Raw genomic sequence first — 72089 nt, forward strand, 5'->3', positions numbered from 1 at the left:
TCGAAGAGGATTTACTCTTCATGTTCTTAAGAAAGCATTGTACCTTTTGTATTCCTTCCCGATGCAATTTCTGTGTTTCATGGTCAATGTGAAGGTCCAAGGGATACGGTAAACCTGCACTAGTTCATCGGAATCTATTACTGGTCTCCCAGGGGCCGCTCAAAGCACAAACTCTTAGAAGATTCACTCATCTTGTTCTTAAGTCGACATTGTCCCAAAGGTATTCAATCTCGATGCAATGTCTGTGTTTCATGATCAATGTGAAGGTCCAAGGGATACAGTAAAGCTGCACTGTTGCATCGAAATCTAATACTGGTCTCCCAGGAGCCGCTCAAAGCACAAACTCTTAGAAGAATCACTCTTCTTGTACTTAAGTTGGCATTGTCCATTTTGTATTCAATCCCGATGCAATTTCTGTGATTCATGGTCAATGTGAAGGTCCAAGGGTTACAGTAAACCTGCACTGGTGCATCGGAATCTAATACTGGTCTGCCAGGAGCCTCTCAAAGCTCAAACTCTTAGGAGATTCACTGTTCTTGTACTTAAGTTGGCATTGTGCATATTGTATCCAATCCCGATACAATTTCTATGTTTCATGGTCAATGCGAACGTCCAAGGGATATAGTAAACCTGCATGGTGCATCGGAATCCAATACTTGTCTCCCAGGAGCCTCTCAAAGCACAAACTCTTAGACGATTCACTCTTCTTGTACTTAAGTTGGCATTGTCTTTTTTGTATTCAATCCCGATGCAATTTCTGTTATTCATTGTCAATGTGATGGTCCAAGGGTTACTGTAAAACTGCACTGGTGCATCAGAATGTAATACTGGTCCCCCAGGAATCACTCAGAGCTTAAACACATAGAAGATTCACTCTTCTTTACTTAAGTATTCGTTAACACTTTTGTAATCAATTCCGATGCAATTTCTGTGTTTCGTGGTCAATGTAAAGGTCCAAGTGATACAGTAAACCTGCACTGGTGCATCGGAATCTACTACTGGTCTCCCAGGAGCCGCACATAGAACAAACTCTAAGAAGATTCACTCTTCTTGTACTTAAGTCGGCATTGTGCATTTTCTATTCAATCCCGATGCAATATCTGTGTTCCATGGTCAATGTGAAGCTCGAAGCGATACAGTAAACCTGCACTGGTGCATCGGAATCTAATACCGGCCTCCAAGGAGCCGGTCAAAGTACAAACTCTTAGAAAATTCACTCTTCTTGTACGTAAGTCGCCATTGTGCCTTTCGTATTCAATCCCGATGCAATGTCTAAGCTTCATGGTCAATGTGAAGGTCCAAGGGGTACAGTAAACCTGCACTGCTGCATCGGAATCTAATACTGGTGTCCCAAGGAGCCGCTCAAAACACAAACTCTTAGAAGATACACTTTTCTTGTACTTAAGTCGGCATTGTTCATTTTGTAATCGATCCCGATGCAATATCTGTGTTTCATGGTCAAGCTGGACGTCCAAGGGATACAGTTAACCTGCTCTGGTGCATCGGAATCTAATACTGGTCTCCCAGGAGCCGATCAATGCACAAACTCTTAGAAGATTCACTCAACTTGTACTTAAGTCGGCATTGTGTAATTTGTATTCAATCCCGATACAATTTCTGAGTTTCATGGTCAATGTGAATGTCCAAGGGATACAGTAAACCTGCACTGGTGCATCAGAATCCAATACTGGTCTCCCAGGAGCGGCTCCAAGCACCAACTCTTAGAAGATTCGTTCTTCTTGTACTTAAGTTGTCATTGTCCCTTTTGTATTCAATTCCGATCCAATTTGTGTGATTCATGGTCAATGTGAAGGTCCAAGGGATACAGTTAACCTGCTCTGGTGCATCGGAATCTAATACTGGTCTCCCAGGAGCCGCTCAATGCACAAACTCTTAGAAGATTCACTCAACTTGTACTTAAGTCGGCATTGTGTATTTTGTATTCAATCCCGATGCAATTTCTTTGTTTCATGGTCAACGTGAAGGTCCAAGGGATACGTTAAACCTGCTCTGGTGCATCGGAATCAATTACTGGTCTCCCAGGAGCCGCTCAAAGCACAAACTCTTAGAAGATTCACTCTTCTAGTACTTAAGTCGGCATTGTGCATTTTGTATTCAATCCCGATGCAATTAACTTGTTTCTTGGTCAATGTAAAGATCCGAGGGATACAGTAAACCTGCACTGGTGCATCGGAATCTAATACTGGTGTCCCAAGGAGCCGCTCAAAGTACAAACTCTTAGAAGATCCACTCTTCTTGTACTTAAGTCGGCATTGTGCCTTTTGCAATCGATCCCGATGCAATTTCTGTGTTTCATGGTCAAGCTGAGGGTCCAAGGGATACAGTAAACCTTCACTGGTGCATCGGAATCTAATACTGGTGAGCCAGGAGCCTCTCAAATCTCTAACTCTTAGAAGATTCACTCTTCTTGCACTGAAGCCGGCATTGTGCATTTTGTATCCAATCCCGATACAATATCCGTGTTTCATGGTCAATGTGAATGTCCAAGGGATACAGTAAACCTGCACTGGTGCATCGGAATGTAATAGTGGTGTCTCAGGAGCCGCTCAAAGCACAAACTCTTTGAAGATTCACTCGTCTTGTCCTTAAGACGTCATTGTGCCTTTTGTATTCAATCCCGATGCAATTTCTATGTTTCATGGTCAATGTGAAGGTCCAAGGGATACAGTAAACCTGCACTGGTGCATCGGAATCTAATACTGGACTGCCTGGAGCTTCTCAAGGCTCAAAGTCTTAGAAGATTCACTCTTCTTGTACTTAACTCGGCATTGTGCATTTTGTATCCAATCCCGATACAATTTCTGTGTTTCACGGTCAATGTGAATGTCCAAGGGATACAGTAAACCTGCACTGGTGCATCAGAATCCAATACTGGTCTCCCAGGAGCCGCTCCAAGCACCAACTCTTAGAAGATTCGTTCTTCTTGTACTTAAGTTGTCATTGTCCCTTTTGTATTCAATTCCGATCCAATTTGTGTGATTCATGGTCAATGTGAAGGTCCAAGGGATACAGTTAACCTGCTCTGGTGCATCGGAATCTAATACTGGTCTCCCAGGAGCCGCTCAATGCACAAACTCTTAGAAGATTCACTCAACTTGTACTTAAGTCGGCATTGTGTATTTTGTATTCAATCCCGATGCAATTTCTTTGTTTCATGGTCAACGTGAAGGTCCAAGGGATACGTTAAACCTGCTCTGGTGCATCGGAATCAATTACTGGTCTCCCAGGAGCCGCTCAAAGCACAAACTCTTAGAAGATTCACTCTTCTAGTACTTAAGTCGGCATTGTGCATTTTGTATTCAATCCCGATGCAATTTCCTTGTTTCTTGGTCAATGTAAAGATCCGAGGGATACAGTAAACCTGCACTGGTGCATCGGAATATAATGCTGGTCTGCCAGGAGCCTCTCAAATCTCAAGGTCTTAGAAGATTCACTGTTCTTGTACTTAAGTCGGCATTGTGCATTTTGTATCCAATCCGGATGCAATTTCTTTGTTTCATGGTCAATGTGAATGTCCAAGGGATACAGTAAACCTTCACCGGTGCATCGGAATCCAATACTGGTCTCCCAGGAGCTGCTCAAACGCACAAACTCTTAGAAGAATCACTCTTCTTGTACTTAAGTTGGCATTGTCCTATTGATATTCAATCCCGATGCAATTTCTGTGAATCATGGTCAATGTGAAGGTCCAAGGGTTACAGTAAACTTGCACTGGTACATCGGAATCTAATCCTGGGCTACCAGGAGCCTCTCAAAACTCAATCTCCTAGAAGATTCACCGTTCTTGTACTTAAGTCGACATTGTGCGTTTTGTATCTAATACCGATACAATTTCTATGTTTCATGGTCAATGTGATGTCCCAAGAGATACAGTAAACCTGCACTGGTGCAGCGGAATCTAATACAGGTCTCCCATGAGCCGCTCAAAGAACAAACTCTTAGAAGATACACTGTTCTTGTACTAAACTCCGCATTGCACCTTTTGATTTCATTCCCGATGAATTTCTGTCTTTCATGGTCAATGTGAAGGTCCAAGGAATACGGTAAACCAGCATTAGTTCATCGGAATCTAATACTGGTCTCCCAGGGGCCGCTCAAATCACAAACTCTTAGAGGATCCACTCATCTTGTTCTTAAGTCGGCATTGTCCCAATTGTACTCAATCTCGATGCAATTTCTGTGTTTCATGGTCAATGTGAAGGTCCTAGAGATACAGTAAAATTGCACTGGTGCATCGGAATCTAATACTGGTCTCCCTGCAGCCGCTCAAAGCACAAACTCTTAGAAGATTCACATTTATTGTACTTAAGTACTATTGTGCCTTTTGTATTCAATCCCGATGCAATTTCTGTGTTTCATGGTCAATGTGAAGGTCCAAGGGATACAATAAACCTGCACTGTTGCATCGGAATCTAATACTGGTACCCAGGAGTCACTCAAATCACAAACTCATAGTAGATTCACTCTTCATGTACTTATGTTGGCATTGTGCATTTTGTATTCAATCCCGATGCAATTTCTGTGTTTCATGGTCAATGTGAAGGACCAATGGATACGGTAAACCTTCAAGGGTGCCTCGGAATCAAAAACTGGTCTCCCAGGAGCCAGACTAACCACACACTCTTAGAAGATTTACTCTTCTTGTGCTTAATTCGGCATTGTCGATTTTGTACTCCATCCCGATGCAATTTCTGTGTCTCATGGTCAATGTGAAGGTGAGAGGGATACAGGTAAGGTGCACTGGTGCCTCGTAAACTAATGCAGGTCTCCCAGGAGCAGCTTCAACCACAAACTCGTAGAAGATTCACTCTTCTTGTACTTAAGTTGGCATTGTGCCTTTTGCATTCAATCCCGATGCAATTTCTGCGTTTCATGGTCAATATGAATGTCCAAGGGATACGGTAAACCTGCTCTTGTGCATCGGAATCTAATACTGGTCTTCCAGGATCTGCTGAAAGCACAAACCCTTAGAATATTCGCTCTTCTTGTATTTAAGTTGGCATTGTGCCTTTTGTATTCAATCCCTATGCAATTTCTGTGCTTCATGGTCAATGTGAAGGTCCAAGGGATAGAGTAAACCTGCACTGGTGCATCGGAATCTATTACTGGTCTCCCAGGAGCCGCTCAAAGCACAAAATCTTAGAAGATTCACTCTTCTTGCAGTTAAGTCGGCATTGTGCGTTTTGTATTCAATGGCGATGCAATTTCTTTGTTACATGTTCAATGTGAAGGTCCACGGGACACAGTAAACCTGAACTGGTGCATCGGAATCTAATACAGGACTGCCAGGAACCTCTCAAAACTCAAACTCTTAGACGATTCACTGTTCTTGTACTTAAGTCGGCATTGTCCCTTTTAATTCAATCCCGACGCAATTTCTATGTTTCATGGTCAATATGAAGGTCCAAGGGATACAGTAAACCTGCACTGGTGCGTCGGAATCTAATACTGGTGTCCCAAGGAGCCGCTCAAAGTACAAACTCTTAGAAGATCCACTCTTCTTGTACTTAAGTCGGCATTGTGCCTTTTGTAATCGATCCCGATGCAATTTCTGTGTTTCATGGTCAAGCTGAGGGTCCAAGGGATACAGTAAACCTGCACTGGTACGTCGGAATCAAATACTGGTCTCCCAGGGGCCGCTCAAACCACAAACTCTTAGAAAGATCACTCTTCTTGTACTTAAGTCGGCATTGTGCATTTTGTATCCAATCCCGATACAATATCCGTGTTTCATGGTCAATGTGAATGTCCAAGGGATACAGTAAACCTGCACTGGTGCATCGGAATCTAATACTGGTGTCCCAAGGAGCCGCTCAAAGTACAAACTCTTAGAAGATCCACTCTTCTTGTACTTAAGTCGGCATTGTGCCTTTTGTAATCGATCCCGATGCAATATCTGTGTTTCATGGTCAAGCTGAGGGTCCAAGGGATACAGTAAACCTGCACTGGTGCATCGGAATCTAATACTGGTGAGCCAGGAGCCTATCAAATCTCTAACTCTTGGAAGATTCACTCTTCTTGCACTGAAGCCGGCATTGTGCATTTTGTATCCAATCCCGATACAATATCCGTGTTTCATGGTCAATGTGAATGTCCAAGGGATACAGTAAACCTGCACTGGTGCATCGGAATGTAATAGTGGTGTCTCAGGAGCCGCTCAAAGCACAAACTCTTTGAAGATTCACTCGTCTTGTCCTTAAGACTTCATTGTGCCTTTTGTATTCAATCCCGATGCAATTTTTATGTTTCATGGTCAATGTGAAGGTCCAAGGGATACAGTAAACCTGCACTGGTGCATCGGAATGTAATACAGGACTGCCAGGAACCTCTCAAAACTCAAACTCTTAGACGATTCACTGTTCTTGTACTTAAGTCGGTATTGTCCCTTTTAATTCAATCCCGACGCAATTTCTATGTTTCATTGTCAATGTGAAGGTCCAAGGGTTACAGTAAACCTGCACTGGTGCATCAGAATCTAATCCTGGTCCCCCAGGTGCCGCTCAAAGCACAAACTCTTAGAAGATTCACTCTTCTTGTACTTAAGACGGCATTGTGCCTTTTGTATTCAATCCCGGTGCAATTTCTATGTTTCATGGTCAATGTGAAGGTCCAAGGAATACAGTAAACCTGCACTGGTGCTTCGGAATCTAATACTGGTGATCCAAGGAGCCGCTCAAAGCACAAACTCTTAGAACGATCACTCTTCTTGTACTTAAGTCGGCATTGTGCCTTTTGTATTCGATCCCGATGTAATTTCTGTGTTTCATGGTCAAGTTGAATGTCCAAGGGATACAGTAAAACTTCACTGCTGCATCGGAATCTATGACTGGTCTCCCAGGAACCGCTCAAAGCACAAATTCTTAGAAGATTTACTCTTCTTGCACTTAAGTCGGCATTGTCTCTTTCAATTCAATCCCGATGCAGTTTCTGTGGTATATGGTCAATGTGAAGATCCAATGGATACAGTAAACGAGCACTGGTACATCGGAATTTAATACTGTTCTCCCAGGAGCCGCTCAAACCACAAACTCTTAGAAAATTCACTCTTCTTGTACTAATGTCGGCATTGTGCATTTTGTAATCGATCCCGATGCAATTTCTGCGTTTCATGGTCACGCTGAAGGTCCAAGGGATTCAGTAAACCTGCACTGGTGTATCGGAATCTATGACTGGTCTCCCAGGAGCCGCTCAAAGCACAATTTCTTGGAAGATTCACTCTTCTTGTACTTAAGTCGGCATTGCACCTTTTGTGTTCAATCCCGATGCAATTTCTGTGTTTCACGGTCAATGTGAAGGTCCAAGGGATACACCAAACCAGCATTGGTGCATCGGAATCAAATACTGGTGTGCCAGGAGCCTCTAAAATCTCTAACTCTTAGAAGATTCACTGTTCTTGTACTTAAGTCGGCATTGTGCATTTTGTATCCAATCCCGATACAATTTCTGTGTTTCATGATCATTGTGAAGGTCTAAGGGATACAGTAAACCTGCACTGGTGCATCGGAATTCAATACTGGACTCCCAGGAGCCGCTCAAAGCACAAACTCTTAGAAGATTCACTCTTCTTGTACTTAAGTTGGCATTGTCCCTTTTGTATTCAATCCCGATGCAATTTCTGTAATTCATGGTCAATGTGAAGGTCCAAGGGTTACAGTAAACCTGCACTGGTGCATCAGAATCTAATACTGGTCTCCCAGGAGCCGCTCAAAATTCTAACTCTTAGAAGATTCACTCGTCTTGTACTTGAGACGGCATTGTGCCTTTTGTATTCAATCCTGATGCAATTTCTATGTTTCACGGTCAATGTGAAGGTCCAAGGGATACAGTAAACCTGCAGTGGTCCATCGGAAACTAATACTGGGCCCCCAGGATCCTCTCAAACCTCAAACTTGTAGAAGATTCACTGTTCTTGTACTTAAGTCGGCATAGTGCATTTTGTATTTAATCCCGATACAAATATTGGTGTTCATGGTCAATGTGAGTGTCCAGGGGATACAGTAAACCTGCAGAGGTGCATCGGAATCCAATACTGGTCTCTCAGAAGCCGCTCAAAGCATAAACTCTTAGAAGATTCACTCTTCTTGTACTTAAGTTGGCATTGTCCCTTTTGTATTCAATCCCAATCCAATTTCTATGTTTCATGGTCAATGAGAAGGTCCAAAGAATACAGTGAACTTACACTGGTGCATCGGAATCTCATAGTGGTCTCCCAAGAGCAGCTCAAAGCACAAACTCGTAGGGGATTCACTCTTCATGTACTTAAGAAAGCATTGTACATTTTGTATTCATTCCCGATGCAATTTCTGTGTTTCATGGTCAATGTGAAGGTCCAAGGGATACGGTAAACCTGCACTAGTTCATCGGAATCTAATACTGGTCTCCCAGTGGCCGCTCAAAGCACAAACTCTTAGAAGATTCACTCATCTTGTTCTTAAGTCGACATTGTCCCAAAGGTATTCAATCTCGATGCAATTTCTGTGTTTCATGATCAATGTGATGGTCCAAGTGATACTGTAAACCTGCACTGTTGCATCGAAATCTAATACTGGTCTCCCAGGAGCCGCTTAAAGCACAAACTCTTAGAAGAATCACTCTTCTTGTACTTAAGTTGGCATTGTCCCTTTTGTATTCAATCCCGATGCAATTTCTGTGATTCATGGTCAATGTGAAGGTCCATGGGTTACAGTAATCCTGCACTGGTGCATCGGAATCTAATACTGGTCTGCCAGGAGCCTTTCAAAACTCAAACTCTTAGGAGATTCACTGTTCTTGTACTTATGTTGGCATTGTCCCTTTTGTATTCAATCCCGATGCAATTTCTGTTTTTCATGGTCAATGTGATGGTCCAAGGGTTACTGAAAAACTGCACTGGTGCATCAGAATGTAATACTGGTCCCCCAGGAATCACTCAGAGCACAAACACATAGAAGATTCACTCTTCTTTACTTAAGTAGGCGTTAACACTTTTGTAATCAATCCCGATGCAATTTCTGTGTTTCGTGGTCAATGTAAAATTCCAAGTGATACAGTTAACCTGCACTGGTGCATCGGAATCTACTACTGGTCTCCCAGGAGCCGCAGATAGAACAAACTCTAAGAAGATTCACTCTTCTTGTCCTTAAGTCGGCATTGTGCATTTTGTATTCTATCCCGATGCAATATCTGTGTTCCATGGTCAATGTGAAGGTCGAAGCGATACAGTAAACCTGCACTGGTGCATCGGAATCTAATACTGGCTTCCAGGGAGCCGGTCAAAGTACAAATTCTTAGAAAATTCACTCTTCTTGTACTTAAGTCGCCATTGTGCCTTTTGTATTCAATCCCGATGCAATATCTAAGCTTCATGGTCAATGTGAAGGTCCAAGGGGTACAGTAAACCTGCACTGCTGCGTCGGAATCTAATACTGGTGTCCCAAGGAGCCGCTCAAAGCACAAACTCTTAGAAGATTCACTGTTCTTGTACTTAAGTCGGCATTGTGCGTTTTGTATTCAATCGCGATGCAATTTCTTTGTTTTATGTTCAATGTGAGGAACTAAGGGATACAGTAAACCTGCACTGGTGCATCGGAAACTAATGCTGGTATCCCAGGAGCTTCTCAAAACTCAAATTCTTAGTAGATCACTGTTCTTGTACTTAAGTCGGCATTGTGCATTTTGTTTCCAATCCCGATACAATTTCTGTGTTTCATGGTCAATTTGAATGTCCAAGGGATACAATAATACCGCACAGGTGCATCGGAATCCAATACTGGTCTCTCAGGAGCCGCTCAATACACAAACTCTTAGAAGATTCACTCTTCTTGTACTTAAGGTGGCATTGTCCCTTTGTGTTCAATCACGATGCAATTTCTGTGATTCATGGTCAATGTGAAGGCCCAAGGCTTACAGTAAACCTGCACTGGTGCATCAGAATCTAATACTGGTCCCCCAGGAATCGCTCAGAGCACAAACACTTAGAAGATTCACTCTTCTTGTACTGAAGTCGGCGTTGTCCATTTTGTAATCAATCCCGATGCAATTTCTGTGTTTCATGGTCAATGTAAAGGTCCAAGTGATACAGTAAACCTGCACTGGTGCATCGGATTCTACTACTGGTCTCCCAGGAGCCGCCCATAGAATAAACACTTAGAAGATTCACTCTTCTTGTACTTAAGTCGGCATTGTGCATTTTGTATTCAATCCCGATGCAATTTCTTTGTTTCATGGTCAATGTAAAGGTCCAAGGGATACAGTAAACCTGCACTGGTGCATCGGAATCTAATGCTGGTCTGCCAGGAGCCTCTCAAAGCTCAAGGTCTTAGAAGATTCACTGTTCTTGTACTTAAGTCGGCATTGTGCATTTTGCATCCAATCCCGATACAATTTCTGAGTTTCATGGTCAATGAGAATGTCCAAAGGATACAGTAAACCTGCACTGGTGCATCAGAATCCAATACTGGTCTCCCAGAGGCCGCTCCAAGCACAAACTCTTAGAAGATTCGTTCTACTTGTACTTAAGTTGGCATTGTCCCTTTTGTATTCAATTCCGATGCAATTTCTGTGATTCATGGTCAATGTGAAGGTCCAAGGGATACAGTTAACCTGCTCTGGTGCATCGGAATCTAATACTGGTCTCCCAGGAGCCGCTTAATGCACAAACTCTTAGAAGATTCTTCATCTTGTACTTAAGTCGGCATTGTGTATTTTGTAATCAATACCGATGCAATTTCTTTGTTTCATGGTCAACGTGAAGGTCGAACGGATACGGTAAACCTGCTCTGGTGCATCGGAATCAATTACTGGTCTCCCAGGAGCCGCTCAAAGCACAAAATCTTAGAAGATTCACTCTTCTAGTACTTAAGTCGGCATTGTGCATTTAGTATTCCATCCCGATGCAATTTCTTTGTTTCATGGTCAATGTAAAGGTCAAAGGTATACAGTAAACCTGCACTGGTGCATCGGAATCTAATGCTGGTCTGCCAGGAGCCTCTCAAAACTCAAGGTCTTAGAAGATTCACTGTTCTTGTACTTAAGTCGGCATTGTGCATTTTGTATTCAATCCCGATGCAATTTCTTTGTATCATGGTCAATGTGAATGTCCAAGGAATACAGTAAACCTTCACAGGTGCATCGGAATCGAATACTGGTCTCCCAGGAGCCGCTCAAACGCACAAACGTTTAGAGGAATCACTCTTCTTGTACTTCAGTTGGCATTGTCCCTTTGATATTCAGTCCTGATGCAATTTCTGTGAATCATGGTCAATGTGAAGGTCCAAGGGTTACAGTAAACTTGCACTGGTGCATCGGAATCTAATCCTGGGCTGCCAGGAGCCTCTCAAAACTCAATCTCCTAGAAGATTCAACGTTCTTGTACTTAAGTCGACATTGTGCGTTTTGTATCCAATACCGATAGAATTTCTATGTTTCATGGTCAATGTGATGTCCCAAGAGATACAGTAAACCTGCACTGGTGCAGCGGAATCTAATACAGCTCTCCCAGGAGCCGCTCAAAGCACAAACTCTTAGAAGATACACTGTTCTTGTACTTAACTCCGCATTGCACCTTTTGATTTCATTCCCGATGAATTTCTGTCTTTCACGGACAATGTGAAGGTCCAAGGGACACGGTAAACCTGCACTAGTTCATCGGAATCTAATACTGGTCTCCCAGGGGCCGCTCAAAGCACAAACTCCTAGAGGATTCTCATCTTGTTCTTAAGTCGGCATTGTCCCAATTGTACTCAATCTCGATGCAATTTCTGTGTTTCATGGGGAATGTGAAGGTCCTAGAGATACAGTAAAACTGCACTGGTGCATCGGAATCTAATACTGGTCTCCCTGCAGCCGCTCAAAGCACAAACTCTTAGAAGATTCACATTTATTGTACTTAAGTACTCATTGTGCCTTTTGTATTCAATCCCGATGCAATTGCTGTGTTTCATGGTCAATGTGAAGGTCCAAGGGATACAATAAACCTGCACTGTTGCATCGGAATCTAATACTGGTCTCCCAGGAGTCGCTCAAATCACAAACTCATAGAAGCTTCACTGTTCATGTAATTAAGTTGGCATTGTGCATGTTGTATTCAATCCTGATGCAATTTCTGTGTTTCATGGTCAATGTGAAGGACCAATGGATACGGTAAACCTGCACTGATGCCTCGGAATCAAAAACTGGTCTCCCAGGAGCCGCACAAACCACAAACTCTTAGAAGATTTACTCTTCTTGTGCTTAAGTCGGCGTTGTCGATTTTGTATTCAATCCCGATGCAATTTCTGTGTCTCATGGTCAATGTGAAGGTGAAAGGGATACAGTTAACGTGCACTGGTGCCTCGTAAAGTAATACAGGTCTCCCAGGAGCAGCTTCAACCACAAACTGGTTGAAGATTCACTCTTCTTGTACTTAAGTTGGCATTGTGCCTTTTGCATTCAATCCCGATGCAATTTCTGGGTTTCATGGTCAATGTGAATGTCCAAGGGATACAGTAAACCTGCTCTGGTGCATCGGAAACTAATACTGGTCTTCCAGGATCTGCTGAAAACACAAACTCTTTGAAGATTCAATCTTCTTGTATTTAAGTTGGCATTGTGCCTTTTGCATTCAATCCCGATTCAATTTCTGTGCTTCATGGTCAATGTGAAGGTCCAAGGGATAGAGTAAACCTGCACTGGTGCATCGGAATCTATTACTGGTCTCCCAGGAGCCGCTCAAAGCACATACTCTTAGAAGATTCACTCTCCTTGCATTTAAGTCGGCATTGTGCGTTTTGTATTCAATGGCGATGCAATTTCTTTGTTACATGTTCAATGTGAAGGTCCAAGGGACACAGTAAACCTGCACTGGTGCATCGGAATCTAATAATGGACTACCAAGAACCTCTCAAAACTCAAACTCTTAGACGATTCACTTTTCTTGTACTTAAGTCGGCATTGTGAATTTTGTATCCAATCCGGATACAATTTCTGTGTTTCATGGTCAATGTGAATCTCCAAGAGATACAGTAAACCTGCACTGATGCATCGGAATCCAATACTGGTCTCCCAGGAGCCGCTCAAAGCACAAACTCTTACAAGTTTCACTCTTCTTGTACTTTATTCGGCATTGTGCGTTATCTATTCAATCCCGATGCAATTTCTGTGCTTCATGGTCAATGTGAAGGTACAAGGGTTACAGTAAACCTGCACTGGTGCATCGGAATCTAATACTGGTCTCCCAGGAGCCGCTCAAAGCACAAACTCTTACAAGTTTCATTCTTCTTGTACTTTATTCGGCATTGTGCGTTATCTATTCAATCCCGATGCAATTTCTGTGCTTCATGGTCAATGTGAAGGTCCAAGGGTTACAGTAAACCTGCACTGGTGCATCGGAATCTAATACTGGTGTCCCAAGGAGCCGCTCAAAGCACAAACTCTTAGAAGATCCACTCTTCTTGTACTTAAGTCGGCGTTGTCCGTTTTGTAATCTATCCCGACGCAATTTCTGTGTTTCATGGTCAATGTAGAGGTCCAAGTGATACAGTATACCTGCACTGGTGCATCGGAATCTACTACTGGTCTCTCAGGTGCCGCTCATAGAATAAACTCTTAGAAGATTTACTCTTCTTGTACTTAAGTCGGCATTGTGCATTTTGTAATATATCCCGATGCAATTTCTGTGTTTCATGGTCTAGTTGAATGTCCAAGGGATACAGTAAAACTTCACTGCTGCATCGGAATCTATGACTGGTCTCCCAGGAACCGCTCAAAGCACAAATTCTTAGAAGACTTACTCTTCTTGCATTTAAGTCGGCATTGTCCCTTTCAATTTAATCGCGATGCAGTTTCTGTGGTAAATGGTCAATGTGAAGGTCCAATGGATACAGTAAACGAGCACTGGTACATTGGAATCTAATACTCGTCTCCCAGGAGCCGCTCAAACCACAAACTCTTAGAAAATTCACTCTTCTTGTACTTATGTCGGCGTTGTGCATTTTGTAATCGATCCCGATGCAATTTTTGTGTTTCATGGTCACGCTGAAGGTCCAAGGGATTCAGTAAACCTGCACTGGTGCATCGGAATCTATGACTGGTCACCCAGGAGCGGCTCAAAGCACAAATTCTTAGAAGATTCACTCTTCTTGTACTTAAGTCGGCATTGTGCCTTTTGTATTCAATCCCGATGCAATATCTGTTATTCATGGACAATGTGATGGTCCAAGGGTTACTGTAAAACTGCACTGGTGCATCAGAATGTAATACTGGTCCCCCAGGAATCACTCAGAGCACAACACATAGAAGATTCACTCTTCTTTACTTAAGTAGGCGTTTACACTTTTGTAATCAATCCCGATGCAATTTCTGTGTTTCGTGGTCAATGTAAAATTCCAAGTGATACAGATAACATGCACTGGTGCATCGGAATCTACTACTGGTCTCCCAGGAGTCGCACATAGAACAAACTCTAAGAAGATTCACTCTTCTTGTACTTAAGTCGGCATTGTGCATTTTGTATTCTATCCCGATGCAATATCTGTGTCCATGGTCAATGTGAAGGTCGAAGCGATACAGTAAACCTGCACTGGTGCATCGGAATCTAATACTGGCCTCCAAGGAGCCGGTCAAAGTACAAACTCTTAGAAAATTCACTCTTCTTGTACTTAAGTCGCCATTGTGCTTTTTGTATTCAATCCCGATGCAATATCTAAGCTTCATGGTCAATGTGAAGGTCCAAGGGGTACAGTAAACCAGCACTGCTGCATCGGAATCTAATACTGGTGTCCCAAGGAGCCGCTCAAAGCACAAACTCTTAGAAGATTCACTCTTCTTGTACTTAAGTCGGCATTGTGCGTTTTGTATTCAATCGCGATGCAATTTCTTTGTTTCATGTTCAATGTGAGGGTCCAAGGGATAGAGTAAACCTGCACTGGTGCATCGGAAACTAATGCTGGTATCCCAGGAGCCTCTCAAAACTCAAATTCTTAGTAGATTCACTGTTCTTGTACTTAAGTCGGCATTGTGCATTTTGTTTCCAATCCCGATACAATTTCTGTGTTTCATGGTCAATTTGAATGTCCAAGGGATACAATAATACCGCACAGGTGCATCGGAATCCAATACTGGTCTCTCAGGAGCCGCTCAAAGCACAAACTCTTAGAAGATTCACTCTTCTTGTACTTAAGGTGGCATTGTCCCTTTTGTGTTATATCACGATGCAGTTTCTGTGATTCATGGTCAATGTGAAGGCCCAAGGCTTACAGTAAATCTGCACTGGTGCATCAGAATCTAATACTGGTCCCCCAGGAATCGCTCAGAGCACAAACACTTAGAAGATTCACTCTTCTTGTACTTAAGTCGGCGTTGTCCATTTTGTAATCAATCCCGATGCAATTTCTTTGATTCATGGTCAACGTGAAGGTCCAAGGGATACGGTAAACCTGCTCTGGTGCATCGGAATCAATTACTGGTCTCCCAGGAGCCGCTCAAAGCACAAACTCTTAGAAGATTCACTCTTCTAGTACTTAAGTCGGCATTGTGCATTTAGTATTCAATCCCGATGCAATTTCTTTGTTTCATGGTCAATGTAGAGGTCCAAGGGATACAGTAAACCTGCACTGGTGCATCGGAATCTAATGCTGGTTTGCCAGGAGCCTCTCAAAACTCAAGGTCTTAGAAGTTTCACTGTTCTTGTACTTAAGTCGGCATTGTGCATTTTGTAATCAATCCCGATGCAATTTCTTTGTATCATGGTCAATGAGTATGTCCAAGGGATACAGTAAACCATCACAGGTGCATCGGAATCCAATACTGGTCTCCCAGGAGCCGCTCAAACGCACAAACTTTTAGAGGAATCACTCTTCTTGTACTTCAGTTGGCATTGTCCCTTTAATATTCAATCCCGATGCAAATTCTGTGAATCATGGTCAATGTGAAGGTCCAAGGGTTACAGTAAACTTGCACTGGTGCATCGGAATCTAATCCTGGGCTGCCAGGAGCCTCTCAAAACTCAATCACCTAGAAGATTCAACGTTCTTGTACTTAAGTCGACATTGTGCGTTGTGTATCCAATACCGATACAATTTCTATGTTTCATGGTCAATGTGATGTCCCAAGACATACAGTAAACCTGCACTGGTGCAGCGGAATCTAATACAGGTCTCCCAGGAGCCGCTCAAAGCACAAACTCTTAGAAGATACACTGTTCTTGTACTTAACTCCGCATTGCACCTTTTGATTTCATTCCCGATGAATTTCTGTCCTTCACGGTCAATGTGAAGGTCCAAGGGATACGGTAAACCTGCACTGGTTCATCGGAATCTAATACTGGTCTCCCAGGGGCCGCTCAAAGCACAAGTTCATAGAGGATTCACTCATCTTGTTCTTAAGTCGGCATTGTGCCAATTGTACTCAATCTCGATGCAATTTCTGTGTTTCATGGTCAATGTGAAGGTCCTAGAGATACAGTAAAACTGCACTGGTGCATCGGAATCTAATACTGGTCTCCCTGCAGCCGCTCAAAGCACAAACTCTTAGAAGATTCACATTTATTGTACTTAAGTACTCATTGTGCCTTTTGTATTCAATAGCGATGCAATTTCTGTGTTTCATGGTCAATGTGAAGGTCCAAGGGATACAATAAACCTGCCCTGTTGCATCGGAATCTAATACTGGTCTCCCAGGAGTGGCTCAAATCACAAACTCATAGAAGATTCACTCTTCATGTACTTAAGTTGGCATTGTGCATGTTGTATTCAATCCCGATGCAATTTCTGTGTTTCATGGTCAATGTGAAGGACCAATGGATACGGTAAACCTTCACTGATGCCTCGGAATCAAAGACTGGTCTCCCAGGAGCCGCACAAACCACAAACTCTTAGAAGATTTACTCTTCTTGTGCTTAAGTCGGCATTGTCAATTTTGTATTCAATCCCGATGCAATTTCTGTGTCTCATGGTCAATGTGAAGGTGAAAGGGATACAGTTAACGTGCACTGATGCCTCGTAAAGTAATACAGGTCTCCCAGGAGCAGCTTCAACCACAAACTGGTAGAAGATTCACTCTTCTTGTACTTAAGTTGGCATTGTGCCTTTTGCATTCAATCCCGATGCGATTTCTGCGTTTCATGGTCAATGTGAATGTCCAAGAGATACAGTAAACCTGCTCTGGTGCATCGGAAACTAATACTGGTCTTCCAGGCTCTGCTGAAAGCACAAACTCTTAGAAGATTCAATCTTCTTGTATTTAAGTTGGCATTGTGCCTTTTGCATTCAAACCCGATGCAATGTCTGTGCTTCATGGTCAATGTGATGGTCCAAGGGATACAGTAAACCTGCACTGGTGCATCGGAATCTATTACTGGTCACCCAGGAGCCGCTCAAAACACAAACCCTTAGAAGATTCACTCTTGTTGGACTTAAGTCGGCATTGTGCGTTTTGTATTGAATGGCGATGCAATTTCTTTGTTACATGTTCAATGTGAAGGTCCAAGGGACACAGTAAACCTGCACTGGTGCATCGGAATCTAATACAGGACTGCCAGGAACCTCTCAAAACTCAAACTCTTAGACGAGTCACTGTTCTTGTACTTAAGTCGGCATTGTGCATTTTGCATCCAATCCGGATACAATTTCTGTGTTTCTTTTTCAATGTGAATCTCCAAGGGATACAGTAAACCTGCACTGATGCATCGGAATCCAATACTGGTCTCCCAGGAGCCGCTCAAAACACAAACTCTTAGAAGTTTCACTCTTCTTGTACTTAAGTCCTCATTGTGCGTTATCTATTCAATCCCGATGCAATTTCTGTGCTTAATGGTCTATGTGAAGGTCCAAGGGTTACAGTAAACCTGCACTGGTGCATCGGAATCTAATACTGGTGTCCCAAGGAGCCGCTCAAAGCACAAACTCTTAGAAGAGCCACTCTTCTTGTACATAAGTCGGCGTTGTCCGTTTTGTAATCTATCCCAACGCAATTTCTGTGTTTCATGGTCAATGTAGAGGTCCAAGTGATACAGTATACCTGCACTGGTGCATCGGAATCTACTACTGGTCTCTCAGGAGCCGCTCATAGAACAAACTCTTAGAAGATTCACTCTTCTTGTACTTAAGTCGGCATTGTGCATTATGTAATATATCCCGATGCAATTTCTGTGTTTCATGGTCAAGCTGAAGGTCCAAGGAATACAGTAAACCTGCACTGGTGCATCGGAATCTATGACTGGTCTCCCAGGAGCCGCTCAAAGCACAAAGTCTTAGAAGATTCCCTCTTCTTGTACTTAAATCTTGATTGTCCCTTTTAATTCAATCCCGATGCAATTTCTATGTTTCACGGTCAATATGAAGGTCCAAGGGATACAGCACACCTGCAGTGGTGCATCGGAATCTAATACTGGTGTCCCAAGGAGCCGCTCAAAGCACAAACTCTTAGAAGATCCACTCTTCTTGTACTTAAGTCGGCATTGTGCTTTTTGTACTCAATCCCGATGCAATTTCTGTGATTCATGCTCAATGTGAAGGTCTAAGGGTTACAGTAAAGCTGCACTGGTGCATCAGAAGCTAATCCTGGTCCCCCAATTGCCGCTCAAAGCACAAACTCTTAGAAGATTCACTCTTCTTGTACTTATGACGGCATTGTGCCTTTTGTATTCAATCCTGATGCAATTTCTATGTTTCATGGTCAATGTGAAGGTCCAAGGAATACAGTAAACTTGCACTGGTGCTTCGGAATCTAATACTGGTGGCCCAAGGGGCCGCTCAAAACACAAACTCTTAGAAAGATCACTCTTCTAGTACTTAAGTCGGCATTGTGCCTTTTGTATTCGATCCCGATGTAATTTCTGTGTTTCATGGTCAAGTTGAATGTCCAAGGGATACAGTAAAACTTCACTGCTGCATCGGAATCTATGACTGGTCTCCCAGGAACCGCTCAAAGCACAAATTCTTAGAAGACTTACTCTTCTTGCACTTAAGTCGGCATTGTCTCTTTCAATTCAATCCCGTTGCAGTTTCAGTGGTAAATGGTCAATGTGAAGGTCCAATGGATACAGTAAACGAGCACTGGTACATTGGAATCTAATACTGGTCTCCCAGGAGACGCTCGAACCACAAACTCTTAGAAAATTCACTCTTCTTGTACTTAAGTCGGCATTGTGCCTTTTGTATTCAATCCCGATGCAATATCTGTGCTTCATGGTCGATGTGAAGGTCCAAGGGGTACAGTAAACCTGCACTGGTGCATCAGAATCTAATACTGGTGTCCCAAGGAGCCGCTCAAATCACAAGCACTTACAAGATTCACTGTTCTTGTACTTAAGTCGGCATTGTGCGTTTTCTATTCAATCCCGATTCAATTTCTGTGATTCATGGTCATTGTGAAGGTCCAAGGGTTACAGTAAACCTGCACTGGTGCATCGGAATCTAATACTTGTCTGCCAGGAGCTTCTCAAGGCTCAAACTCTTAGTAGATTCACTCTTTTTGTACTTAAGTCGCCATTGTGCATTTTGTATCCAATCCTGATACAATTTCTGTGTTTCATGGTCAATGTGAAGGTCCAAGGAATACAGTAAACCTGCACTGGTGCATCGGAATCTAGTACTGGTGTCCCAAGGAGCCGCTCAAAGCACAAACTCTTAGAATATTCACTCTTCTTGTACTTAAGTCTGCATTGTGCCTTTTGTATTCAATCCCGATGCAATATCTGTGCTTCAAGGTCGATGTGAAGGTCCAAGGCGTACAGTAAACTTGCACTGGTGCATCGGAATCTAATACTGGTGTCCCAAGGAGCCACTCAAATCACAAACTCTTAGATATTCACTGTTCTTGTACTTAAGTCGGCATTGTGCGTTTTCTATTCAATCCCGATTCAATTTCTGTGCTTCATGGTCAATGTAAAGATCCAAGTGATACAGTATACCTGCACTGGTGCATCGGAATCTACTACTGGTCTCCCACGAGCCGATCATAGAATAAACTTTAGGACATTCACTCTTCTTGTACTTAAGTCGGCATTGTGCATTTTGTAATCGATCCCGATGCAATTTCTGTGTTTCATGGTCACGCTGAAGGTCCAAGGGATACAGTAAACCTGCACTGGTGCATCGAAATCTATGACTGGTCTCCCAGGAGCCGCTCAAAACACAAATTCTTAGAAGATTCACCCTTCTTGTACTTTAGTCGGCATTGGCCCTTTTAATTCAATCCCGATACAATTTCTATGTTTGATGGTCAATATGAATGTCCAAGGGATACAGTAAACCGGCACTGGTGCATTGGAATCTAATACTGTTTCCCAAGGAGTCGCTCAATGCACAAACTCTTAGAAGATCCACTCTTCTTGTACTTAAGTCGGCATTGTGCATTTTGTAATCAATCCCGAAACAATTTCTGTGTTTCATGGTCAAGCTGAAGGTCCAAGGGATACAGTAAACCTGCATTGGTACATCGGAATCTAATACTGGTCTCCCAGGGGCCGCTCAAACCACAAACTCTTAGAAAATTCACTCTTCTTGTACTTAAGTCGGCACTGTCCCTTTGTATTCAATCCCGATGCAATTTCTGTTTTTCATGGTCAATGTGAAAGTCCAAGGGATACACTAAACCAGCACTGTGCATCGGAATCAAATACTGGTCTCCCAGGAGTCGCTCAAAGCACAAACTCTTAGAAGATTCACTGTTCTTGTACTTAAGTCGCCATTGTGCAATTTGTATTCAATCCCGATGCAATTTCTTTGTTTCATGATCAATGTAATGGTCCAAGGGATACAGTAAACCTGCACTGGTGCATCGGAATCTAATACCGGTGTGCCCGGAGCCTCTCAAATCTCTAACTCTTAGAAGATTCATTCTTCTTGCACTTAAGCCGGCTTTGTGCATTTTGCTTCCAATCCCGATACAATTTCTGTGTTTCATGGTCAAAGTGAATGTCCAAGGGATACAGTAAACCTGCACTGGTGCATCGGAATCCAATACTGGTCTCCCAGGAGCCGCTCAAAGCACAAACTCTTAGAAGACTCACTCTTCTTGTACTTAAGTTGGCATTGTCCCTTTTGTATTCAATCCCGATGCAATTTCTGTGTTTCATATTCAAGCTGAAGGTCCAAGGTTTACAGCGAAACCTGCACTGGTACATCGGAATCTAATACTGGTCTCCCAGGGGCCGCTCAAACCACAAACTCTAAAAAAATTCACTCTTCTTGTACTTAAGTCGGCATTGTGCTCTTTGTATTATATCCCGATGCAATATCGGTGTTTCATGGTCAATGTGAAGGTCCAAGGGATACACTAAACCTGCACTGGTGCATCGGAATCAAATACTGGTCTCCCAGGAGCCGCTCAAAGCAAAACCCTTAGAAAATTCACTTTTCTTGTACTTAAGTTGGCATTGTGCCTTTTGTATTATATCCCGATGCAATATCTGTGCTTCATGGTCAATGTGAAGGTCCGAGGGGTACAGTAAACCTGCACTGGTGCATCAGAATCTAACACTGGTGTCCCAAGGAGCCGCTCAAATCTCAAACTCTTAGAAGATTCACTGTTCTTGTACTTAATTCGGCATTGTTCGTTTTCTATTCAATCCCGATTGAATTTCTGTGCTTCATGGTCAATGTGAATGTCCAAGGGATACAGTAAACTTGCAGTGGTGCATCTGAATTTAATACTGGTGTCCCAAGGAGCCGCTCAAGGCACAAACTCTTAGATGATTCACTCTTCTTGTACTTAAGTTAGCATTGTCCCTTTTGTGTTTAATCCCGATGCAATTGCTGTGATTCATGGTCAATATGAAGGCCCGAGGGTTACACTAAACCTGCACTGGTGCATCAAAATCTAATACTGGTCCCCCAGGAATCGCTCAGAGCACAAACACTTAGGAGATTCACTCTTCTTGTACTTAGGTAAGCGTTAACCTTTTTGCAATCAATCCCGATGCAATTTCTGTGTTTCATGGTCAATATAAAGGTCCAAGTGATACAGTAAACCTGCACTGGTGCATCGGAATCTACTACTGGTCTCCCAGGAGCCGCTCTTAGAACAAACTCTTAGAAGATTCACTCTTCTTGTACTTAAGTCCGCATTTTGCATTTTGTATTTAATCCCGATGCAATATCTGTGTTCCATGGTCAATGTGAAGGTCTAAGCCATACAGTAAACCTGCACTGGTGCATCGGAATCTAATACCGGTCTCCAAGGAGCCGCTCAAAATACAAACTCTTAGAAGATTCACTCTTCCTGTACATAAGTCGCCATTGTGTCTTTTGTATTCTATCCCGATGCAATATCTGTGCTGCATGGTCAATGTGAAGGTCCAAGGGGTAGAGTAAACCTGCACTGGTGCATCGGAATCTAATACTGGTGTCCCAAGGAGCCGCTCAAAACACAATCTCTTAGAAGATCCACTCTTCTTGTACTTAAGTCGGCGTTGTCCTTTTGTAATTTATCCCGACGCAATTTCTGTGTTTCATGGTCAATGTAAAGGTCCAAGTGATACAGTATACCTGCACTGGTGCATCGGAATCTACTACTGGTCTCCCAGGAGCCGCTCATAGAATAAACTCTTAGAAGATTCACTCTTCTTGTACTTAAGTCGGCATTGTGCATTTCATAATGCATCCCGATGCAATTTCTGTGTTTCATGGTCAAGCTGAAGGTCCAAGGGATACAGTAAACCTGCACTGGTGCATCGGAATCCAATACTGGTCTGCCAGGAGCCGCTCAAAGTACAAACTCTTAGAAGACTCAGTCTTCTTGTACTTAAGTTGGCTTTGGCCCTTTTGTATTCAATCCCGATGCAATTTCTGTGATTCATGGTCAATGTGAAGGTCCAAGGGTTACAGTAAACCTGCACTGGTGCATCAGAATCTAATCCTGGTCCCCCAGGAGCCACTCAAAGCACAAACTCTTAGAAAATTCTCTTTTCTTGTACTTAAGACGGCATTGTGCTTTTTGTATTCAATCCCGATGCAATTTCTATGTTTCATGGTCAATGTGAAGGTCCAAGGAATACAGCAAACCTGCAGTGTTGCATCAGAAGCCAACACTGGTGTCCCAAGGTGCCGTTCAAAGTACAAACTCTTAGAAAAATCACTCTTCTTGTACTAAAGTCGGCAATGTGCCTTTCGTATTCGATCCCGATGTAATTTCTGTGTTTCATGGTCACGCTGAAGGTCCAAGGGATACAGTAAACCTGCACTGGTGCATCGGAATCTATGACTGGTCTCCCAGGAGCCGCTCAAAGCACAAAGAAGATTCACTCTTCTTGTACTTAAGTCGGCATTGTGCCTTTTGTATTCAATCCCGATGCAATATCTGTGCTTCATGGTCTATTTGAAGGTCCAAGGGGTACAGTAAACCTGCACTGGTGCATCGGAATCTAATACTGGTGTCCCAAGGAGCCGCCCAAATCACAAACTCTTAGAAGATTCACTGTTCTTGTACTTAAGTCGGCATTGTGCGTTTTCTATTCAATCCCGATTCAATTTCTGTGCTTCATGGTCAATGTGAAGGTCCAAGGGATTCAGTAAACCTGCAGTGGTGCATCGGAATCTAATACTGGTGTCCCAAGGAGCCGCTCAATGCACAAACTCTTAGAAGATCCACTCTTCTTGTACTTAAGTCGGCGTTGTCCCTTTTGTAATCAATCCCGGTGCAATTTCTGTGTTTCATGGTCAATGTAAAGGTCCACGTGATACAGTATACCTGCACTGGTGCATCGGAACATACTACTGGTCTCCCACGAGCCGATCATAGAATAAACTCTTAGAAGATTCACTCATCTTGTACTTAAGTCGGCATTGTGCATTTTGTATCCAATCCCGATACAATTTCCGTGTTTCATGGTCAATGTGAATGTCCAAGGGATACAGTAAACCTGCACTGGTGCATCGGAATCTAATACCGGTGTGCCAGGAGCCTCTCAAATCTCTAACTCTTAGAAGATTCACTCTTCTTGCACTTAAGCCAGCATTGTGCATTTTGTATCCAATCCCGATACAATTTCCGTGTTTCATGGTCAATGTGAATGTCCAAGGGATACAGTAAACCTGCACTGGTGCATCGGAATCCAATACTGGTCTCCCAGGAGCCCCTCATAGCACAAACTCTTAGAAGACTCACTCTTCTTGTACTTAAGTAGGCATTGTCGCTTTTGTATTCAATCCGATGCAATTTCTGTGATTCATGGTCAATGTGAAGGTCCAAGTGTTACAGTAAACCTGCACTGGCGCATCAGAATCTAATACTGGTCACCCAGTAGCTGCTCAAATTTCAAACTCTTAGAAGATTCACTCGTCTTGTACTTAAGAAAGCATTGTGCCTTTTGTATTCAATTCCGATGCAATTTCTATGTTTCATGGTCAATATGAAGGTCCAAGGGATACAGTAAACCTGCACTGGTGCATCGGAATCTAATACTGGGCTCCCAGGAACCTCTCAAAGCTCAAACTCTTAGAAGATTCACTGTTCTTGCACTTAATTCGGCATTGTGCATTTTGTATCCAATCCCGATACAATTTCCGTGTTTCATGGTCAATGTGAATGTCCAAGGGATACAGTAAACCTGCACTGGTGCATCGGAATGTAATACTGGTCTCTCTGGAGCCGCTCAGAGTACAAACTCTTAGAAGATTCACTCTTCTTGTTTTTAGGTTGGCATTGGCCCTTTTGTATTCAATCCCGATGCAATTTCTGTGATTCATGGTCATTGTGAAGGTCCAAGGGTTTCAGTAAACTAGCACTGGTGTATCAGAATCTAATACTGGTGTCCCAGGAGCCGCTCAAAACACAAACTCTTTGAAGATTCACTCGTCTTGTACTTAAGACGGCATTGTGCCTTTTGTATTCAATCCCGGTGCAATTTCTATGTTTCATGGTCAATGTGAGGGTCCAAGAATACAGTAAACCTGCACTGGTGCATCGGAATCTACTACTGGTCTGCCAGGTGCTTCTCAAGACTCAAACTATTAGAAGATTCACTCTTCTTGTACTTAAATCGGCATTGTGCATTTTGTATCCAATCCCGATACAATTTCTGTGTTTCATGGTCAATGTGAATGTCAAAGGGATACAGTAAACCTGCACTGGTGCATCGGAATCCAATACTGGTCTCCCAGGAGCCGCTCAAAGCACAAACTCTTAGAAGATTCACTCTTCTTGTAGTTAAGTTGGCATTGTCCCTTTTGTATTCAGTCCCGATGCAATTTCTGTTATTCATGGTCAATATGAAGGTCCAAGGGTTACAGCAAACCTGCACTGATGCATCAGAATCTAATCCTGGTCCCCCAGGAGCCGCTCAAAGCACAAACTCTTAGAAGAATAACTCTTCTTGTACTTAAGACGGCATTGTGCCTTTTGTATTCAATCCCGATGCAATTTCTATGTATCATGGTCAATGTGAAGGTCCAAGGAATACAGTAAACCTGCCCTGGTGCATCGGAATCTAATACTGGTGTCCCAAGGAGCCGCTCAAAGCACAAACTCTTAGAAAAATCACTCTTCTTGTACTTAAGTCGGCATTGTGCCTTTTGTATTCGATACCGATGTAATTTCTGTGTTTCATGGTCAAGTTGAATGTCCAAGGGATACAGTAAACCTTCACTGCTGCATCGGAATCTATGACTGGTCTCCCAGGAACCGCTCAAAGCAAAAATTCTTAGAAGATTTACTTTTCTTGCACTTAAGTCGACATTGTCCCTTTCAATTCAATCCCGATGCAGTTTCTGTGGTACATGGTGAATGTGAAGGTCCAATGGATACAGTAAACGAGCACAGGGACATCGGAATCTAATACTGGTCTCCCAGGAGCCGCTCAAACCACAATTTCTTAGAAAATTCACTCTTCTTGTACTTATGTCGGCATTGTGCATTTTGTAATCGATCCCGATGCAATTTCTGTGTTTCATGGTCACGCTGAAGGTCCAAGGGATACAGTAAACCTGCACTGGTGCATCGGAGTCTATGACTGGCTCTTAGGAGCCGCTCAAAGCACAAATTCTTAGAAGATTCACTCTTCTTGTACTTAAGTCGGCATTGTGCCTTTTGTATTCAATCCCGATGCAATATCTGTGCTTCATGGTCGATGTGAAGGTCCAAGGGGTACAGTAAACCTGCACTGGTGCATTGGAATCTAATACTGGTCTCCCAAGGAGCCGCTCAAATCACAAACTCTTAGAAGATTCACTGTTCTTGTACTTAAGTCGGCATTGTGCGTTTTCTATTCAATCCCGATTCGATTTCTGTGCTTCATGGACAATGTAAAGGTCCAAGGGATACAGTAAACTTGCAGTGGTGTATAATAGTCTAATACTGGTGTCCCAAGGGGCTCTCAAAGCACAAACTCTTAGAAGATCCACTCTTCTTGTACTAAGGTCGGCGTTGTCCCTTTTGTAATCAATCCCGATGCAATTTCTGTGTTTCATGGTCAATGTAAAGGTCCACGTGATACAGTATACCTGCACTGGTGCATCGGAATCTATTACTGGTGTCCCAGGAGCGGATCATAGAATAAACTCTTAGAAGATTCACTCTTCTTGTACTTAAGTCGGCATTGTGCATTTTGTAATCGATCCCGATGCAATTTCTGTGTTTCATGGTCTAGCTGAAGGTCCAAGGGATACAGTAAACCTGCACTGGTGCATCGGAATCTATGACTGGTCTCCCAGGAGCCGCTCAAAGCACAAATTCTTGGAAGATTCACTCTTCTTGTACTTAAGTCGGCATTGTCCCTTTTAATTCAATCCCGATGCAATTTCTATGATTCATGGTCAATATGAAGGTCCAAGGGATACAGTAAACCTGCACTTGTGCATCGGAATCTAATACTGGTTCCCAAGGAGCCGCTCAAAGCGCAAACTCTTAGAAGATCCACTCTTCTTGTACTTAGGTCGGCATTGTGCCTTTGTAATCGATCCCGATGCAATTTCTGTGTTTCATGGTCAAGCTGAAGGTCCAAGGGATACAGTAAACCTGCACTTTTCTATCGGAATCTAATACTGGTCTCTCAGGAGCCCCTCAAACCACAAACTCTTAGAAAATTCACACTTCTTGTACTTCAGTCAGAACTGTCCTTTTGTATTCAATCCCGATGCAATTTCTGTGTTTCATGGTCAATGTGAAGGTCCAAGGGATACACTAAAGCAGCACTGGTGCATCGGAATCAAATACTGGTCTCCCAGGAGCCTCTCAAAGCACAAACTCTTGGAAGATTCACTCTTCTTGTACTTAAGTCGGCATTGTGCATTCTGTATTCAATCCCGAAGCAATTTCTTTGTTTCATGGTCAATGCAAAGTTCCAAGGGATGAGGTTAACCTGCACTGGTGCATCGAAATCTAATACCGGTGTGCCAGGAGCCTCTCAAATCTCTAACTCTTAGAAGATTCACTCCTCTTGCACCTAAGCCGGCATTGTGCATATTGTATCCAATCCCGATACAATTTCAGTGTTTCATGGTCAATGTGAATGTCCAAGGGGTACAGTTAACCTGCACTGGTGCATCGGAATCCAATACTGGTCTCCCAGGAGCCCCTCATAGCACAAACTCTTAGAAGACTCACTCTTCTTGTACTTAAGTTGGCATTGTCCCTTTTGTATTCAATCCGATGCAATTTCTGTGATTCATGGTCAATGTGAAGTTCCAAGTGTTACAGTAAACCTGCACTGGTGCATCGGAATCTAATACTGGTCACCCAGTAGCCGCTCAAAATTCAAACTCTTAGAAGATTCACTCGTCTTGTACTTAAGAAAGCATTGTGACTTTTGTATTCGATTCCGATGCAATTTCTATGTTTCATGGTCAATATGAAGGTCCAAGCGGTCAGTAAACCTGCACTGGTGCATCGGAATCCAATACTGGTATCGCAAGGAGCCGCTCAAATCACAAACTCTTAGAAAAATCACTCTTCTTGTACTTAAGTCGGCATTGTGCCTTTTGTATTCGATCCCGATGTAATTCCTGTGTTTCATGGTCAAGTTGAATCTCCAAGGGATACAGTAAACCTTCACTGCTGCATCGGAATCTATGACTGGTGACCCAGGAACCGCTCAAAGGACAAATTCTTAGAAGATTTACACTTCTTGCACTTAAGTCGGCATTGTCCCTTTCAATTCAATCCCGATGCAGTTTCTGTGGTACATGGTCAATGTGAAGGTCCAATGGATACAGTAAACGAGCACAGGGACATCGGAATCTAATACTGGTCTCCCAGGAGCCGCTCAAACCACAAACTCTTAGAAAATTCACTCTTCTTGTACTTATGTCGGCATTGTGCATTTTGTAATCGATCCCGATGCAATTTCTGTTTCATGGTCACGCTGAAGATCCAAGGGATACAGTAAACCTACACTGGTGCATCGGAATCTATGACTGGTCTCCCAGGAGCCGCTCAAAGCACAAATTCTTAGAAGATTCACTCTTCTTGTACTTAAGTTGGCATTGTGCCTTTTGTATTGAATCCCGATGCAATATCTGTGCTTCATGGTCGATGTGAAGGTCCAAGGGGTACAGTAAACCTGCACTGGTGCATCGGAATCTAATACTGGTCTGCCAGGAGCTTCTCAAGAATCAAACTCTTAGAAGATTCACTGTTCTTGTACTTAAGTCGGCATTGTGCATTTTGTATCCAATCCCGATACAATTTCTGTGTTTCATGGTCAATGTGAATGTCAAAGGGATACAGTAAACCTGCACTGGTGCATCGGAATCCAATACTGGTCTCCCAGGAGCCGCTTAAAGCACAAACTCTTAGAAGATTCACTCTTCTTGTACTTAAGTTGGCATTGTCCCTTTTGTATTCAATCCCGATACAATTTCTGTGTTTCATGGTCAATGTGATGGTCCAAGGAATACAGTAAACTTGCACTGTTGCATCGGAATCCAATACTGGTGTCCCAAGGTGCCGCTCAAAGCACAAACTCTTAGAAAAGTCACACTTCTTGTAATTAAGTCGGCAATGTGCCTTTTGTATTCGATCCCGATGTAATTTCTGTGTTTCATGGTCAAGTTGAATGTCCAAGGGATACAGTAAACCTTCACTGCTGCATCGGAATCTATGACTGGTCTCCCAGCAACCGCTCAAAGCACAAATTCTTAGAAGATTTACTCTTCTTGCACTTAAGTCGGCATTGTTCCTTTCAGTTCAATCCCGGTTCAGTTTCTGTGGTACATGGTCAATGTGAAGGTGCAATTGATACAGTAAACGAGCACTGGTACATCGGAATCTAATACTGGTCTCCCAGGTGCCGCTCAAACCACAAACTCTTTGAAAAATCACTCTTCTTTTACTTATGTCGGCATTGTGCATTTTGTAATCGATCCCGATGCAATTTCTGTGTTTCGTGGTCACGCTGAAGGTCCAAGGGATACAGTAAACCTGCACTGGTGCATCGGAATCTATGACTGGTCTCCCAGGAGCCGCTCAAAGCACAAAGAAGATTCACTCTTCTTGTACTTATGTCGGCATTGTGCGTTTTCTATTCAATCCCGATTCAATTACTGTGCTTCATGGTCTATGTGAAGGTCCAAGGGGTACAGTAAACCTGGACTGGTGCATCGGAATCTAAAACTGGTGTCCCAAGGAGCCGCCCAAATCACAAACTCTTAGAAGATTCACTGTTCTTGTACTTAAGTCGGCATTGTGCGTTTTCTATTCAATCCCGATTCAATTTCTGTGCTTCATGGTCAATGTGAAGGTCCAAGGGATTCAGTAAACCTGCAGTGGTGCATCGGAATCTAATACTGGTGTCCCAAGGAGCCGCTCAAAGCACAAACTCTTAGAAGATCCACTCTTCTTGTACTTAAGTCGGCGTTGTCCCTTTTGTAATCAATCCCGGTGCAATTTCTGTGTTTCATGGTCAATGTAAAGGTCCACGTGATACAGTATACCTGCACTGGTGCATCGGAACATACTACTGGTCTCCCACGAGCCGATCATAGAATAAACTCTTAGAAGATTCACTCATCTTGTACTTAAGTCGGCATTGTGCATTTTGCATCCAATCCCGATACAATTTCCGTGTTTCATGGTCAATGTGAATGTCCAAGGGATACAGTAAACCTGCACTGGTGCATCGGAATCTAATACCGGTGTGCCAGGAGCCTCTCAAATCTCTAACTCTTAGAAGATTCACTCTTCTTGCACTTAAGCCGGCATTGTGCATTTTGTATCCAATCCCGATTCAATTTCCGTGTTTCATGGTCAATGTGAATGTCCAAGGGATACAGTAAACCTGCACTGGTGCATCGGAATCCAATACTGGTCTCCCAGGAGCCCCTCATAGCACAAACTCTTAGAAGACTCACTCTTCTTGTACTTAAGTAGGCATTGTCGCTTTTGTATTCAATCCGATGCAATTTCTGTGATTCATGGTCAATGTGAAGGTCCAAGTGTTACAGTAAACCTGCACTGGTGCATCAGAATCTAATACTGGTCACCCAGTAGCCGCTCAAATTTCAAACTCTTAGAAGATTCACTCGTCTTGTACTTAAGATAGCATTGTGCCTTTTGTATTCAATTCCGATGCAATTTCTATGTTTCATGGTCAATATGAAGGTCCAGGGCATACAGTAAACCTGCACTGGTGCATCGGAATCTAATACTGGGCTCCCAGGAACCTCTCAAAACTCAAACTCTTAGAAGATTCACTGTTCTTGCACTTAATTCGGCATTGTGCATTTTGTATCCAATCCCGATACAATTTCCGTGTTTCATGGTCAATGTGAATGTCCAAGGGATACAGTAAACCTGCACTGGTGCATCGGAATGTAATACTGGTCTCTCTGGAGCCGCTCAGAGTACAAACTCTTAGAAGATTCACTCTTCTTGTTTTTAGGTTGGCATTGGCCCTTTTGTATTCAATCCCGATGCAATTTCTGTGATTCATGGTCATTGTGAAGGTCCAAGGGTTAGAGTAAACTAGCACTGGTGTATCAGAATCTAATACTGGTGTCCCAGGAGCCGCTCAAAGCACAAACTCTTTGAAGATTCACTCGTCTTGTACTTAAGACGGCATTGTGCCTTTTGTATTCAATCCCGGTGCAATTTCTATGTTTCATGGTCAATGTGAGGGTCCAAGAATACAGTAAACCTGCACTGGTGCTTCGGAATCTACTACTGGTCTGCCAGGAGCTTCTCAAGACTCAAACTCTTAGAAGATTCACTCTTCTTGTACTGAAGTCGGCATTGTGCATTTTGTATCCAATCCCGATACAATTTCTGTGTTTCATGGTCAAAGTGAATGTCAAAGGGATACAGTAAACCTGCACTGGTGCATCGGAATCCAATACTGGTCTCCCAGGAGCCGCTCAAAGCACAAACTCTTAGAAGATTCACTCTTCTTGTAGTTAAGTTGGCATTGTCCCTTTTGTATTCAGTCCCGATGCAATTTCTGTTATTCATGGTCAATATGAAGGTCCAAGGGTTACAGCAAACCTGCACTGGTGCATCAGAATCTAATCCTGGTCCCCCAGGAGCCGCTCAAAGCACAAACTCTTAGAAGAATAACTCTTCTTGTACTTAAGACGGCATTGTGCCTTTTGTATTCAATCCCGATGCAATTTCTATGTATCATGGTCAATGTGAAGGTCCAAGGAATACAGTAAACCTGCACTGGTGCATCGGAACCTAATACTGATGTCCCAAGGAGCCGCTCAATGCACAAACTCTTAGAAAAATCACTCTTCTTGTACTTAAGTCGGCATTGTGCCTTTTGTATTCGATACCGATGTAATTTCTGTGTTTCATGGTCAAGTTGAATGTCCAAGGGATACAGTAAACCTTCACTGCTGCATCGGAATCTATGACTGGTCTCCCAGGAACCGCTCAAAGCACAAATTCTTAGAAGATTTACTTTTCTTGCACTTAAGTCGGCATTGTCCCTTTCAATTCAATCCCGATGCAGTTTCTGTGGTACATGGTGAATGTGAAGGTCCAATGGATACAGTAAACGAGCACAGGGACATCGGAATCTAATACTGGTCTCCCAGGAGCCGCTCAAACCACAATTTCTTAGAAAATTCACTCTTCTCGTACTTATGTCGGCATTGTGCATTTTGTAATCGATCCCGATGCAATTTCTGTGTTTCATGGTCACGCTGAAGGTCCAAGGGATACAGTAAACCTGCACTGGTGCATCGGAGTCTATGACTGGCTCCCAGGAGCCGCTCAAAGCACAAATTCTTAGAAGATTCACTCTTCTTGTACTTAAGTCGGCATTGTGCCTTTTGTATTCAATCCCGATGCAATATCTGTGCTTCATGGTCGATGTGAAGGTCCAAGGGGTTCAGTAAACCTGCACTGGTGCATTGGAATCTAATACTGGTCTCCCAAGGAGCCGCTCAAATCACAAACTCTTAGAAGATTCACTGTTCTTGTACGTAAGTGGGCATTGTGCGTTTTCTATTCAATCCCGATTCGATTTCTGTGCTTCATGGACAATGTAAAGGTCCAAGGGATACAGTAAACTTGCAGTGGTGCATAATAATCTAATACTGGTGTCCCAAGGGGCTCTCAAAGCACAAACTCTTAGAAGATCCACTCTTCTTGTACTTAAGTCGGCGTTGTCCCTTTTGTAATCAATCCCGATGCAATTTCTGTGTTTCATGGTCAATGTAAAGGTCCACGTGATACAGTATACCTGCACTGGTGCATCGGAATCTATTACTGGTGTCCCAGGAGCCGATCATAGAATAAACTCTTAGAAGATTCACTCTTCTTGTACTTAAGTCGGCATTGTGCATTTTGTAATCGATCCCGATGCAATTTCTGTGTTTCATGGTCTAGCTGAAGGTCCAAGGGATACAGTAAACCGGCACTGGTGCATCGGAATCTATGACTGGTCTCCCAGGAGCCGCTCAAAGCACAAATTCTTGGAAGATTCACTCTTCTTGTACTTAAGTCGGCATTGTCCCTTTTAATTCAATCCCGATGCAATTTCTATGTTTCATGGTCAATATGAAGGTCCAAGGGATACAGTAAACCTGCACTTGTGCATCGGAATCTAATACTGGTTCCCAAGGAGCCGCTCAAAACGCAAACTCTTAGAAGATCCACTCTTCTTGTTATTAGGTCGGCATTGTGCCCTTTGTAATCGATCCCGATGCAATTTCTGTGTTTCATGGTCAAGCTGAAGGTCCAAGGGATACAGTAAACCTGCACTTTTCTATCGGAATCTAATACTGGTCTCCCAGGAGCCGCTCAAACCACAAACTCTTAGAAAATTCACACTTCTTGTACTTCAGTCAGAACTGTCCTTTTGTATTCAATCCCGATGCAATTTCTGTGTTTCATGGTCAATGTGAAGGTCCAAGGGATACACTAAAGCAGCACTGGTGCATCGGAATCAAATACTGGTCTCCCAGGAGCCGCTCAAAGCACAAATTCTTAGAAGATTCACTCTTCTTGTACTTAAGTCGGCATTGTGCATTCTGTATTCAATCCCGAAACAATTTCTTTGTTTCATGGTCAATGCAAAGGTCCAAGGGATAAGGTTAACCTGCACTGGTGCATCGAAATCTAATACCGGTGTGCCAGGAGCCTCTCAAATCTCTAACTCTTAGAAGATTCACTCCTCTTGCACCTAAGCCGGCATTGTGCATTTTGTATCCAATCCCGATACAATTTCAGTGTTTCATGGTCAATGTGAGTGTCCAAGGGGTACAGTTAACCTGCTCTGGTGCATCGGAATCCAATACTGGTCTCCCAGGAGCCCCTCATAGCACAAACTCTTAGAAGACTCACTCTTCTTGTACTTAAGTTGGCATTGCCCCTTTTGTATTCAATCCGATGCAATTTCTGTGATTCATGGTCAATGTGAAGGTCCAAGTGTCACAGTAAACCTGCACTGGTGCATCGGAATCTAATACTGGTCACCCAGTAGCCGCTCAAAATTCAAACTCTTAGAAGATTCACTCGTCTTGTACTTAAGAAAGCATTGTGTCTTTTGTATTCGATTCCGATGCAATTTCTATGTTTCATGGTCAATATGAAGGTCCAAGAGGTACAGTAAACCTGCACTGGTGCATCGGAATCTAATACTGGGATCCCAGGAGCCTCTCAAAACTCAAACTCTTAGAAGATTCACTGTTCTTGTACTTAAGTCGGCATTGTGCATTTTGTATCCAATCCCGATACAATTTCCGTGTTTCATGGTCAATGTGAATTTCCAAGGGATACAGTAAACATGCACTGGTGCATCGGAATCCAATACTGGTCTCCCAGGAGCCGCTCAAAGCACAAACTGTTAGAAGATACACTCTTCTTGTACTTAAGTTGGCATTGTCCCTTTTGTATTCAATCCCGATACAATTTCTGTGATTCATGGTCAATGTGAAGGTCCAAGGGTTACAGTAAACCTGCACTGGTGCATCGGATTCTAATACTGGTATCGCAAGGAGCCGCTCAAATCACAAACTCTTAGAAAAATCACTCTTCTTGTACTTAAGTCGGCATTGTGCCTTTTGTATTCGATCCCGATGTAATTTCTGTGTTTCATGGTCAAGTTGAATCACCAAGGGATACAGTAAACCTTCACTGCTGCATCGGAATCTATGACTGGTCTCCCAGGAACCGCTCAAAAGACAAATTCTTAGAAGATTTACACTTCTTGCACTTAAGTCGGCATTGTCCCTTTCAATTCAATCCCGATGCAGTTTCTGTGGTACATGGTCAATGTGAAGGTCCAATGGATACAGTAAACGAGCACAGGGACATCGGAATCTAATACTGGTCTCCCAGGAGCCGCTCAAACCACAAACTCTTAGAAAATTCACTCTTCTTGTACTTATGTCGGCATTGTGCATTTTGTAATCGATCCCGATGCAATTTCTGTTTCATGGTCACGCTGAAGACCCAAGGGATACAGTAAACCTACACTGGTGCATCGGAATCTATGACTGGTCTCCCAGGAGCCGCTCAAAGCACAAATTCTTAGAAGATTCACTCTTCTTGTACTTAAGTGGGCATTGTGCCTTTTGTATTGAATCCCGATGCAATATCTGTGCTTCATGGTCGATGTGAAGGTCCAAGGGGTACAGTAAACCTGCACTGGTGCATCGGAATCTAATACTGGTCTGCCAGGAGCTTCTCAAGAATCAAACTCTTAGAAGATTCACTGTTCTTGTACTTAAGTCGGCATTGTGCATTTTGTATCCAATCCCGATACAATTTCTGTGTTTCATGGTCAATGTGAATGTCAAAGGGATACAGTAAACCTGCACTGGTGCATCGGAATCCAATACTGGTCTCCCAGGAGCCGCTCAAAGCACAAACTCTTAGAAGATTCACTCTTCTTGTACTTAAGTTGGCATTGTCCCTTTTGTATTCAATCCCGATACAATTTCTGTGTTTCATGGTCAATGTGATGGTCCAAGGAATACAGTAAACTTGCACTGTTGCATCGGAATCCAATACTGGTGTCCCAAGGTGCCGCTCAAAGCACAAACTCTTAGAAAAATCACACTTCTTGTAATTAAGTCGGCAATGTGCCTTTTGTATTCGATCCCGATGTAATTTCTGTGTTTCATGGTCAAGTTGAATGTCCAAGGGATGCAGTAAACCTTCACTGCTGCATCGGAATCTATGACTGGTCTCCCAGCAACCGCTCAAAGCACAAATTCTTAGAAGATATACTCTTCTTGCACTTAAGTCGGCATTGTACCTTTCAGTTCAATCCCGATCCTTTTTTTGTTTTACATGGTCAATGTGAAGGTGCAATTGATACAGTAAACGAGCACTGGTACATCGGAATCTAAAACTGGTCTCCCAGGTGCCGCTCAAACCACAAACTCTTTGAAAAATCACTCTTCTTGTACGTATGTCGGCATTGTCCATTTTGTAATCGATCCCGATGCAATTTCTGTGTTTCATGGTCACGCTGAAGGTCCAAGGGATACAGTAAACCTGCACTGGTGCATCGGAATCTATGACTGGTCTCCCAGGAGCCGCTCAAAGCACAAAGAAGATTCACTCTTCTTGTACTTAAGTCGGCATTGTGCGTTTTCTATTCAATCCCGATTCAATTTCTGTGCTTCATGGTCTATGTGAAGGTCCAAGGGATACAGTAAACCTGGACTGGTGCATCGGAATCTAAAACTGGTGTCCCAAGGAGCCGCCCAAATCACAAACTCTTAGAAGATTCACTGTTCTTGTACTTAAGTCGGCATTGTGCGTTTTCTATTCAATCCCGATTCAATTTCTGTGCTTCATGGTCAATGTGAAGGTCCAAGGGATTCAGTAAACGTGCAGTGGTTCATCGGATTCTAATACTGGTGTCCCAAGGAGCCGCTCAAAGCACAAACTCTTTGAAGATCCACTCTTCTTGTACTTAAGTCGGCGTTGTCCCTTTTGTAATCAATCCCGGTGCAATTTCTGTGTTTCATGGTCAATGTAAAGGTCCACGTGATACAGTATACCTGCACTGGTGCATCGGAACATACTACTGGTCTCCCACGAGCCGATCATAGAATAAACTCTTAGAAGATTCACTCATCTTGTACTTAAGTCGGCATTGTGCATTTTGTATCCAATCCCGATACAATTTCCGTGTTTCATGGTCAATGTGAATGTCCAAGGGATACAGTAAACCTGCACTGGTGCATCTGAATCTAATACCGGTGTGCCAGGAGCCTCTCAAATCTCTAACTCTTAGAAGATTCACTCTTCTTGCACTTAAGCCGGCATTGTGCATTTTGTATCCAATTCCGATACAATTTCCGTGTTTCATGGTCAATGTGAATGTCCAAGGGATACAGTAAACCTGCACTGGTGCATCCGAATCCAATACTGGTCTCCCAGGAGCCCCTCATAGCACAAACTCTTAGAAGACTCACTCTTCTTGTACTTAAGTAGGCATTGTCGTTTTTGTATTCAATCCGATGCAATTTCTGTGATTCATGGTCAATGTGAAGGTCCAAGTGTTACAGTAAACCTGCACTGGTGCATCAGAATCTAATACTGGTCACCCAGTAGCCGCTCAAATTTCAAACTCTTAGAAGATTCACTCGTCTTGTACTTAAGAAAGCATTGTGCCTTTTGTATTCAATTCCGATACAATTTCTATGTTTCATGGTCAATATGAAGGTCCAAGGGATACAGTAAACCTGCACTGGTGCATCGGAATCTAATACTGGGCTCCCAGGAACCTCTCAAAACTCAAACTCTTAGAAGATTCACTGTTCTTGCACTTAATTCGGCATTGTGCATTTTGTATCCAATCCCGATACAATTTCCGTGTTTCATGGTCAATGTGAATGTCCAAGGGATACAGTAAACCTGCACTGGTGCATCGGAATGTAATACTGGTCTCTCTGGAGCCGCTCAGAGTACAAACTCTTAGAAGATTCACTCTTCTTGTTTTTAGGTTGGCATTGGCCCTTTTGTATTCAATCCCGATGCAATTTCTGTGATTCATGGTCATTGTGAAGGTCCAAGGGTTACAGTAAACTAGCACTGGTGTATCAGAATCTAATACTGGTGTCCCAGGAGCCGCTCAAAGCACAAACTCTTTGAAGATTCACTCGTCTTGTACTTAAGACGGCATTGTGCCTTTTGTATTCAATCCCGGTGCAATTTCTATGTTTCATGGTCAATGTGAGGGTCCAAGAATACAGTAAACCTGCACTGGTGCATCGGAATCTACTACTGGTCTGCCAGGAGCTTCTCAAGTCTCAAACTCTTAGAAGATTCACTCTTCTTGTACTGAAGTCGGCATTGTGCATTTTGTATCCAATCCCGATACAATTTCTGTGTTTCATGGTCAATGTGAATGTCAAAGGGATACAGTAAACCTGCACTGGTGCATCGGAATCCAATACTGGTCTCCCAGGAGCCGCTCAAAGCACAAACTCTTAGAAGATTCACTCTTCTTGTAGTTAAGTTGGCATTGTCCCTTTTGTATTCAGTCCCGATGCAATTTCTGTTATTCATGGTCAATATGAAGGTCCATGGGTTACAGCAAACCTGCACTGGTGCATCAGAATCTAATCCTGGTCCCCCAGGAGCCGCTCAAAGCACAAACTCTTAGAAGAATAACTCTTCTTGTACTTAAGACGGAATTGTGCCTTTTGTATTCAATCCTGATGCAATTTCTATGTATCATGATCAATGTGAAGGTCCAAGGAATACAGTAAACCTGCACTGGTGCATCGGAATCTAATACTGGTGTCCCAAGGTGCCGCTCAAAGCACAAACTCTTAGAAAAATCACTCTTCTTGTACTTAAGTCGGCATTGTGCCTTTTGTATTCGATACCGATGTAATTTCTGTGTTTCATGGTCAAGCTGAATGTCCAAGGGATACAGTCAACCTTCACTGCTGCATCGGAATCTATGACTGGTCTCCCAGGAACCGCTCAAAGCACAAATTCTTAGGAGATTTACTTTTCTTGCACTTAAGTCGGCATTGCCCCTTTCAGTTCAATCCCGATGCAGTTTCTGTGGTACATGGTGAATGTGAAGGTCCAATGGATACAGTAAACGAGCACAGGGACATCGGAATCTAATACTGGTCTCCCAGGAGCCGCTCAAACCACAATTTCTTAGAAAATTCACTCTTCTTGTACTTATGTCGGCATTGTGCATTTTGTAATCGATCCCGATGCAATTTCTGTGTTTCATGGTCACGCTGAAGGTCCAAGGGATACAGTAAACCTGCACTGGTGCATCGGAGTCTATGACTGGCTCCCAGGAGCCGCTCAAAGCACAAATTCTTAGAAGATTCACTCTTCTTGTACTTAAGTCGGCATTGTGCCTTTTGCGCTCAATCCCGATGCAATATCTGTGCATCATGGTCGATGTGAAGGTCCAAGGGGTACAGTAAACCTGCACTGGTGCATTGGAATCTAATACTGGTCTCCCAAGGAGCCGCTCAAATCACAAACTCTTAGAAGATTCACTGTTCTTGTACTTAAGTCGGCATTGTGCGTTTTCTATTCAATCCCGATTCGATTTCTGTGCTTCATGGACAATGTAAAGGTCCAAGGGATACAGTAAACTTGCAGTGGTGCATAATAATCTAATACTGGTGTCCCAAGGGGCTCTCAAAGCACAAACTCTTAGAAGATCCACTCTTCTTGTACTTAAGTCGGCGTTGTCCCTTTTGTAATCAATCCCGATGCAATTTCTGTGTTTCATGGTCAATGTAAAGGTCCACGTGATAAAGTATACCTGCACTGGTGCATCGGAATCTATTACTGGTGTCCCAGGAGCCGATCATAGAATAAACTCTTAGAAGATTCACTCTTCTTGTACTTAAGTCGGCATTGTGCATTTTGTAATCGATCCCGATGCAATTTCTGTGTTTCATGGTCTAGCTGAAGGTCCAAGGGATACAGTAAACCTGCACTGGTGCATCGGAATCTATGACTGGTCTCCCAGGAGCCGCTCAAAGCACAAATTCTTGGAAGATTCACTCTTCTTGTACTTAAGTCGGCATTGTCCCTTTTAATTCAATCCTGATGCAATTTCTATGTTTCATGGTCAATATGAAGGTCCAAGGGATACAGTAAACCTGCACTTGTGCATCGGAATCTAATACTGGTTCCCAAGGAGCCGCTCAAAGCGCAAACTCTTAGAAGATCCACTCTTCTTGTACTTAGGTCGGCATAGTGCCCTTTGTAATCGATCCCAAAGCAATTTCTGTGTTTCATGGTCAAGCTGAAGGTCCAAGGGATACAGTAAACCTGCACTTTTCTATCGGAATATAATACTGGTCTCCCAGGAGCCGCTCAAACCACAAACTCTTAGAAAATTCACACTTCTTGTACTTCAGTCAGAACTGTCTTTTGTATTCAATCCCGATGCAATTTCTGTGTTTCATGGTCAATGTGAAGGTCCAAGGGATACACTAAAGCAGCACTGGTGCATCGGAATCAAATACTGGTCTCCCAGGAGCCTCTCAAAGCACAAACTCTTAGAAGATTCACTCTTCTTGTACTTAAGTCGGCATAGTGCATTCTGTATTCAATCCCGAAGGAATTTCTTTGTTTCATGGTCAATGCAAAGGTCCAAGGGATAAGGTTAACCTGCAATGGTGCATCGAAATCTAATACCGGTGTGCCAGGAGCCTCTCAAATCTCTAACTCTTAGAAGATTCACTCCTCTTGCACCTAAGCCGGCATTGTGCATTTTGTATCCAATCCCGATACAATTTCAGTGTTTCATGGTCAATGTGAATGTCCAAGGGGTACAGTTAACCTGCACTGGTGCATCGGAATCCAATACTGGTCTCCCAGGAGCCCCTCATAGCACAAACTCTTAGAAGACTCACTCTTCTTGTACTTAAGTTGGCATTGTCCCTTTTGTATTCAATCCGATGCAATTTCTGTGATTCATGGTCAATGTGAAGGTCCAAGTGTTACAGTAAACCTGCACTGGTGCATCAGAATCTAATACTGGTCACCCAGTAGCCGCTCAAAATTCAAACTCTTAGAAGATTCACTCGTCTTGTACTTAAGAAAGCATTGTGCCTTTTGTATTCGATTCCGATACAATTTCCGTGTTTCATGGTCAATGTGAATTTCCAAGGGATACAGTAAACCTGCACTGGTGCATCGGAATCCAATACTGGTCTCCCAGGAGCCGCTCAAAGCACAAACTCTTAGAAGATACACTCTTCTTGTACTTAAGTTGGCATAGTCCCTTTTGTATTCAATCCCGATACAATTTCTGTGATTCATGGTCAATGTGAAGGTCCAAGGGTTACAGTAAACCTGCACTGGTGCACCGGAATCTAATACTGGTATCGCAAGGAGCCGCTCAAATCACAAACTCTTAGAAAAATCACTCTTCTTGTACTTAAGTCGGCATTGTGCCTTTTGTATTCGATCCCGATGTAAATTCTGTGTTTCATGGTCAAGTTGAATCTCCAAGGGATACAGTAAACCTTCACTGCTGCATCGGAATCTATGACTGGTCTCCCAGGAACCGCTCAAAGGACAAATTCTTAGAAGATTTACACTTCTTGCACTTAAATCGGCATTGTCCCTTTCAATTCAATCCCGATGCAGTTTCTGTGGTACATGGTCAATGTGAAGGTCCAATGGATACAGTAAACGAGCACAGGGACATCGGAATCTAATACTGGTCTCCCAGGAGCCGCTCAAACCACAAACTCTTAGAAAATTCACTCTTCTTGTACTTATGTCGGCATTGTGCATTTTGTAATCGATCCCGATGCAATTTCTGTTTCATGGTCACGCTGAAGATCCCAGGGATACAGTAAACCTACACTGGTGCATCGGAATCTATGACTGGTCTCCCAGGAGCCGCTCAAAGCACAAATTCTTAGAAGATTCACTCTTCTTGTACTTAAGTGGGCATTGTGCCTTTTGTATTGAATCCCGATGCAATATCTGTGCTTCATGGTCGATGTGAAGGTCCAAGGGGTACAGTAAACCTGCACTGGTGCATCGGAATCTAATACTGGTCTGCCAGGAGCTTCTCAAGAATCAAACTCTTAGAAGATTCACTGTTCTTGTACTTAAGTCGGCATTGTGCATTTTGTATCCAATCCCGATACAATTTCTGTGTTTCATGGTCAATGTGAATGTCAAAGGGATACAGTAAACCTGCACTGGTGCATCGGAATCCAATACTGGTCTCCCAGGAGCCGCTCAAAGCACAAACTCTTAGAAGATTAACTCTTCTTGTACTTAAGTTGGCATTGTCCCTTTTGTATTCAATCCCGATACAATTTCTGTGATTCATGGTCAATGTGAAGGTCCAAGGGATACAGTAAACCTGCACTTGTGCATCGGAATCTAATACTGGTTCCCAAGGAGCCGCTCAAAGCACAAACTCTTAGAAGATCCACTATTCTTGTACTTAGGTCATCATTGTGCCCTTTGTAATCGATCCCGGTGCAATTTCTGTGTTTCATGGTCAAGCTGAAGGTCCAAGGGATACAGTAAACCTGCGCTGGTCTATCGGAATTTAATACTGGTCTCCCAGGAGCCGCTCAAACCACAAACTCTTAGAAAATTCACTCTTCTTGTACTTCAGTCGGTACTGTCCTTTTGTATTCAATGCCGATGCAATTTCTGTGTTTCATGGTCAATGCGAAGGTCCAAGGGATACACTAAAGCAGCACTGGTGCATCGGAATCAAATACTGGTCTCCCAGGAGCCGCTCAAAGCACAAACTCTTAGAAGATTCACTCTTCTTGTTTTTAGGTTGGCATTGGCACTTTTGTTTTCAATCCCGATGCAATTTCTGTGATTCATGGTCATTGTGAAGGTCCAAGGGTTACAGTAAACTAGCACTGGTGTATCAGAATCTAATACTGGTGTCCCAGGAGCCGCTCAAAGCACAAACTCTTTGAAGATTCACTCGTCTTGTACTTAAGACGGCATTGTGCCTTTTGTATTCAATCCCGGTGCAATTTCTATGTTTCATGGTCAATGTGAGGGTCCAAGAATACAGTAAACCTGCACTGGTGCATCGGAATCCAATACTGGTCTCCCAGGAGCCGCTCAAACCACAAACTCTTAGAAGATTCACTCTTCTTGTAGTTAAGTTGGCATTGTCCCTTTTGTATTCAGTCACGATGCAATTTCTGTTATTCATGGTCAATATGAAGGTCCAAGGGTTACAGCAAACCTGCACTGGTGCATCAGAATCTAATCCTGGTCCCCCAGGAGCCGCTCAAAGCACAAACTCTTAGAAGAATAACTCTTCTTGTACTTAAGACGGCATTGTGCCTTTTGTATTCAATCCCGATGCAATTTCTATGTATCATGGTCAATGTGAAGGTCCAAGGAATACAGTAAACCTGCACTGGTGCATCGGAATCTAAAACTGGTGTCCCAAGGAGCCGCTCAAAGCACAAACTCTTAGAAAAATCACTCTTCTTGTACTTAAGTCGGCATTGTGCCTTTTGTATTCGATACCGATGTAATTTCTGTGTTTCATGGTCAAGTTGAATGTCCAAGGGGTACAGTAAACCTTCACTGCTGCATCGGAATCAAATACTGGTCTCCCAGGAGCCTCTCAAAGCACAAACTCTTAGAAGATTCACTCTTCTTGTACTTAAGTCGGCATTGTGCATTCTGTATTCAATCCCGAAGGAATTTCTTTGTTTCATGGTCAATGCAAAGGTCCAAGGGATAAGGTTAACCTGCACTGGTGCATCGAAATCTAATACCGGTGTGCCAGGAGCCTCTCAAATCTCTAACTCTTAGAAGATTCACTCCTCTTGCACCTAAGCCGGCATTGTGCATTTTGTATCCAATCCCGATACAATTTCAGTGTTTCATGGTCAATGTGAATGTCCAAGGGGTACAGTTAACCTGCACTGGTGCATCGGAATCCAATACTGGTCTCCCAGGAGCCCCTCATAGCACAAACTCTTAGAAGACTCACTCTTCTTGTACTTAAGTTGGCATTGTCCCTTTTGTATTCAATCCGATGCAATTTCTGTGATTCATGGTCAATGTGAAGGTCCAAGTGTTACAGTAAACCTGCACTGGTGCATCAGAATCTAATACTGGTCACCCAGTAGCCGCTCAAAATTCAAACTCTTAGAAGATTCACTCGTCTTGTACTTAAGAAAGCATTGTGCCTTTTGTATTCGATTCCGATACAATTTCTATGTTTCATGGTCAATATGAAGGTCCAAGAGGTACAGTAAACCTGCACTGGTGCATCGGAATCTAATACTGGGATCCCAGGAACCTCTCAAAACTCAAACTCGTAGAAGATTCACTGTTCTTGTACTTAAGTCGGCATTGTGCATTTTGTATCCAATCCCGATACAATTTCCGTGTTTCATGGTCAATGTGAATTTCCAAGGGATACAGTAAACCTGCACTGGTGCATCGGAATCCAATACTGGTCTCCCAGGAGCCGCTCAAAGCACAAACTCTTAGAAGATACACTCTTCTTGTACTTAAGTTGGCATTGTCCCTTTTGTATTCAATCCCGATACAATTTCTGTGATTCATGGTCAATGTGAAGGTCCAAGGGTTACAGTAAACCTGCACTGGTGCACCGGAATCTAATACTGGTATCGCAAGGAGCCGCTCAAATCACAAACTCTTAGAAAAATCACTCTTCTTGTACTTAAGTCGGCATTGTGCCTTTTGTATTCGATCCCGATGTAAATTCTGTGTTTCATGGTCAAGTTGAATCTCCAAGGGATACAGTAAACCTTCACTGCTGCATCGGAATCTATGACTGGTCTCCCAGGAACCGCTCAAAGGACAAATTCTTAGAAGATTTACACTTCTTGCACTTAAGTCGGCATTGTCCCTTTCAATTCAATCCCGATGCAGTTTCTGTGGTACATGGTCAATGTGAAGGTCCAATGGATACAGTAAACGAGCACAGGGACATCGGAATCTAATACTGGTCTCCCAGGAGCCGCTCAAACCACAAACTCTTAGAAAATTCACTCTTCTTGTACTTATGTCGGCATTGTGCATTTTGTAATCGATCCCGATGCAATTTCTGTTTCATGGTCACGCTGAAGATCCAAGGGATACAGTAAACCTACACTGGTGCATCGGAATCTATGACTGGTCTCCCAGGAGCCGCTCAAAGCACAAATTCTTAGAAGATTCACTCTTCTTGTACTTAAGTGGGCATTGTGCCTTTTGTATTGAATCCTGATGCAATATCTGTGCTTCATGGTCGATGTGAAGGTCCAAGGGGTACAGTAAACCTGCACTGGTGCATCGGAATCTAATACTGGTCTGCCAGGAGCTTCTCAAGAATCAAACTCTTAGAAGATTCACTGTTCTTGTACTTAAGTCGGCATTGTGCATTTTGTATCCAATCCCGATACAATTTCTGTGTTTCATGGTCAATGTGAATGTCAAAGGGATACAGTAAACCTGCACTGGTGCATCGGAATCCAATACTGGTCTCCCAGGAGCCGCTCAAAGCACAAACTCTTAGAAGATTCACTCTTCTTGTACTTAAGTTGGCATTGTCCCTTTTGTATTCAATCCCGATACAATTTCTGTGATTCATGGTCAATGTGAAGGTCCAAGGGATACAGTAAACCTGCACTTGTGCATCGGAATCTAATACTGGTTCCCAAGGAGCCGCTCAAAGCACAAACTCTTAGAAGATCCACTATTCTTGTACTTAGGTCATCATTGTGCCCTTTGTAATCGATCCCGGTGCAATTTCTGTGTTTCATGGTCAAGCTGAAGGTCCAAGGGATACAGTAAACCTGCGCTGGTCTATCGGAATTTAATACTGGTCTCCCAGGAGCCGCTCAAACCACAAACTCTTAGAAAATTCACTCTTCTTGTACTTCAGTCGGTACTGTCCTTTTGTATTCAATGCCGATGCAATTTCTGTGTTTCATGGTCAATGCGAAGGTCCAAGGGATACACTAAAGCAGCACTGGTGCATCGGAATCAAATACTGGTCTCCCAGGAGCCGCTCAAAGCACAAACTCTTAGAAGATTCACTCTTCTTGTTTTTAGGTTGGCATTGGCACTTTTGTTTTCAATCCCGATGCAATTTCTGTGATTCATGGTCATTGTGAAGGTCCAAGGGTTACAGTAAACTAGCACTGGTGTATCAGAATCTAATACTGGTGTCCCAGGAGCCGCTCAAAGCACAAACTCTTTGAAGATTCACTCGTCTTGTACTTAAGACGGCATTGTGCCTTTTGTATTCAATCCCGGTGCAATTTCTATGTTTCATGGTCAATGTGAGGGTCCAAGAATACAGTAAACCTGCACTGGTGCATCGGAATCCAATACTGGTCTCCCAGGAGCCGCTCAAACCACAAACTCTTAGAAGATTCACTCTTCTTGTAGTTAAGTTGGCATTGTCCCTTTTGTATTCAGTCACGATGCAATTTCTGTTATTCATGGTCAATATGAAGGTCCAAGGGTTACAGCAAACCTGCACTGGTGCATCAGAATCTAATCCTGGTCCCCCAGGAGCCGCTCAAAGCACAAACTCTTAGAAGAATAACTCTTCTAGTACTTAAGACGGCATTGTGCCTTTTGTATTCAATCCCGATCCATTTTCTATGTATCATGGTCAATGTGAAGGTCCAAGGAATACAGTAAACCTGCACTGGTGCATCGGAATCTAAAACTGGTGTCCCAAGGAGCCGCTCAAAGCACAAACTCTTAGAAAAATCACTCTTCTTGTACTTATGTCGGCATTGTGCATTTTGTAATCGATCCCGATGCAATTTCTGTGTTTCATGGTCACGCTGAAGTTCCAAGGGATACAGTAAACCTGCACTGGTGCATCGGAGTCTATGACTGGCTCCCAGGAGCCGCTCAAAGCACAAATTCTTAGAAGATTCACTCTTCTTGTACTTAAATCGGCATTGTGCCTTTTGTATTCAATCCCGATGCAATATCTGTGCTTCATGGTCGATGTGAAGGTACAAGGGGTACAGTAAACCTGCACTGGTGCATTGGAATCTAATACTGGTCTCCCAAGGAGCCGCTCAAATCACAAACTCTTAGAAGATTCACTGTTCTTGTACTTAAGTCGGCATTGTGCGTTTTCTATTCAATCCCGATTCGATTTCTGTGCTTCATGGACAATGTAAAGGTCCAAGGGATACAGTAAACTTGCAGTGGTGCATAATAATCTAATACTGGTGTCCCAAGGGGCTCTCAAAGCACAAACTCTTAGAAGATCCACTCTTCTTGTACTTAAGTCGGCGTTGTCCCTTTTGTAATCAATCCCGATGCAATTTCTGTGTTTCATGGTCAATGTAAAGGTCCACGTGATACAGTATACCTGCACTGGTGCATCGGAATCTATTACTGGTGTCCCAGGAGCCGATCATAGAATAAACTCTTAGAAGATTCACTCTTCTTGTACTTAAGTCGGCATTGTGCATTTTGTAATCGATCCCGATGCAATTTCTGTGTTTCATGGTCTAGCTGAAGGTCCAAGGGATACAGTAAACCTGCACTGGTGCATCGGAATCAAATACTGGTCTCTCAGGAGCCGCTCAGAGCACAAACTCTTAGAAGATTCACTCTTCTTATTTTTAGGTTGGCATTGGCCCTTTTGTATTCAATCCCGATGCAATTTCTGTGATTCATGGTCAATGTGAAGGTCCAAGGGTTACAGTAAACTAGTACTGGTGTATCAGAATCTAATACTGGTGTCCCAGGAGCCGCTCAAAGCACAAACTCTTTGAAGATTCACTCGTCTTGTACTTAAGACTGCATTGTGCCTTTTGTATTCAATCCCGGTGCAATTTCTATGTTTCATGGTCAATGTGAAGTTCCAAGGGATACAGTAAACCTGCACTGGTGCATCGGAATCTAATACTGGTCTGCCAGGAGCTTCTCAATAATCAAACTCTTAGAAGATTCACTCTTCTTGTACTTAAGTCGGCATTGTGCATTTTGTATCCAATCCCGATACAATTTCTGTGTTTCATGGTCAATGTGAATGTCAAAGGGATACAGTAAACCTGCACTGGTGCATCGGAATCCAATACTGGTCTCCCAGGAGCCGCTCAAAGCACAAACTCTTAGAAGATTCACTCTTCTTGTACTTAAGTTGGCATTGTCCTTTTGTATTCAATCCCGATACAATTTCTGTGATTCATGGTCAATGTGAAGGTCCAAGGGTTACAGTAAACCTGCACTGGTGCATCGGAATCTAATACTGGTATCCCAAGGAGCCGCTCAAATCACAAACTCTTAGAAAAATCACTCTTCTTGTACTTAAGTCGGCATTGTGCCATTTGTATTCGATCCCGATGTAATTTCTGTGTTTCATGGTCAAATTGAATCTCCAAGGGATACAGTAAACCTTCACTGCTGCATCCGAATCTATGACTGGTCTCCCAGGAACCGCTCAAAGGACAAATTCTTAGAAGATTTACACTTCTTGCACCTAAGTCGGCATTGTCCCTTTCAGTTCAATCCCGATGCAGTTTCTGTGGTACATGGTCAATGTGAAGGTCCAATGGATACAGTAAACGAGCACAGGGACATCGGAATCTAATACTGGTCTCCCAGGAGCCGCTCAAACCACAAACTCTTAGAAAATTCACTCTTCTTGTACTTATGTCGGCATTGTGCATTTTGTAATCGATCCCGATGCAATTTCTGTTTCATGGTCACGCTGAAGGTCCAAGGGATACAGTGAACCTACACTGGTGCATCGGAATCTATGACTGGTCTCCCAGGAGCCGCTCAAAGCACAAATTCTTAGAAGATTCACTCTTCTTGTACTTAAGTGGGCATTGTGCCTTTTGTATTGAATCCCGATGCAATATCTGTGCTTCATGGTCGATGTGAAGGTCCAAGGGGTACAGTAAACATGCACTGGTGCATCGGAATCTAATACTGGTGTGCCAGGAGCTTCTCAAGAATCAAACTCTTAGAAGATTCACTGTTCTTGTACTTAAGTCGGCATTGTGCATTTTGTATCCAATCGCGATACAATTTCTGTGTTTCATGGTCAATGTGAATGTCAAAGGGATACAGTAAACCTGCACTGGTGCATCGGAATCCAATACTGGTCTCCCAGGAGCCGCTCAAAGCACAAACTCTTAGAAGATTTACTCTTCTTGTACTTAAGTTGGCATTGTCCCTTTTGTATTCAATCCCGATACAATTTCTGTGATTCATGGTCAATGTGAAGGTCCAAGGGATACAGTAAACCTGCACTGGTCTATCGGAATCTAATACTGGTCTCCCAGGAGCCGCTCAAAGCACAAACTCTTAGAAGATTCACTCTTCTTGTACTTAAGTCGGCATTGTGCATTCTGTATTCAATCCCGATGCAATTTCTTTGTTTCATGGTCAATGTAAAGGTCCAAGGGATAAGGTTAACCTGCACTGGTGCATCGAAATCTAATACCGGCGTGCCAGGGGACTCTCAAATCTCTAACTCTTAGAAGATTCACTCCTCTTGCACTTAAGCCGGCATTGTGCATTTTGTATCCAATCCCGATACAATTTCTGTGTTTCATGGTGAATGTGAATGTCCAAGGGATACAGTAAACTTGCACTGGTGCATCGGAATACAATACTGGTCTCCCAGGAGCCGCTCAAAGCACAAACTGTTAGAAGACTCACTCTTCTTGTACTTAAGTTGCCATTGTCACTTTTGTATTCAATCCCGATGCAATTTCTGTGATTCATGGTCAATGTGAAGGTCCAAGGGTTACAGTAAACCTGCACTGGTGCATCAGAATCTAATACTGGTCACCCAGGAGCCGCTCAAAGTTCAAACTCTTAGAAGATTCACTCGTCTTGTACTTAAGAATGCATTGTGCCTTTTGTATTCAATCCCGATGCGATTTCTATGTTTCATGGTCAATATGAAGGTCCAAGGGATACAGTAAAACTTCACTGCTGCATCGGAATCTATGACTGGTCTTCCAGGAACCGCTCAAAGCACAAATTCTTAGAAGATTTACTCTTCTCGCACTTATGTCGGCATTGTTCCTTTCAATTCAATCCCGATGCAGTTTCTGCGGTACATGGTCAATGTGAAGGCCCAATGGATACAGTAAATGAGCACAGGTACATCGAAATCTAATACTGGTCTCCCAGGAGCCGCTCAAACCACAAACTCCTAGAAAATTTACTCTTCTTGTACTTATGTCGGCATTGTGCATTTTGTAATCGATCCCGATGCAATTTCTGTGTTTCATGGTCACGCTGAAGGTCCAAGGGAAACAGTAAACATGCACTGGTGCATCGGAATCTATGACTGGTCTCCCAGGAGCCGCTCAAAGCACAAATTCTTAGAAGATTCACTCTTCTTGTACTTATGTCGGCATTGTGTCTTTTGTATTGGATCCCGATGCAATATCTGTGCTTCATGGTCGATGTGAAGGTCCAAGGGGTACAGTAAACCTGACTTGGTGAATCGAAATCTAATACTGGTGTCCCAAGGAGCCGCTCAAATCACAAACTCTTAGAAGATTCACTGTTCTTGTAATTAAGTCGGCATTGTGCGTTTTCTATTCAATCCCGATTCAATTTCTGTGCTTCATGGTCAATGTGAATGTCCAAGGGATACAGTAAACCTGCAGTGGTGCATCGGAATCTAATACTGGTTCCCAAGGAGCCGCTCAAAGCACAAACTCTTAGAAAATTCACTCTTTTTGTACTTCAGTCGGCACTGTCCCTTTTGTATTCAATCCCGATGCAATATCTGTGTTTCATGGTCAATGTGAAGGTCCAAGGGATAAACTAAACCAGCACTGGTGCATCGGAATCAAATACTGGTCTCCCAGGACCCGCTCAAAGCACAAACTCTTAGAAGATCCCCTCTTCTTGTACATAAGTCGGCATTGTGCATTTTGTGTTCAATCCCGATGCAATTTCTTTGTTTCATGGTCAATGTAAAGGTCCAAGGGATACCGTAAACCTGCACTGGTGCATCGGAATCAAATACCGGTGAGCCAGGAGCCTCTCAAATCTCTAACGCTTAGAAGATTCACTCTTCTTGCACTTAAGCAGGCATTGTGCATTTTGTATCCAATCCCGATACAATTTCTGTGTTTCATGGTCAATGTGAATGTCCAAGGGATACAGTAAACCTGCACTGGTGCATCGGAATCAAATACTGGTCTCCCAGGAGCCGCTCAAAGCACACACTCTTAGAAGACTCACTCTTCTTGTACTTAAGTTGGCATTGTCCTTTTTGTATTCAATCCCGATGCAATTTCTGTGATTCAAGGTCAATGTGAAGGTCCAAGGGTTACAGTAAACCTACACTGGTGCATCAGAATCTAATACTGGCCGATCATAGAATAAACTCTTTGAAGATTCACTCTTCTTGTACTTAAGTCGGCATTGTGCATTTTGTAATCGATCCCGATGCAATTTCTGTGTTTCATGGTCAAGCTGAAGGTCCAAGGGATACAGTAAACCTGCACTGGTGCATCGGAATCTATGACTAGTCTCCCAGGAGCCGCTCAAAGCACAAATTCTTAGAAGATTCACTCTTCTTGTACTTAAGACGGCATTGTCCCTTTAATTCAATCCCGATGCAATTTCTATGTTTCATGGTCAATATGAAGGTCCAAGGGATACAGTAAACCTGCACTTGTGCATCGGAATCTAATACTGGTTCCCAAAGAGCCGCTCAATGCACAAACTCTTAGAAGATCCACTCTTCTTGTACTTAAGTCGGCATTGTGCCCTTTGTAATCGATCCCGATTCAATTTCTGTGTTTCATGGTCAAGCTGAAGGTCCAAGGTATACAGTAAACCTGCACTGGTGTATCAGAATCTAATACTGGTATCCCAGGAGCCGCTCAAAGCACAAACTCTTAGAAGATTCACTCTTCTTGTACTTAAGTTGGCATTGTTCCTTTTGTATTCAATCCCGATGCAATTTCTGTGATTCATGGTCAATGCGAAGTTCCAAGGGTTACAGTAAACCTGCACTGGTGCATCAGAATCTAATCCTGGTCCCCCAGGAGCCGCTCATAGCACAAACTCTTAGAAGATTCACTCTTCTTGTACTTAAGACGGCATTGTGCCTTTTGCATTAAATCCCGATGCAATTTCAATGTTTCATGGTCAATGTGAAGGTCCAAGGAAGACAGTAAACCTGCACTGGTGCATCGGAATCTAATATTGGTGTCCCAAGGAGCCGCTCAAAGCACAAACTCTTAGAAAAATCACTCTTCTTGTACATAAGTCGGCATTGTGCATTTTGTATTAGATCCCGATGTAATTTCTGTATTTCACGGTCAAGTTGAATGTCCAAGGGATACAGTAAACCTTCACTGCTCCATCGGAATCTATGACTGGTCTCCCAGCATCCGCTCAAAGCACAAATTCTTAGAAGATTTACTCTTCTTGCACTTAAGTCGATATTGTCCCTTTCAATTCAATCCCGATGCAGTTTCTGTGGTACATGGTCAATGTGAAGCTCCAATGGATTCAGTAAACGAGCACTGGTACATCGGAATCTAATACTGGTCTCCCAGGAGCCGCTCAAACCACAAACTCTTAGAAGATTCACTCTTCTTGTACTTAGGATGTCATTGGACCTTTTGTATTCAATCCTGATGCAATTTCTGTGATTCATGGTCAGTGTGAAGGTCCAAGGGTTACAGTAAACCTGCACTGGTGTATCAGAATCTAATACTGGTATCCCAGGAGCCGCTCAAAACACAAACTCTTTGAAGATTAACTCGTCCTGTATTTACGATGGCATTGTGCCTTTTGTATTCAATCCCGATGCAATTTCTATGTTTCATGGTCAATGTGAAGGGCCAAGGGAAACAGTAAACCTGCACTGGTGCATCGGAATCTAATACTGCTCTGCCAGGAGTTTCTCAAGGCTCAAACTCAGAGAAAATTCACTCTTCTTGTACTTAAGTTGGCATTGTCCCTTTTGTATTCAATCCCGATGCAATTTCTGTGTGTCATGGTCACTGTGAATGTCCAAGGGATACAGTAAACCTGCACTGGTGCATCGGAGTCCAATACTGGTCTCCCAGGAGCCGCTCAAATGCCAAACTCTTAGAAGATTCACTCTTCTTGTACTTAAGACGGCATTGTGCCTTCTGTATTCAATCCCGATGCAATTTCTATGTTTCATGGTCGATGTGAAAGTCCAAGGAATACAGTCAACTTGCACTATTGCATCGGAATCGCATACTGGTCTCCCAGGAGCCGCTCAAAGCACAAACTCGTAGAGGGTTCACTCTTCTTGCACTTAAGTCGGCATTGTGCCTTTTGTATTCATTCCCGATGCAATTTCTGTGTTACATGGTCAATGTGAAGGTCCAATAGATACCTTAAACGTGCACTGGTGCTTCGGAACCTATTACTGACGTCCCAGGAGCTGCTCAAACCACAAACTCTTTGAAGATTCACTCTTCTTGGACTTAAGTCGGCATTGTGGATTTTGTATTCAATCCCTATCCAAATTCTTTGTTTCATGGTCAATGTGAAGGTCCAATGGATACAGTAAACTTGCACTGGTGCATCGGAATCTAATACTGGTCTGCCAGGAGCCTCTCAAAGCTCAAGCTCTTAGAAGATTCACTGTTCCTGTACTTAAGTCGGCATTGTGCATTTTTTATCACATCCCGATACAATTTCTGTGTTTCATGGGCAATATGAATGTCCAAGGGATACAGTAAACCTGCACTGGTGCATCGGAATTAAATACCGGTCTCCCAGGAGCCGCTCAAAGCACAAAATCTTAGAAGATTCACTCTTCTTGTACTTAAATTGGCATTGTCCCTTTTGAATTCAATCCCGATGCAATTTCTGTGATTCATGGTCAATGTGAAGGTCCAAGGGTTACAGTAAACCTGCACTGGTGCATCGGATCTAATACTGGTCTGCCAGGAACCTCTCAAAACTCATACACTTAGAAGATTCACTGTCCTTATGTCGCCATTGTGCATTTTGTATCCAATCCCGATACAATATCTGTGTTACATGGTCAATGTGAATGTCCAAGGGATACAGTAAACCTGCACTGGTGCATCGGAATACAATACTGGTCTCCCAGGAGTCGTTCAAAGCACAAACTCTTAGACGTTTCACTCTTCTTGTACTTAAGTTGGCATTGTCCCTTTTGTATTCAATTCCGATGCAATTTCAGTGATTCATGGTCAAGTTGAAGGTCCAAGGGATACATTAAACGTGCACTGGTACATCGGAATCTAATACTGTTCCCCAGGAGCCGCTCAAAGCACAAAATCTTACAAGATTCAATCTTCTTGTACTTAAGTCGGCATTGTCCCTTTTGTAATCAATCCCGAAGCAATTTCTGTGTTTCATGGTCAATGTAAAGGTCCAAGTGATACAGTAAACCTGCACTGGTACATTGGAATCTAATACTGGTCTCCCAGGAGCCGCTCAAAGAACAAACTAAAAGAAGATTCACTCTTCTTGTACTTAAGTTTCCATTGTCCCTTTTGTATTCAATCCCGATACAATATCTATGTTTCACGGTCAATGTGAAGGTCCAAGGGATACAGTAACCCTGCTCTGGTGCATCGGAATCTAATACTGGTCTTCCAGGAGCCACTCAATGCACAAACTCTTAGAAGATTCACTCTTCTTGTACTTAAGTCGGCTTTGACCCATTTGTATTCAATGCCGATGCAATTTCTGTGTTTCATGGTCAACGTGAAGGTCCAAGGGATACAGTACACCTGCACTGGTTCATCGGAATCTTAATACTGGTCTCCAAGGAGCCGCTCAAAGTACAAACCCTTAGAAGATTCACTCTTCTTGTACTTAAGTCGGCAATGTGCCTTTTGTATTCAATCCCGATCCAATTTCTGTGTATCATGGTCACTGTGAATGTCCAAGGGATACAGTAAACCTGCACTGGTGCAACGGAGTACAATACTGGTCTCACAGGAGCCGCTCAAAGGCCAAACTCTTGGAAGATTCACTCTTCTTGTACTTAAGACGGCATTGTGCCTTTTGTATTCAATCCCGATGCAATTTCTATGTTTAATGGTCAATTGTGAAAGTCCAACGAATACAGTGAACTTGCACTATTGAATCGGAATCTCATACTGGTCTCCCAGGAGCAGCTCAAAGCACAAACTCGTAGAGGGTTCACTCTTCTTGTACTTAAGTCGGCATTGTGCTTTTGTATTCATTCCCGATGCAATTTCTGTGTTACATGGCCAATGCGAAGGTCCAAAAGATACAGTAAACGTGCACTGGTGCTTCGGAATCTATTACTGGCCTCCCAGGAGCTGCTCAAAGCACAAACTCTTAGAAGATTCACTCTTCTTGTACTTAAGTCGGCATTGTGCATTTTGTATTCAATCCCTATGCAATTTCTTCTTTTCATGGTCAATCTGAAGGAACAATGGATACAGTAAACCTGCACTGGTGCATCGGAATCTAATACTGGTCTGCCAGGAGCCTCTCAAAGCTCAAGCTCTTAGAAGATTCACGGTTCCTGTACTTAAGTCGGCATTGTACATTTTTTATCACACCCCGATACAATTTCTGTGTTTCATGGGCAATATGAATGTCCAAGGGATACAGTAAACCTGCACTGGTGCATCGGAATTAAATACTGGTCTCCCAGGAGCCGCTCAAAGCACAAAATCTTAGAAGATTCAATCTTCTTGTACTTAAGTGGCATTGTCCCTTTTGAATTCAATCCCGATGCAATTTCTGTGATTCACGGTCACTGTGAAGGTCCAAGGGTTACAGTAAACCTGCACTGGTGCATCGGATCTAATACTGGTCTGCCAGGAACCTCTCAAACCTCAAACACTTAGAAGATTCGATGTTCTTATGTCGCCATTGTGCATTTTGTATCCAATCCCGATACAATATCTGTGTTACATGGTCAATGTGAAGGTCCAAGAGACACAGTAAACCTGCACTGGTACATCGGAATCTAATACTGGTCTCCCAGGAACCGCTCAAAGAACAAACTCTTAGAAGATTCACTCTTCTTGTACTTAAGTTGGCATCGTCCCTTTCGTATTCAATCCCGATACAATATCTATGTTTTCATGGTCAATGTGAACGGTCCAAGGGATACAGTAAACCTGCTCTGGTGCATCGGAATCTAATACTGGTCTTCCAGGAGCCACTCAAAGCACAAACTCTTAGAAGATTCACTCTTCTTGTACTTAAGCCGGCTTTGTCCCTTTTGTATTCAATGCCGATGCAATTTCGGTGTTTCATGGTCAACGTGAAGGTCCAAGGGATACAGTAAACCTGCACTGGTTCATCGGAATCTAATACTGGTCTCCAAGGAGCCGCTCAAAGTACAAACCCTTAGAAGTTCTCTCCTCTTGTACTTAAGTCGGCATTGTGCATTTTGTATTCAATCCCGATGCAATATCTGTGTTTCATGGTCAATGTGAAGGTCCAAGGTATACAGTAAACCAGCACCGGTGCATCGGAATCTAATTCTGGTGTCCGAAGGAGCCGCTCATAGCACAAACTCTTAGAAGATACATTCTTCTTGTACTTAAGTCAGCATTGTGCCTTTTGTATTCGATCACGATGCAATTTCTGTGTTTTCATGGTCAAGTTGAAGGTCCAAGGGATAGAGTAAACCTGCACTGGTGCATCGGAATCTATGACTGGTCTCCCAGGAGCCGCTCAAAGCCCAAATTCTTAGAAGATTCTCTCTTCTTGTACTTAAGTTGGCATTGTCTCTATTAATTCAATCCCGATGCAGTTTCTGTGGTATGAGGTCATTGTGAAGGTGCAAGGGATACAGTAAACCTGCTCTGGTTCAACGGAATCTAATGCTGGTCTTCCAGGAGCCTCTCAAATCTCAAATTCTTAGATGATTCACTGTTCATGTACTTAAGTCGGCATTGTGCATATTGTATCCAATCCCGATACAGTTTCTGTGTTTCATGGTAATGTGACTGTCCAAGGGATATAGTAAACTTGCACTGGTGCATCGGAATCCAATACTGGTCTCCCAGGAGCCGCTCAAAGCACAAACTCGTAGAGGATTCACTTTTCTTGTACTTACGTCGGCATTGTGCCTTTTGTATTGATTCCCGATGCAATGTCTGTGTTTCATCGTCAATGTGAAGGTCCAAGGGATAGAGTAAAGCTGCAGTAGTGCATCGGAAACTAATACTGATCTCCCAGGAAACGCTCAAAGCAAACCACAAAAAAAGAGAAGATTGACTCTTTTCGTACTTAAGTCGGCATTGTGTCTTTTGTATTAAATTCCAACGCAATTTCTGTGTTTCTTCGTCAAAGTGAAGGTCCAAGGGACAGAGTAATCTTGCGGTAGTGCATGGGAATCCAAAACTGGTCTACCACGAAACGCTCAAAGCAAACCACAAACAATGAGAAGATATACCCTTCTTGTACTTAGGTCGGCATTGTGCCTTTTGTTTTAAATCCTGACGCAATTTCTGTGTTTCGTCGTCAATGTGATGGTCCTAGTAATAGAGTAAAGTTGCAGTAGGATATCGGAATATTATACTGATCTCCCAGAAAACGCTCAAAGCAAACCACGAACAATGACATGATTTACTATTCTTGTACTTAAGTCGGCATTGTGCCTTTTATATAAAATACCGAACTAATTCTGTGTTTCATCGTCAATGTGAAGGTCCAAGGGATAGAGTAAAGCTGCAGTAGTGCATCGGAATCTAATACTGATCTACCAGGAAACGCTCAAAGCAAACCACAAACAATGAGAAGATATACCCTTCTTGTACTTAAGTCAGCATTATGCTTTTTGTTTTAAATCCCGACGCAATTACTGTGTTTCATCGTCAATCTGAAGGTCCAAGAGATAGAGTAAACCTGCAGTAGTGCATCGGAATCTAATACTGATCTTCCAAGAAACGCTCAAAGCAAACCACAAACATTGAGAAGATATACTCTTCTTGTCCTTAAGTCGGCACTGTGCCCTTTGTTTTCAATCCCGACACAATTTCTGTGTTTCATCGTCAATCTGAAGGTCCAATTGATAGAGTAAAGCCGCAGTAGTGCATCTGAATGTAATACAGTTCTCCCAGGAAACGCTCAAATTTAACCACAAACAGTGAGATGATTTACTCATATTGAACCTAAGTCGGCATTGTGCCTTTTGTGTTAAATCCCGACGCAATCCCTGTGTGTCATCGTCAATGTGAAGATCCAAGGGATAGAGTAAAATTGCAGTAGTGCATCGGAATCTGATACTGATCTCCCAGGAAACGCTCAAATCAAACCACAAACAAAAAGTATATTTACTCTTCTTGTACTTAAGTCGGCATTGTGCCTTTTGTATTAAATCCCGACGCAATTTCAGAGCATCATCGTGAATGTGAAGGTTCAAGAGATACAGAAAAGCTGCAGTTGTCCATCGGAATCTAATGCTGATCTCCCAGGAAACGCTCAAAACAAGCCACAAACAATGGGAAGATATACTCATCTTGTACTTAAGTTGGCATTGTGCATTTTGTATTAAATCTCGACGCAATATCTGTGTTTCATCGTCAATGTGAAGGTCCAAGCGATTGAGAATAGCTGCAGAAGTGCATCGGAATGCAATACTGATCTCCCAGGAAACGCTCAAAGCAAGACACAAACAATCAGACGATTTAACCTAATTATACTTATGTCGGCATTGTGCATTTTGTATTAAATCCCGATGCAATTTCTGTGTTTCATCGTCAATGTGGGGGTCCAAGGAATAGAGTAAACCTGCAGTAGTGCATCGGAATCAAGTACTGATATTCCAGATAGCGCTCAAATCAAACCACAGACAATGAGAAGATTTACTCTTCCAGTACTTCAGTCGGCATTGTGCCGTTAGGGCTAAATCCCGACGCAATTTCTGTGTTTCATCGTCAATATGAAGTTCCAAGGAATAGAGTAAAGCTGCAGTTGTCCATCGGAATCTAATGCTGATCTCCCAGGAAACGCTATAAGCAAACTACAAAAATGAGGAGATTGACACTATATGTAATTCTGTCGGCCTTGTGCTTTTTTCATTAAATCCCGACGCATATTGCTGTGTTTCATCGTCAATGTGAAGGTCCAAGGGATAGAGTAAGGCTGCAGTAGTGCAATGGAATCTCGTACTGATCTCCAAGCAAACGCTCAGAGCAAACCACAAACAATGAGAAGATTTATTCTTCTTGTACTTAAGTCGGCAATGTGCCTTTGTATTAAATCCCAACGCAATTTCTGAGTTTCATCTTCCATGTAAATGTTCAAGGGATAGAGTAAAGCTGCAGTAGAGCATCGGAATCTAATACTGATCCCCCAGGAAACGCTCAAAGCAAACCACAAAAAAAGATAAGATTGACTCCTTTTGTGCTTAAGTCGGCATTGTGCCTTTTGTATTAAATCCCGACGCAATCTCTGTGTCTCATCGTCAATGTGAAGATCCAAGGGATAGAGTAAAGTTGCAGTAGTGCATCGGAATCTAATACTGATCTTCCAGCAAACGTCAAAGCAAACCACAAATAAAAAGTATTTTTACTCTTCTTGTACTTAAGTCGGCATTGTGCCTTTTGTATTAAATCCCGACGCAATTTCAGAGCATCATCGTCAATGTGAAGGTTCAAGAGATAGAGAAAAGCTGCAGTTGTCCATCGGAATCTAATGCTGATCTCCCAGGAAACGCTCAAAACAAACCACAAACATCTTGTACTTAAGTCGGCACTGTGCCTTTTGTTATCAATCCCGACACAATTTCTGTGTTTCATCGTCAATCTGAAGGTCCAATTGATAGAGTAAAGCTGCAGTAGTGCATCGGAATCTAATACTGATCTCCCAGGAAACGCTCAAATTTAACCACAAACAATGAGATGATTTACTCATATTGAACCTAAGTCGGCATTGTGCCTTTTGTATTATATCCCGACGCAATCTCTGTGTCTCATCGTCAATGTGAAGATCCAAGGGATGGAGTAAAGATGCAGTAGTGCACCGGAATCTAATACTGATCTCCCAGGAAAAGCTCAAAGCAAACCACAAACCGAAAGAATATTTACTCTTCTTGTTCTTAAGTCGACATTGTGCCTTTTGTATTAAATTCCGACAGAATATCTGTGTTTCATCGTCAATGTGAAGGTCCAAGGGTTAGAGTAAAGCTGCAGTAGTGCATCGGAATCTAGTACTGATCTCCCAGGAAACGCTCATAGCAAACCACAAACAATTAGAAAATTTACTCTTCGTGTACTTAACTCGTCATTGTGCCTTTCGTGTTAAATCCCAACGCAATTTCTGTGTTTCATCGTCAATGTGAAGGTCCAAGGGATAGAGTAAAGCTTCAGTAGTGCAACAGAATCTAATACTAATCTCCCAGGAAACGCTCAAAGCAAACCACAAACAATCAGAAGATTTACTCTCCTTGTACTTAAGTCGGCATTGTGTCTTTTTTATTAAATTCCGACGCAATTTCTGTGTTACTTCGTCAATGTGAAGGTCCGAGGGATAGAGTAAACCTGCAGTGGTGCATGGGAATCTAATACTGATCTACCACGAAACGTCAAAGCAAACTACAAAAATGAGTAGGTATACCCTTCTTGTACTTAAGTCGGCATTGTGCTTCTTGCTTTAAATCCCGACGCAATTTTTGTGTTTCATCTTCAATCGGAAGGTCCAAGGGATAAAGTAAAGCTGCAGTAGTGCATCGGAATCTAATACTGATCTCCCAGGAAACGCTCGGAGCAAACCAGAAACAATGAGAAGATTTACTATTCTTGTACCCAAGTCTGCATTGTGCCTTTTGTTCTAAATTCCTACGCAATTTCTGTGTTTCATCGGCAATCTGAACGTCCAAGGGATTATGTAAAGCCGCAATAGAGCATCGGAATCCATTACTGATCTCCCAGGTAACGCACAAGGCAAACCACAAACAATGAGTAGATTTACTCTTCTTGTACTTAATTCGGCATTGTTCATTTTATATATAGTCGCGTCGCAATTTCTGTGTTTCATCGTCAATGTGATGGTCCAAGTGATAGAGTAAATCAGCGGTAGTGCATCAGAATCTAATACTGATCTCCCAGGAAACGCTCAGAGCAAACCACAAACAATGAGAAGATTTACTCTTCTTGTACTTAACTCGGCATTGTGCCATTTTGGGTTAAATCCCTACCCAAATTCTGTGTTTTATCATCAATGTGAAGGTCCAAGGGATAAAGTAAAGCTGCAGTAGTGCATCGGAATATAATACTGAACTCCCAGGAAACGCTCAAAGCAAACCAGAAACAATGAGAAGAACTACTGTTCTTGTACTTCAGTCGGCCTTGTGCATTTTTCATTAAATCCCGACTCATATTTCTGCGTATCATCGTCAATGTGAAGGTCCAAGGGATAGAGTAATGTTGCAGAAGTGCAATGGATTCTAGTACTGATCTCCCAGGAAACGCTCAGAACAAACCACAAAAAATGAGAAGATTTACTCTTCTTGTACTTAAGTCGGCATTGTGCCATTTTTATTAAATCCCGACGCAATATCTGTGTTTCATCGTCATTGTGAAAGTCCATGTGTTAGAGTAAAACTGCAGAAGTGCATCGGAATCTAATACTGATCTCCCAGGAAACGCCCAAAGGAAACCACAAACAATGAGAAGATTTAACCTGATTGTACTTAAGTCGGCATTGTCCCATTTGTATTAAATCCCGACGCAATTTCTATGTTTCATCGTCAATGTGAGGGAATAAGGGATGAAGTAAAGCTGCAGTAGTGCTTTGGAATCTAGTACTGATGTCTCAGGAAACGCTAAAACCAAAGCACAAACAATGGGAAGATTTACTCTTCTTGTACTTAAGTCGGCATTGTGCCCTTTGGGTTAAGTCTCGACGCAATTTATGTGTTTCATCTTCAATGTCAAGGTCCAATGGATAGAGTAAAGCTGCAGTAGTGCATCGGAATCTAACACTGATCTCCCAGGAAACGCCCAAAGCAAACCACAAACATTGAGAAGAGTTAATCTCCTTGTACTTAAGTCGGCATTTAACCTTATAGGTTACATCCCGACGCAATTTCTGCCTTTCATCGTCAATGTGAAGGTCCAAGGGATAGAGGAAAGCTGCAGTACTGCATCGGAATCTAATACTGATCTCCCAGGAAACGCTCAAACCAAACCACAAACAATGAGACGATTTACTCTTCTAGTACTTAAGTCGGCATTGTGCCCATTTTTCTAAATCCCGTCGCAATTTCTGTGTTTCATCGTCAATGTGAAGGTCCAAGGAATAGAGTAAAGCTGCAGTAGTGCATCGGAATCGAATACTGTTCTCCCAGGAAATGCTCGAAGCAAACCACAAACAAAGAGAACATTTACTCTTCTTGTACTTAAGTCGGCATTGTGCCTTTTGTATTATATCCCGACTCAGTTTCTGAGTTTCATCGTCGATGTGAAGGTCCAAGGATAGAGTAAAGCTGCAGTAGTGCATCGGAATCTAATACAGATCTACCAGGAAACGCTCAAAGCAAACCACAAACAATGGGCAGATATACTGTTCTTGTACTTAAGTCGGCATTGTGCCTTTTGTATTAAATACCGACGCATTTTCTGTGTTCATCGTCAATGTGATAGTCCAAGAGATAGACTATAGCTGCAGTAGTGCATCGGAATCTAATACTGAACTCCCAGGAAACGCTCAAAACATACTACAAATAATGAGAAGATTTACTGTTCTTGTACTTAAGTCGGCATACTGCCTTTTGTTTTAAATCCCGACGCAATATCTGTGTTTGATCGTCAATGTGAAGGTCCAAGGGATAGAGTAAAGCTGCAGTAGTGCATCGGAATATAATACTGATCTCCCAGGAAACGCTCAGAGCGAACCACAAACAATGCTAAGATTTACTCTCCTTGTACTGAAGTCGCCATTGCGCCTTTTGTTTTAAATCCCGACGCAATTTCTGTGTTTCATCGTCCATCTGATGGTCCAAGGGATAATGTAGAGCTGCAGTAGTGCATCGGAATCAAATATTGATCTCCTAGGAAACGCTCAAAGCAAGCCACAGACAATGATAAGACATACTCTTCTTGTACTTAAGTCGGCATTGTGCTTTTTGTATTAAAACCCGACGCAATTTCTGTGTTTCATCGTCAATTTGAGGGTCCAAGGGATAAAGTAAAGCTGCAGTAGTGTATCGCAATCTAATACTGATCTCCCAGGAAACGCTCAAAGCAAACAACAAACAATGAGAAGATTAACTCTTTTTGTACTTAAGGCGGCATTGTGCCTTTTGTATTAAATCCCGACGCAATTTCTGCGTTTCATCGTCAATGTGAAAAACCAAGGGATAGAGTAAAGCTGTAGTAGTGCAACGGAATCTAATACTGTTCTCCCAGGAAACGCTCAAAGCAAACCAGAAACAATGAAAAGATATGCTCTTCTTGTACTTAAGTCGGCATTGTGCCTTTTGTATTATCTCCCGACGCAATATCTGTGTTTCATCGTCAATGTGAAGGTCCAAGCGATAGAGAAAAGCTGCAGTAGTGCATCGGAATCTAATACTGATCTACCAGGAAACCCTCAAAGCAAACCCCAAACAATGAGATGATTAATGTTCTTGTACCTAAGTCGGCAGTGTGCCTTTTGTTTTAAATCCCGACGCAATTTCTGTGTTTCATCGTCAATCTGAAGGTCCAAGGGATAGAGTAAAGCCGCAGTAGTGCATCGGAAACGAACACTGATCTCCCATGAAGCCTCAAAGCATACCACAAAAAATGAGAAGATTTACTCTTCTTGTACTTAAGTAGGCATTGTGCCTTTTGTTTTAAATTCCGACGCAATTTCTGAGTTTCATCGTCAATGTGAAGGTTCTATGGATAGAGTATAGCTGCAGTAGTGCATCGGAATGTAAAGCTGATCTCCCGGGAAACGCTCAAAGCAAACAATGAACAATGAGAAGATTTACTCTTCTTGTACTTAAGTCGGCATTGTACCTTTTGTATTATATCCCGACGCAATTTCTGTGTTTCTTCGTCAATGTGAAGGTCCAAGGGGTAGAGTAAAGCTGCAGAAGTGCATCGGAATTTAATACTGATCTCCCAGGAAACTCCCAAAGCAAAACGCAAACAATGAGGAGATTTAACTTTATTGTACTTAAATCGGCAATGGAATCTAGTACTGATCTCCCAGGAAACGCTCAGAGCAAACCACAAAACAATGAGAAAATTTGCTCTTCATGTACTTAAGTAGGCATTGTGCCTTTTGTTTTAAATTCCGACGCAATTTCTGTGTTTCATCGTCAATGTGAAGGTCCAAGCGATAGAGTAAAGCTGCAGTAGTGCATCGGAATCTAATACTGATCTCCCAGGAAACGCTCAAAACACACTACAAATAATGAGAAGATTTACTCTTCCTGTACTTAAGTCGGCATTGTGGCTTATGTATTAAATCCCGTCGCAATTTCTGAGTTTCATCGTCGATGTGAAGGTCCAAGGATAGAGTAAAGCTGCAGTAGTGCATCGGAATCTAATACTGATTTCCCAGGATACGCTCAAATAAACCACTAACAGTGAGAAGATATACTCTTCATGGACTTAAGTCGGCATTGTGCCTTTTGTCTTAAAGCTCGCCATGATTTCTGTGTTTCATCGTCAATCAGAAGATCCAATTGATAGAGTAAAGCTGCAGTTGTGCATCGGAATCTAATACTGATCTCCCAGGAAGCGCTCAAACATACCACGAACAATGATAAGATTTGCTATTCTTGTACTTAATTCGGCATTGTTCATTTTATACTAAATCGCGACGCAATTTCTGTGTTTCTTCGTCAATGTGATGGTCCAAGTGATAGAGTAAATCAGCAGTAGTGCATCGGAATCTAATACCGATCTCCCAGGAAACGCTCAGAGCAAACCACAAACAATGAGAGGATTTACGCTTCTTCGACTTTAGTCAGATTTGAGCCTTCTGTATTAAATCCCGACGCAAGATCTGTGATTCATCGTCAATGCGAAGGTCACAGGGATAGAGTAATGCTGCAGTAGTGCATCGGAAACCAACACTGATCTCACATGAACCGCTTAAAGCAAACCACAAACAATGAGAAGAATTACTCTTCTTGTACTTAAGTCGGCATTGTGCCTTTTTATTAAATCCCGACGCAATTTCTGAGTTTCTTCGTCAATGTGAAGGTTGAAGGGATACAGTAAAGCTGCAGTAGTGCATCGGAATCTAATACTGATCTCTCAGGAAACTCTCAAAGCAAACCACAAAAATGAGAAGATTGACTCTTTTTGTACTTAAGGCGGCATTGTGCCTTTTGTATTAAATCCCAAGGCGATTTCGGTGTTTCATCGTCAATGTGAAGGTCCAAGGGATAGAGTAAAGCTGCAGTAGTGCATCGTAATTATAGTACTGATCTCTCATGGAACGCTCAAAGCAAACCACAAACAATGGGAAGATTTACTGTTCTTGTACTTAATTCGGCATTGTGCCTTTTGTATTAAATCCCGACGCAATCTCTGTGTTTCATCGTCAATGTGACGGTCCAAGGTATAGAGTAAAACTGCAGTCGTGCATCGGAATCTAATACTGATCTCCTAGGAAACGCTCAAATAAACCACGAACAATGAGAAGATTTACTATTCTTGTTCTTATGTCGGCATTGTGCCTTTTACATTAAATCCCGACGCAATTTCTGTGTTCCATCGTCAATGTGAAGTTCCAAGGGATAGAGTAAAGCTGCAGTAGTGCTTCGGAATCTAATACTGATCTCCCAGGAAACGCTCAAAGCAAACCACAAACAATAAGAAAATTTCACCTTATTGTACCTAAGGCGGCATTGTGCCTTTTGTTTTAAATCCCGACGCTATTTCTGTGTTTCATCGTCAATGTGAAGGTCCAAGGGATAGAGTAAAGCTGCAGTAGTGCAATGAAATCTAGTACTGAACTCCCAGGAAACGCTCAGAGCAAACCACAAACAATGAGAAGATATACTCTTCCTGTACTTAAGTCGGCATTGCGCCTTTTGTTTTTAATCCCGACGTAATTTCTGTGTTTCATCGTCCATCTGATGGTCCAAGGGATAATGTAGAGCTGCAGTAGTGCATCGGAATCAAATATTGATCTCCTAGGAAACGCTCAAAGCAAACCACAGACAATGATAAGACATACTCTTCTTGTAGCTAAGTCGGCATTGTGCTTTTTGTATTAAATCCCGACGGAATTTCTGCGTTTCATCGTCAATGTGAAAAACCATGGGATAGAGTAAAGCTGCTGAAGTGCATCGGAATCTAATACTGATCTCCCAGGAAACGCCCAAAGGAAACCACAAACTATGAGAAGATTTAACCTGATTGTACTTAAGTCGGCATTGTGCCATTTGCATTAAATCCCGACGCAATTTCTGTGTTTCATCTTCAATGTCAAGGTTAAATGGATAGAGTAAAGCTGCAGTAGTGCATCGGAATCTAATACTGATTTCCCAGGAAACGCTCAAATAAACCACTAACAGTGAGAAGATATACTCTTCATGGACTTAAGTCGGCATTGAGCCTTTTGTCTTAAAGCTCGCCATAATTTCTGTGTTTCATCATCAATCAGAAGATCCAATTGATAGAGTAAAGCTGCAGTTGTGCATCGGAATTAATACTGATCTCCCAGGAAACGCCCAAAGGAAACCACAAACAATGAGAAGATTTAACCTGATTGTACTTAAGTCGGCATTGTCCCATTTGTATTAAATCCCGACGCAATTTCTATGTTTCATCGTCAATGTGAGGGAATAAGGGATGAAGTAAAGCTGCAGTAGTGCTTTGGAATCTAGTACTGATGTCTCAGGAAACGCTAAAACCAAAGCACAAACAATGGGAAGATTTACTCTTCTTGTACTTAAGTCGGCATTGTGCCCTTTGGGTTAAGTCTCGACGCAATTTATGTGTTTCATCTTCAATGTCAAGGTCCAATGGATAGAGTAAAGCTGCAGTAGTGCATCGGAATCTAACACTGATCTCCCAGGAAACGCCCAAAGCAAACCACAAACATTGAGAAGAGTTAATCTTCTTGTACTTAAGTCGGCATTTAACCTTATAGGTTACATCCCGACGCAATTTCTGCCTTTCATCGTCAATGTGAAGGTCCAAGGGATAGAGGAAAGCTGCAGTACTGCATCGGAATCTAATACTGATCTCCCAGGAAACGCTCAAACCAAACCACAAACAATGAGACGATTTACTCTTCTAGTACTTAAGTCGGCATTGTGCCCATTTTTCTAAATCCCGTCGCAATTTCTGTGTTTCATCGTCAATGTGAAGGTCCAAGGGATAGAGTAAAGCTGCAGCAGTGCATCGGAATCGAATACTGTTAACCCAGGAAATGCTCGAAGCAAACCACAAACAAAGAGAACATTTACTCTTCTTGTACTTAAGTCGGTATTGTGCCTTTTGTATTACATCCCGACGCAATTTCTGTGTTTTTGATGCTCAATGTGAAGGTCCAAGGGATAGAGTAATGCTGCAGTAGTGCATCCGAATCAAATATTGATCTCCCAGGATACGCCGAAAGCAACCCTAAACAATAAGAAGATTTACTCTTCTTGTACTTAAGCCGGCATTGTGCCTTTTGTATTAAATCCCGACGCAATTTCTGAGTTTCATCGTCAATGTGAAGGTTCTAGGGATAGAGTATAGCTGCAGTAGTGCATCGGAATGTAAAGCTGATCTCCCGGGAAACGCTCAAAGCAAACAATGAACAATGAGAAGATTTACTCTTCTTGTACTTAAGTCGGCATTGTACCTTTTGTATTATATCCCGACGCAATTTCTGTGTTTCTTCGTCAATGTGAAGGTCCAAGGGGTAGAGTAAAGCTGCAGAAGTGCATCGGAATTTAATACTGATCTCCCAGGAAACTCCCAAAGCAAAACGCAAACAATGAGGAGATTTAACTTTATTGTACTTAAATCGGCAATGGAATCTAGTACTGATCTCCCAGGAAACGCTCAGAGCAAACCACAAAACAATGAGAAAATTTGCTCTTCATGTACTTAAGTAGGCATTGTGCCTTTTGTTTTAAATTCCGACGCAATTTCTGTGTTTCATCGTCAATGTGAAGGTCCAAGCGATAGAGTAAAGCTGCAGTAGTGCATCGGAATCTAATACTGATCTCCCAGGAAACGCTCAAAACACACTACAAATAATGAGAAGATTTACTCTTCCTGTACTTAAGTCGGCATTGTGGCTTATGTATTAAATCCCGTCGCAATTTCTGAGTTTCATCGTCGATGTGAAGGTCCAAGGATAGAGTAAAGCTGCAGTAGTGCATCGGAATCTATTACTGATCTCGCAGGAAACGCTCAGAGAAAACTACAAACAATGAGAAGATTTACTCTTCTTGTACTGAAGTCCAAATTGCGCCTTTTGTTTTAAATCCCGACGCAATTTCTGTGTTTCATCGTCCATCTGTTGGTCCAGGGGATAATGTAGAGCTGCAGTAGTGCATCGGAATCAAATATTGATCTCCTAGGAAACGCTCAAAGCAAACCACAGACAATGATAAGACATACTCTTCTTGTACTTAAGTCGGCATTGTGCTTTTTGTATTAAATCCCGACGCAATTTCTGCGTTTCATCTCAATGTGGAAAACCAAGGGATAGAGTGAAACTGCAGAAGTGCATCGGAATCTAAAACTGATCTCCCAGGAAACGCTCAAAGGGAACCACAAACAATGAGAAGATTTAACCTGATTGTACTTAAGTCGGCATTGTGCCATTTGTATTAAATTCCGACGCAATTTCTGTGTTTCATCGTCAATGTGAAGGTCCAAAGGATAGAGTAAAGCTGCAGTAGTGCATCGGAATCTAATACTGATTTCCTAGGATACGCTCAAATAAACCACTAACAGTGAGAAGATATACTCTTCATGGACTTAAGTCGGCATTGTGCCTTTTGTCTTAAAGCTCGCCATGATTTCTGTGTTTCATCGTCAATCAGAAGATCCAATTGATAGAGTAAAGCTGCAGTTGTGCATCGGAATCTAATACTGATCTCCCAGGAAGCGCTCAAACATACCACGAACAATGATAAGATTTGCTATTCTTGTACTTAATTCGGCATTGTTCATTTTATACCAAATCGCGACGCAATTTCTGTGTTTCTTCGTCAATGTGATGGTCCAAGTGATAGAGTAAATCAGCAGTAGTGCATCGGAATCTAATACCGATCTCCCAGGAAACGCTCAGAGCAAACCACAAACAATGAGAGGATTTACGCTTCTTCTACTTTAGTCAGATTTGAGCCTTCTGTATTAAATCCCGACGCAAGATCTGTGATTCATCGTCAATGCGAAGGTCACAGGGATAGAGTAAGGCTGCAATAGTGCATCGGAAACCAACACTGATCTCACATGAACCGCTTAAAGCAAACCACAAACAATGAGAAGAATTACTCTTCTTGTACTTAAGTCGGCATTGTGCCTTTTTATTAAATCCCGACGCAATTTCTGAGTTTCTTCGTCAATGTGAAGGTTGAAGGGATACAGTAAAGCTGCAGTAGTGCATCGGAATCTAATACTGATCTCTCAGGAAACTCTCAAAGCAAACCACAAAAATGAGAAGATTGACTCTTTTTGTACTTAAGGCGGCATTGTGCCTTTTGTATTAAATCCCAAGGCAATTTCGGTGTTTCATCGTCAATGTGAAGGTCCAAGGGATAGAGTAAAGCTGCAGTAGTGCATCGTAATTATAGTACTGATCTCTCATGGAACGCTCAAAGCAAACCACAAACAATGGGAAGATTTACTGTTCTTGTACTTAATTCGGCATTGTGCCTTTTGTATTAAATCCCGACGCAATCTCTGTGTTTCATCGTCAATGTGACGGTCCAAGGTATAGAGTAAAACTGCAGTCGTGCATCGGAATCTAATACTGATCTCCAAGGAAACGCTCAAATAAACCACGAACAATGAGAAGATTTACTATTCTTGTACTTATGTCGGCATTGTGCCTTTTACATTAAATCCCGACGCAATTTCTGTGTTCCATCGTCAATGTGTAGTTCCAAGGGATAGAGTAAAGCTGCAGTAGTGCTTCGGAATCTAATACTGATCTCCCAGGAAACGTTCAAAGCAAACCACAAACAATAAGAAAATTTCACCTTATTGTACTTAAGGCGGCATTGTGCCTTTTGTTTTAAATCCCGACGCTATTTCTGTGTTTCATCGTCAATGTGAAGGTCCAAGGGATAGAGTAAAGCTGCAGTAGTGCAATGAAATCTAGTACTGAACTCCCAGGAAACGCTCAGAGCAAACCACAAACAATGAGAAGATATACTCTTCCTGTACTTAAGTCGGCATTGCGCCTTTTGTTTTTAATCCCGACGCAATTTCTGTGTTTCATCGTCCATCTGATGGTCCAAGGGATAATGTAGAGCTGCAGTAGTGCATCGGAATCAAATATTGATCTCCTGGGAAACGCTCAAAGCAAACCACAGACAATGATAAGACATACTCTTCTTGTAGCTAAGTCGGCATTGTGCTTTTTGTATTAAATCCCGACGCAATTTCTGCGTTTCATCGTCAATGTGAAAAACCAAGGGATAGAGTAAAGCTGCTGAAGTGCATCGGAATCTAATACTGATCTCCCAGGAAACGCCCAAAGGAAACCACAAACTATGAGAAGATTTAACCTGATTGTACTTAAGTCGGCATTGTGCCATTTGCATTAAATCCCGACGCAATTTCTGTGTTTCATCTTCAATGTCAAGGTCCAATGGATAGAGTAAAGCTGCAGTAGTGCATCGGAATCTAATACTGATTTCCCAGGAAACGCTCAAATAAACCACTAACAGTGAGAAGATATACTCTTCATGGACTTAAGTCGGCATTGAGCCTTTTGTCTTAAAGCTCGCCATAATTTCTGTGTTTCATCATCAATCAGAAGATCCAATTGATAGAGTAAAGCTGCAGTTGTGCATCGGAATCTAATTCTGATCTCCCACGAAGCGCTCAAACATACCACGAACAATGATAATATTTGCTATTCTTGTACTTAAATCGGCATTGTTCATTTTATACTAAATCGCGACGCAATTTCTGTGTTTCTTCGTCAATGTGATGGTCCAAGTGATAGAGTAAATCAGCAGTAGTGCATCGGAATCTAATACCGATCTCCCAGGAAACGCTCAGAGAAAACCACAAACAATGAGAAGATTTACTCTCCTTGTACTTAAGTCGGCAGTGTGGCCTTTGTATTAAATCCCGACACAATTTCTGTGTTTCATCGACAATGTGAATGTCCAAGGGATATAGTAATGCTGCAGTAGTGCATCGGAATCTAATACCGATCTCCCAGGAAACGCCCAAAGCAAACCACAAACAATGAGAAGAGTTACTCTTCTTGTACTTAAGTCGGCATTTAACCTTTTAGGTTACATCTCGACGCAATTTCTGCGTTTCATCGTCAATGTGAAGGTCCAAGGGATAGAGGAAAGCTGCAGTAGTGCATCGGAATCTAATACTGATCTCCCAGGAAACGCTCAAACCAAGCCACAAACAATGAGACGATTTACTCTTCTAGTACTTAAGTCGGAATTGTGCCCATTTGGCTAAATCCCGTCGCAATTTCTGTGTTTCATCGTCAATGTGAAGGTCCAAGGGATAGAGTAAAGCTGCAGCAGTGCATCGGAATCGAATACTGTTAACCCAGGAAATGCTCGAAGCAAACCACAAACAAAGAGAACATTTACTCTTCTTGTACTTAAGTCGGTATTGTGCCTTTTGTATTACATCCCGACGCAATTTCTGTGTTTCATGCTCAATGTGAAGGTCCAAGGGATAGAGTAATGCTGCAGTAGTGCATCCGAATCAAATATTGATCTCCCAGGATACGCCGAAAGCAACCCTAAACAATAAGAAGATTTACTCTTCTTGTACTTAAGCCGGCATTGTGCCTTTTGTATTCAATCCCGACGCAATTTCTGAGTTTCATCGTCAATGTGAAGGTTCAAGGGATATAGTATAGCTGCAGTAGTGCATCGGAATTTAATGGTGATCTCCCAGGAAACGCTCAAAGCAAACCCCAGACACAGAGGAGATTGACTCTATTTGTACTTCAGTCGGCCTTGTGCCTTTTTAATTAAATCCCGACTCTAACTTATGTGTTTCATCGTCAATGTGAGTGTCCAAGGGATAGAGTAATGTTGCAGAAGTGCAATGGAATCTAGTACTGATCCCCCTGGAAACGCCCAGAGCAAACCACAAAAAATGGGAAGATTTACTCTTCTTGTACTTAAGTCGGCATTGTGCTATTTTTATTAAATCCCGACAAAATATCTGTGTTTCGTCGTCATTGTGAAAGTCCACGTGTTAGAGTAAAGCTGCAGAAGTGCATCGGAATCTTATTCTGATCTCCCAGGAAACGCCCAATGCAAACCACAAACAATGAGAAGATTTAACCTGATTGTACTTAAGTCGGCATTGTGCCTTTTGTATTAAATCCCGACGCAATTTCTGTGTTTCATCGTCAATGTGAGGGAATAAGGGGTACAGTAAAGCTGCAGTAGTGCTTTGGAATCTAGTACTGATGTCTCAGGTAACGCTCAAACCAAAGCACAAACAATGAGAAGATTTACTCTTCTTGTACTTAAGTCGGCATTGTGCCCTTTGGGTTAAATCCCGACGCAATTTCTGTGCTTCATCTTCAATGTCAAGGTCCTATGGATAGAGTAAAGCTGCAGTAGAGCATCGGAATCTAATACTGATCTCCCAGGAAACTCTCTGAGCAAACCAGAAAATATGAGAAGATTTACTCTTTTTGTACTTAAGTCGGCA

The sequence above is a fragment of the Schistocerca piceifrons genome, chromosome 2 (assembly GCF_021461385.2).
Source record: "Schistocerca piceifrons isolate TAMUIC-IGC-003096 chromosome 2, iqSchPice1.1, whole genome shotgun sequence".
Taxonomy (NCBI): Eukaryota; Metazoa; Arthropoda; class Insecta; order Orthoptera; family Acrididae; genus Schistocerca; species Schistocerca piceifrons.